This window comes from Pseudogymnoascus destructans, assembly GCF_001641265.1.
Source record: "Pseudogymnoascus destructans isolate 20631-21 unplaced genomic scaffold scaffold_40, whole genome shotgun sequence".
Classification (NCBI taxonomy): Eukaryota; Fungi; Ascomycota; class Leotiomycetes; order Thelebolales; family Thelebolaceae; genus Pseudogymnoascus; species Pseudogymnoascus destructans.
In genome coordinates, this window is record NW_020167558.1 from 14,861 (window position 1) to 81,453 (window position 66,593).

Below are 66,593 nucleotides of genomic sequence, written 5' to 3' on the forward strand. Positions count from 1 at the left end.
ACATTGAAGTACTCTCACAACAGTATAATCAAAGCCAGTGCTAACAGTAACGCCCTATAGTAATGCTCATCAGCTCCAAATCGCCTCTAACGCAACTTTACCATGTCGTCTCCAGCCACTGCGAAGTCATATGAGGAGAGACGCGCGGAAGTCATTGCAGCTACTGCCCACACCATTGAGCTCGCTCAGAATGCGGACCGACAGGTATAACAATCCTACCATCCTGATATCAATTGTTCTAGAGCTGATAGCAAAGCTAGGCTATGAGCCGTGCACGCCGTACCCGCCAGGGTAAAGATGACTGGGAGGGCCTTACGGCCAATGAACAAGCTGCCGTGTTAGCTACAACGCAGCAGGATATCATGGACAGGCGCACCGCTCGTGGTATTGACGCCAATTCCTGCCTCACAGCTGCTATTAATGATGAGAGTGCGGCTATTGCGGCCATTAATGCAGAGGAGCTGGAGGAGAAGTTGAAGGCCCTACCAAAGGGCGAAGGCAAAGCTGTAAGTAATAGCTAAAACATGACGATACTATCTAACATAATGGTTAGACTGGCAAGACATCGACTAGCGACAGCGGTGAAGAAAATACCTTAAAGGATATCTGGGCCAGCAACATGGTCCCAGTCATTGAGCGCTGGAGCGCAATATTGCCCTTGCTGGCAACATCCTTATGCCCGAACTCTCAAGGAAGGAGATCGAAGAGTTTGCTGGGGGGTTAGCAACCCTGATAATATCAAAGAGTTCGTGAAGCAGTGGGAGAATAACAGCAATGCTGATGTTGAAGATGGGCTGGTAGATTTTGATGATGATGGTGAAGAAGTGGAGGTGGTTATATCAGAGGATGAGGAGGATGATGATGAGGACGAGGATAGCCTCAACGGCTTCATTGTCGGGGTTTGTGTAGAGGAGGAGGAGGAGGTGGAGGAGGAGGAGGAGGAAGAAGAGGAGGAGGAGGAGAAGGAGGAGGAGGAGGAGGAGTAAATTCACGTCGTATACTGTACTATAGTATACTAAACCAATGGAGTTTTTGTGGTTACTGAATTCCATTTTGAGATCTTCTGCCGTTACTATCTGCCGTTACTATCTAATAAAACTATTTGTCAGTACTCCGAATAGTGACTACTGTACTCATAGTAACGGCCAGCAGTAACGGAAGAGAGCCCAAAAGCAAAAAGTCAGCATGCTTCTACTCCTCGGCTGAGCCAAGGAACACAGTCCGACCAATTAACAGTCAAACGCCTATTTTGCAATTCCAATTCATATTACACTAGCTAGGATATACAGACTCTGCATCCAATAAAAATAAGGGCTACTACTCATCATCTCGGTTACACGTAGGCTACAGTAACGGCCAGCAGTAACGGAAGAGAGCCCAAAAGCAAAAAGCCAGCATGCTTCTACTCCTCGGCTGAGCCAAGGAATACAGCCCGGCCAATTAACAATCAAATGTCGGTTATACAGTTTAACTTTATATTATGCTACATAGGAAATATAATCGATCTGTATCTACTTAGGGTTATACACACTGCTCATTATCTTGTTATATGCTGTAGCAACAGCTAATAGTACTAGATATAGCTTCGGACTTTGAAATAAGATAGGGCTAATGTAGCAAATTGTTAAGCCAATGAAACCAAATTGCTGATTTTGTAATTTAAAACTCGTAAGCGTTACTCTCTAGCGTTATGGTACACCTAATTAGAGCTAGACAAAATTGTTTAACTCCATAATACTATGTTCAACTAACACAAAATAGGAATAGCAAAGAGTAACGGCAATGAGTAACGGCAATGCGTAATGGCAATGCGTAACGGCAAAGAGTAACGGCAAAGAGTAACGACAAAGAGTTCAAATATTACCCTATTGCAATGTGGCATTCTTGTATTCTGTACTACCATTTGTTCTGTTGCAAAAGACTATGAAGAAATGGCCGTCCTTCCAAAAGGCCTCACTTAACATTCATCATTCGTCTGATTGACCTACACTCCTACTACAGTACATTTTCTCTATCCTCTTAACAACATGTCGAGCCCAAGCCCATTTACAATGATGAATCAGTCACAATTTGAGCATCCGCTTACCTCTGACACTGAGGATATCAACTCGCCTTTCGAGCCAGCACTTATCTTCTCCCAAGATGATGTACTGAGTGGAATTGAAGCTCCTCTTGATGAACTTCTTGAAAAACTACCCAAGTCTCCTAATAATCGATATGTTATATGGAAGGAGGATACCGCTAACGAATGGCATCAATGATGGACTGCGAAGATTTCAAACAACATCAATCAAGAGATATTCCGACATATGGTTTGGACAAGGTTGAAGAGGTCCTTAATATGGACTCAATTCTACCAAGGAGCTGAGGTCCGAACTGGCAATCCTAAGGTACTATGTCAGTTGTGTTGGAGGGCTTTTGCACACCCTAAGCTTCGACAAGGTGGGAGTAGCACATCTACTTTAACCCGACACACCAAATCTGGCGCTTGTAGTAGAAAGGATGGATCGCAAACTCATTTACACTTAGTAAGTTATCTATCCAGTGGTCTAGAGTAACGTTCTAGAGTAACGCTAATGACCTTCTTTAGCTGCCGCATGCGCATTTGGAAAGGAATACCATACAGCCTTTCACACATACAGCATGGCGAGAGCAGTTGATTATAGCCATAATTTCATCAAGCCTCCCTTTTCGAATAGTGGAGAACAAGGAGGTGCGAAAGGTTCTAAACATGTTGAAACCCGACCTGGAAATTCCACACCGGACAGTTATACGCAAAGAATTAACAATGCAATTTAACAACGTCATGGAGAAGCTACTATTGGATTTACCGCCTATGGCAAAGGTTTCAATTGCCCTTGATGGATGGCAAAGTCCGTTCAAATTAGCGTTCTTAGCAATTACTGTGTATTATATCACTGATGATTGGCAATGGAGAGAGGTGAGCAGATTATAACTTATATAATAATATATTAACTTACTAACATACATCTTATAGTGTCTTATTGGTTTCGAGCCAATGACTGGAGTCCATTCAGGACAAAATATGGCAGCTGTTGTACACAATGTACTGGAACAATTCAATATTACGGGACGACTTTTTTGCGTGACAACTGATAATGCATCAAACAATGGAACAATGCGCAAGGAACTTGAGAGCTACATGAGAAGTACTACACAAGAAGTAGAGTGGAGTAGTGATGCAACAAAAATACCATGCATGGTGCATGTTATACAGCTAGTTGTAAAAGCTATGCTAAAGGCCTTCAATGTCGACATGGCTGAAGAAGTTATAGATGTTACTGGTGTTTCAATTACTGATGATACGACAGTCACATCAGCTATTAGAAAGGTTAGTCCATGATAGTAACGCTTGATAGTAACGCTAACTGACGTCAAATACACAGATACGCACTCTTAGCAATCTTGTGAGCAGGTCTGCAAAGAAAACTGAATTATTGCTCCAGAAGCAATCTGATATAGAAGCAAAGAGACTACTGCAGCTAAAACGGGATATTGATATACGCTGGAATTCTACATATGACATGATAGTCCGAGCGATAAGACTACGCATCCCAATTAAAAGTTGGCTTGAGGAACAGATTATTAAGGAGCCTCATCTTGATCAATTCGCATTGTCACCAACCGACTGGAAAAAACTAAAATACTTAGTCGCTCTTCTGCAGCCCTTTGCAGAATTTACTCATCTTATTGGAAACACGAAAGACACTACAATCAACCATACATGGAATGTATACAATACATTATTTGACCATCTTGATGATATTAATCAAAAGCTATATAACAAGGATACAGCATCTAATCCTTGGGTAGACGAGTTTACTGCTGCTATTACTGCAGGTGTTGCAAAGTTAAGGCACTATTATACTGAAACTGGTGGTCCTGTTGAACAGACGTATGCTCTTGCTGCAATTCTTGATCCATCTCAGAAACTGGACATTTTTAACGCTCCTGAATGGGACCGTTCCCACTCAAAGAAGTACCGCCAAATATTCTTAGATTACTGGAAGGCTTACTATCAAAAAGATTCGAGGGACCAGCATGAGGCAGTACCGCCTTGCCCCTATACACCAACAAGTCTTAATGCGGTATTTCGGATGAACCGGCAGCTACATAAAGGGTGGCAGAGCCCATCAAGTACCAGCTATAATGAAGCTGAGCGTTATTTAAATGCGCCAGTGGTTAGTGCTGATGCAGATACTCCAGTGCTCCTAGTGTGGAAGACCTTAGAGCTCTCTTACCCTTCAGTTGCGAAGATGGCAAGGGATATCCTTGCAGTACCAGGTAAGCTCCTACAGTAACGGTTAAGAGTAACGCAAATATCTTACAAATCGCTTTAAACAGCTACTGGTACTGGAGTTGAGCGCATATTTAATATTGCCCGCGATATCCATGAATACCACAGGGCACAAATGAGTACGGCTACAGTTCGAGAGTCGATGATTGTTAAACACTATCATAGGTATAAGTGGGAACTTGATAATCATTGGGATAATATAGACCATGTATTTGGTGCTCCTGACCCAGACTCTATAATTGAGGACTCTGATCGACAAGTTGCTATGACGATGGTAATATCATCTGACGAGGAGGATGCTGAACAAGACCTACCAGACCCATCAACGCCACATAGAGCTACACAAGGTCGCAATGGAAGATTGGAAACTCAGAGGAAGCGAAATTTTGGGGTTCTAAATAAGGACCTTCAGAATGATGAAGCCTCCATTGATACTCCTCGACATTCGCAACGACTTAGAAGGTAGAGGAGGGTACTATTCAGATGTGGGTTAGAGTAACGGCTCACAGTAACGGAATATATCACTAATTAGCCTTATATAGCATTTGGAACCAGCTTGAACAATATATTATGTTAACTACTGCGATAGATACCAACCTTTGCGCTAGGTGGTAGGAAGGCTGGCCTCCCAAAGTCGACACAAACCTGTGTGCGATGGCGGTGGTGGTGATGGTAGGGAAGCCACTGTAAGCTGATGCATTCTGAGACATACGGCACTTATAACTCTAATGTAATTACCATAATTTATTATCTATATGATAAATTTATCCTAATTTCTATCAATATACCGTTACTATATACCGTTACTCTTGGTCACAGGACTAACATCGTGATCTACAAGCTAAATATACTAAACTTCAGTTCGGGCTTTTTAAAAAAAAGCTCGGATGGTAAAAAAGCCTAGACCGAACCACGGTCTGGTCTTAACCCTAGAGACTGGACCGAAGTTCAGTCCGGGCTTTGAAAAAAAGGAGGACCGAACCACGGTCCGGTCTTAACCCTAGAGACTGGACCGAAGTTCAGTCTGGGCTTTGAAAAAAAGGAGGACCGAACCACAGTCCGGTCTTAACCCTAGAGACTAGACTGAAATTCAGTCCGGGCTTTTTAAAAAAAGGAGGACCGAACCACGGTCCGGTCTTAAATTTAAGGACTGGAACACTCATATAAGCGGTCCGGTCCAGTCCAGTCCGGTCTTTACGGTCCGGGCCGGCTAGTCTAATCCAGAGAATGCTCCACGTAATATCAACAACAGAAATCTCACAAATGAGGCACCGAGCTTGGTAAAGTCATACACTATGTTCAGTCCATCTATGACTGTTGATTCTCTTAAACGCAAACGCGGCGGAAATCAAGAGGAAATAGACGAGGTTTCCCTTTTCCGACGCGTACGCACTACACTAATATCCATAATTTGTTTGGCCTTACTGAATCCACTTTGTTCGAAGGTGATTATTGAGCAACACTATACGAACATACGAATATTGATTGGTATGATCGTGGCAAGGGATTTGCCGATATTTGGATAGAACGCGAGGTATATTAGAACAGCTTATACCCCTTATTTGCAAATACTTCCAAGAAAGAACTCTAAGGGAGCTACTAACGCAAACAAAACAGGCCGGACAACAGATACCAATACTATTTGTTAAATCTGGTGATGGTGACCTACTATTCTTACGCAGGTTAAATTACAGCATGGATTTATAAACAGGACGGTAAAGAAAACATTTCACGTTTACCATAATATGCAAGGAATGAGCGTGAGAATGGCATCTATAGTGAGAATCGTGATGGTGAAAGATTCACGGGGATGATGACAGCGTTAGTGAAAGAAATTGATGTAGGAATTGGCATGCATGGAATCGCGTCGGGAATCATGGCAACAGTGGGAACCTAAATGTCTAGCAAAGATTGTAACGGCTGGACGAGCGTTCTGTGCTACTATCCTTCTCCCAATGCCACATCTGTATCCGAGAGTCCCAGTTACCCTAGCATCTAGCAATGATCGTAACGGCTAGACGGGTTTCTGTACTACTCTCCCTCCCCTAATGCCGCATCTGCCTCCAAGTCCCCCAACTACCAGCAAACCCTCTTTAAGCAACAGTTGTATTTCTTACCAAGTCTTGAAGGCATCGATATCAAAGCCCGGCCACACCAGCTTTCCATACTCGAGATCGCGCTTGACCTTCCCCTCCTCATTCCACCATATCGTAGACAGCATGATCATACCCGCCGTATCACCCTTCTTGATTCCCGGGGGAAGACCCGGCTTCGCTTCCTCCGGAGGGTCAACCGCAAGCGTAAACCACACCACATTCTCCATGATGCCGAATTTGCAGGGTTCAGAACTACCGTCGATAGAGATGGCTTGGACTTTAACATCTGTCATGAGGGAACTGAATCCTCTGTTTGCTCCGAGCCATTGCTCTCTATCTGCCCTGACGATAGCAAGAGCTGTAGCGGAGTAGAGTGTTAGAATGGTATTTATTAAGAAAGGGGAAGGGGAAAAGAGCCCTTACGGATGTCGGTGATGTGGAAGTTATCGGCCTGCAAATCGTGCATCCCGGTGTAGTTGCCAACCACGAAAGAGACAAAGTACTCCTTCATGCGCGCCAACAGTACCTTGTCGTGAAAGTGTTGGACGCGGCTATCGTCGTATGCGGGAACGGCAGGCTGGAAAATCAGTCAGTGAGATGCTGGTGTCAAGCAAAAATTATCACGTACCTGATACATACGAATCTGGACAGGGGCCCGATCGAAGCGGCGAGATGCAAGGACGGCAGGGGCAGTTGCCACAAGGGGAAGAAGGAGGTTGGCCAACTTCATTTTGATATAAAATGGAGTGCTTTAGGGTGTTGATAAAGTTTTGCTGTTTAGGACTCTGTGCTTGTTGTCGAGGACTTGAATGACTGATTTCGGCTCCCTATATGTATTGTTTGCCTATTGCAACGGTAACGGCTTACAGTCTCTGCTAAGACACTACCACTGAGTTAAAGATCAAGATCAGCATTTCGTGGCTTGCTGAAAATGCAGCAGCAGAGCCAAAGCCGTTATAGTGCATGCGTAAATACTGCGTAAATACTGGAAAGCGCCGGAGTTGGGTAAGACACAGCTAGATAATCAACCACGATTCAACTCTCCTATGGAGGCTCGTATAAACTTGAAACATATTCCTGTGAAAACGGAGCAATCTACATCATAACCATTTGAGACCCCCATCCCCGATGTCTTTCCCATGCATGCAACCGGCGATGCTCTATCCATATCCGTGACCTCCGGAAATGTTGCCAGTCTCTAGGCTTAGATTTTGCTTTGAACTACTGAACCACGAAAACTATTTCCAAATGCGTCCATCGCGCGCCGGGTCGGGCTGGGAAACGGAGGGTCCGGCGGGGGGAGTTTATGTCTAGATCCGGAAACCATAGTTGTGATCGGTAGCCATTAACTGAAACATAAAAGAAAAAAGGCTTGCGTGGTGGGACGACAGATGGCCGATCAGGAAGTCACTAGTTGATCAGCGGGGTGAATCAAGCTGAGAGCAAACGCCGAGTCGAGTCCGGGTTCCCAGATGCAGAAGCTGCATTGGTGATAATGCATCATGCTTCTCTCTCAAACATTGTTTCCTCCAGCATATCTTGATTGGTGTATCTCTTTCCAGCGCCGAGCTGAGGCTAGAGGCTGACTTTATATCCACCCCGTCACCCTTAGTGTCCGGTGTGTTCACCCAGCTACGACGCTAGAGCCATTAAGGTACGCTTGGCGGGCCCTCTCCGGACCCCTAGACACCCCCGCGTCTGAGCGATTTTTCTGCTGCCTCAGGCCCCAATCACCTCTCTAGCTCCACCGCCCAATTGGGCCGTAGCCACTAATCGTGCGGCTACACCTCCCGCGAGAACTCTCGCTTCGGGGGCAGAACGTAGGTGACCCGAGCATCCCCCCACCTAGGCTGACCCACTCCACTTCCGGCAAAACCTCGGCTGACCCCCATAAATAAATCTTCAGTACGGAGGTAGCGTTCAAAAGTTTTGTCCTGCCAAGAATGCCAAGGTATGCATAACTTCCTACGGATATCTCGACGAGGGCCCTGATTGTGGCCCTCAAATCTCCGACTGGAGGAAAGACTTCAGCGGAAGTTGCTGAGAAAACTGGCCTGTCAACCCGACAGGTCAACCGGATATATACTCGCGCAATTGAGCGTGGGTTTGACCCCAACCATATGCCACTCACCTTACAAGATGAGTGGTTACAGGACGCTCCCCGGTCTGGCCGCCCGACAAAACAAACAGCTGAAGCGACAGAGGGAGTTGTTGCAAAGGTGCGAACTGACCATTAGGGAAGGGAAAAAACTTGTGCTGATATCGCGGGGGAACTTAGCTTGCAAGGTATCGACATCTCCTCCACGACAATATGGAGGGTTTTAAGGACTGCTGGCTTCCGGAAAACTAAACTGATGAGGAAGCCTGGGTTGACGAAGAAGATGAGGGCGGAGAGATTAAAATGGTGCCTCGACCATCAGCACTGGACACTCAAGGATTGGAAAAATGTAATATGGTCAGACAAGACATCTGTGGTACTAAACCATAGACGGGGAGGTTATCGGATATGGAGAAAAACAGACGAGGCATTTTTATGGAGTTGCATTAGGGAACGGTGGAAAGGATACTCAGAATTTATGTTTTGGGGATGTTTTACTTACGACAAGAAAGGGCCATGTCATTGTTGGATCCCAGAGACAAAAAAAGAACGAGACGCTGCAGAAGTTGAAATACATGGAATGAATGAAGAGTTGGAACCAATTTTACGAGAAGAATGGGAATTATCAAATGGGATACGCCGAATGTCTCTACGCAATCTTCCTGGTATAAAGCCACTATGGAGATGGAATAAAAAGAATGGGAAGTTAAGCCGTGAGAAAGGAGGAGGGGGGATTGATTGGTACCGGTATCAGAAAAAGATTCTAATACCAAAGATGTTCCCATTCGCAAGGGAATGCATGGTAGACTGTCCGGATACTATTGTACAAGAAGACAACGCTCCATCACACAATCATTACATTCAGCGGCGAGTATTTCAATTACATGACATTAATCACCTCTTCTGTTGCGCCAACTCTCCAGATTTAAATGTCATCGAGCCATGTTGGCCATGGATGAAAAGGAGGACTACAAGGAAGGGGGCACCAAAAAGTCGACCAGACGCGATACGAGCTTGGGAGACCTGTTGGGAAGATCTCCCTCAGTCGCAAATCCAAGCCTGGGTCGAGAGGATTCCTCGACATATCCAGAAAGTCATCGAGCTAGAAGGCAGAAATGAGTACAAGGAGGGGCGAGAAGAACACTGATTTCATAACTATGTACATAATTAAATTGTGAACTGTGGCGTTTCCTAGCATGGGACAAAACTTTTGAACGCTTCCTCCGTAATGCATTAAGTATATATTAGGCAGCTCTTACCTTCTCCTCCTCTTCTTCTTCTTCAGTGACAAGTCGTTCTTCCTGATATCTTTCATCCTCAAATTGAAGACTACTATCAATACTAACAGTATTAGACCATAGGTCTTGTTGAGGTAGTGAAATTATCTCATCCATTGTGAATAATGCATTTGAATTACTACTGTTGTTTATATACCGTTTTTCACCCTACCTGACCATATCATGTGATGCTACGTGAGCTTAGCTGACCAATGTGCAAGGTTTAGTCATAAAAGTGGAGCATTTTCAGGTCAGCTGAGCTAACCCCTGATGGTCTGCTCGCCTGTGTACTCCTTCGGGGGCTGCATCTCTTTCCAAGAGGTGCAGTGCAGCGTTATAGATGTTCAACATTATAGAAGTGGGGCAGATTTGGATTATGTAACTATCTACTTTCTGCTTTTTAGGTACATCCGTATTTCCACCCATAACTCGATGTGAAGCAGGAAACCCAAAACTTAATACATTGATCAATATACTTCAAAAGAGCAGCTTCTTGTTCACTGCTGAATGCCTTATTCTGTCCTCCTTGTCCTGCAACACTTGGGATTCCATTGTAACAGCGTTTGATTTGCGGATATAAGTGAAGGCAGTTGTGCTCTTTTGCAAGGGAATAGAGGGAACAAGTAGGGTCACTGTAAGGATGCCTGTCCCTCAGTGACGGAAAGGATCTGAGTCGGGCAGGTTACGGTCACGTGGTGAGAGTGAAGGTAGCTTAGCCGAGTCGGACCCGTTTCGGATACTTAAGGAGATTGACCCAACGGGGGTTCCTCTCTTCATCTTTTTTGTATCCTTTGTAGTAGACCTATAGGATAGCATTTGTTTAGCCTCCGACGCGCACTCTCATATGCGATTACTGTGAGCTGGGTGCCCTGTGTTACGATGGTCATAGAGGTCATGATGCCAGTCCAGGAAAAGTAATCTAGATTGAATCTAAAGAGAGAAGAAGAAGAAGAAGGAAGGAAGGTGAGGCTATTCCTCATAACATACAGTTGTCTGCTTAGCGGTTGTAACCTTGTGGCTAAGGCTACACCCGTAATCCCCATAACAACTGTAATAACCGTAATAACCGTAACAACTGTAACAACTGTAACAACTGTAACAACCGTAACAACCGTAACAACCATAACAACCATAACAACCATAACAACCGTAACAACTGTAACAACCGTAACAAGCTGTGACAAGCTGTGAGCTGTAATCGTAACACTACCCCCCCCCTAGTAAGATTGATCTCCTGATCAAGAGTAAGATCATCATGGCTTCTGCGGGTATTTTCGGTGGAAAGCTAGTGTGAGTTCAGGTGCATTGTTGAAGTTTGTAGCAGGATACCAAGTGTTGTCTAATGGGTGGTTCTTCCATGCTGCCATATAGAACAGCTTCTTCCGTAGGAGTTTAGAATCTAGGATTTCTTCAACTTCCCATTCAAGTTCATCTTCTATAATGATTGGCAGGGGTGGTTCATCATCTGAGTCAAGTCGTAAGAGGTTGCTATGAAACACAGGGTGTATCTTCATGCTTGGTGGTAGCTGGAGTCGGTATGCAACATTCCCAATTCGCTCAAGGATTTGAAATGGACCAACTTGCTTATGGTCAAGTTTCTTTGAGGGTCGTTGGGTTTTGATATTCCGAGTAGAAAGCCAGACTCGGTCTCCTATCTTATATCTTGGTGCTGGCTTCCTGTTTTGATTTGCAAAGTGCTCCATTCGGGTTTGTGAGAGGGCGATCTGGTCTTGTAGGAATTCCCAAATATTTTTCATGTTTTGAGCTATGTCCTTATGTTCTTGAAGGGCAGTTTGGAACGTGCTATCCTCTATATCAAAGCTCATTCTTGGCTCGAAACCCTTGTTTGCAAAAAATGGGCTAACTTTTGTTGAGTCTGATGGAAGGGCATTTGCTGCGAATTCAGCCATGCAAAGATATTCAACCCAGTTGTCTTGGAGATAGTTGACATGAGCCTGTAAATATTGCTCGAGTTCTGCATTAAACCTTTCAGTTTGCCCATCCATTTCTGGGTGGAAGGCTGTAGACTATTTGATTGTAACTTTCCAAACTTTGCAGAGGATTTTCCACACTACAGCTACAAACTGGGGCCCTCTGTCTGAGATGATGGAATTTGGTAAACCATGGTGTTTCCATACATGCTGGAGTAGTAACCTCGCTGTAGCTTCTGCTGTAGTGCCTTCTTTACCTGCAAAGCATGGGATAAAATGGCGCTCTTTTGTAAGTCGGCATGCTACTACAAGGATAGAATTGTTTCCTTCACATAATGGTAATCCTGTAATAAAATCGAGTGATATGTCCTTCCATGGTTGGCTTCCAATTGGGATTGGTTGTAGGAGTCCATGTAATGGTGGGTGCACCAGATGTGAGAATCTAGCCACCCAAGGAAGGGATGATTTTACTAAGACAACACACTGTCTTAGAAAAAGAGCCAAAGGGTCATAGCTTAGACTATTCCACAACGCAGCAATCAGGTGTATGATATAGTGGAGTGGTTTAGACAAGTTGTAACAAATGTTGAGTCTGAGAACTCAGGGATAAGTCAGAGGTTAGCACCTCACTGACTTTTCAGAAACAAGGAGTAACAAGATCAATGCTTGGAAGCTTGGAAAAGACGTGGAAGTATGTGATAGTCGATTTACTGTATTGTCTGCTTGCCCTTTCTTAAGGAAAGGGCAATCCTATTTATGCTAAAGGAGTGTAGTTCTCTCATTTTCCAAGACTTTCCATAACAAACCAGGCTTGGTAACTGTAGTCGACGTAAGAGAATCCCATAGAACCATCTCCTAGGTTCCTAGCCTATAGGAAGTGAAAGGAGGTCCAAGGTCAGAGTACCCCTATAGACAAATTATGTCATAACTTAACCAATCTTGTGGGTAACTAAGGAGCGATGATGTGTAATGAATCATAGAGGTGTAAGGACACAGGGCACCCAGCTCACAGTAATAGCATATGAGAGTGCGAGTCGGAGGCTAAACGGATGCTATCCTATAGGTCTACTACGAAGGATACAAAAAAGATGAAGGGGGAACCCCGTTGAGTCTGTTTCCTTAACTCCCGAAACGGGCCCGACTCGGTTATCCCAACCCTAGCCCTGAACCTTCCACCGCAACAGGTCTGCATTGGCCCTGAACCCTATACACTTACCGTCCCCCACTATAGTGTAACTCGCTATATGCTCCTCTACTGGTTCGAAACCCCACCGAGTCGGATTCCATGCTTGTAGTGACCGTAACAGTTCTGAGACAGGTTCTTCGAGTATCTAGGTACGGAGGCATCCTTACAAGAGGGTTGTAGAAGCTTTTAGAGCTATCGTTCATGTTCCTAGGCCTCTAGTTGATAGAGATATGTCATGTGTAGTATTAGCCCAGTAACTAAGGAGTGATGTCATGTAATGAATCATAGAGGGTTGTAGAGATATGCTATGTGGTCATATCGGCCAAGTAACTAAGGAGCATTGACGTGTAATGAATCATAGAGGGTTGTAGCAATCGTTGAGTAGTATTGCTCTTGTTGTTGGTGTGACAAGCCAAAATATGTATAGTGACTTGTAGGTTTGAGGAGGAGATTTCTAAGTTTGCTCTTGAGTTTGATAGCAAACTGAGTGCAACGAATGTCAGTATGACATATGTTACGGCTAAGTGCTAGTGCTATGGCTAGCGCTTACGGCTGCAACCTCACGTGATGGATAACATTGGATATCATGGATATTATGTTATCCATGTTATCCACAGCGATCCACAGAATGTCATGTGATGGATAACATTGGATATCTTGGATATTATGTTATCCATGTTATCCACGGGGATCCACGGAATATCAGGTGATGGATAACATTGGATATCATGGATATTATGTTATCCATGTTATCCACGGATATCCCTTTGGCACGACACCACTATATAAGTAGATAGTATTTCCTTAGATAGGAGCTTTGTGCTCAACTCAATATAGTATTCTTTACAATACTGTAACGTGTTACTTGGAAAGCCTTTGTGTCTAATCCCCTGCCTCCTCTGTCAACTCAACCTTATGCAAGAAACCTCTGTGTCTTCTATCGTTTAGAAGTCATCATTACAGTTACAGTATTATAAAGAATACTATATTAAGTTTGAGCATGAAGCTCCTATCTAAGGGAATACTATCTACTTATATAGTGGCATCGTGCCTTATGGATAGTCTAGATAGTTGATAGATAGCTCAACTATCTAATATCCACTAGTTTCTACAACTATCCACTAGCCTGGTCACGCTGCAGCCTAGCCCTGCTAGCCTTGTGACTTCTTAGGTCACGTTACTAAGCCTAGCCCCACTAGCCCTGTAACTAACCTTACATTACTGTAGCTGTAACAGAAAGATAGGTGGTGCTGTTTCATCTTGCTAGCACTGTTGGAGATGCTCATGTAGATCTAGTGTTCGCCATAAATAAAGAGGGAATCCCTAGTGATCGTCTAGGCCTTCGCGAAAGAGGCGTTGGTGTGCGTGATGCCATTAATGGTTATGGTTACATTAATCGTGAGTGACTTAAAGTTGTAGGCTCTCACGCCTCTGTTCTAGTAGTAGCTGTTACTATTAGGAGGCTTTTAAGTTTTTTGCTGTAGCGGCGTTTGCACAGAGTCGAGTGTGGCACTCGCGGGAGAAGTGTCCAGGCTTCCGGCAGTTGTAGCACTTAGGGGATCCTTCACTAGCGTCACCCTGGTTAAGGGCTAGGCCCGACCTAGGAATGGGCAAACGGTTCACTGTCGTAGCCGGTCCGTTAGGTGGAGCTAAGGGTTTCTAAGTGTTTTTTTTAGTCTGGCGTCGGTAATTGTGGTTGTTGTAGCTATAGCGGTCACTACGGCCCTTGTGGTCATGGCGGTCGTTGTGATGGTGCGACGTCCCACTAATCGTGGGTGGAAGCAAAGTGCGACCACTCAAAGCAAGAGGAAGCAATGTGCGACCACTCAAAATTGCGACCATAAATAACCCCACATAGTAATTTGTATGTAAAAGTACTTAAAAATTCAATTCTACGAAATTATCACTTTTTCATTCCCACTCCCACACACTCCCATGCCCACCCTCACTCGCACTCTCATATTCTGACCTAGAATCAGCTTCTGGGTCAGTAATTGGGTCTTCTAGCTCCAGAGGAATTGGGAGGCCTGATTGAGTAAACTGAGCCATGCTCTTCTTCCGGAGGCGCTCCTGTTTTCGGGATTCAATTCCTGCTCGTTTGAGCTGCTTCCGGGCTCAGTTTGTAGCCTGGCTCTGCCTCCGGGCTTCTTTAGCAGTGAGCTTCTGGGCCTCAAGCTCAGCTTTCTGGGCCTGAAGCTCATAGGCTTCAGAAGCCCGGAGCTCACCTCCACGCTGGAGTTGGGCCCGGCCCCCCCGCTTCTTCTTGGAGTTCTTGACCTGCTGCCGAACAGCCTGTAGGTCGAGCTCCTGGAGCTGGCCGGTGGCCAGAACCTGGGCTGCCCCAGTAAGCCAGTTACTGTAGCTCTGGCGTGAGGGGCTACTAAAGGCCTCTGGAACCCGCTCCTTCCACCGCTGTAGGCCCTGTTGTACGCCCTGGTAAGTAGACGGAATAGGCATAATAGGCTGTGGCAGGGTAGGTGTTGTAGGCTCTATAGGCTCTGAGTACGTACGTAGCTTCTCAATAGCTATATCACAGCTTATAGGCCACATACCAGCTTTCCGGAACGCTGATTGTATGGTAGACTCCTTAAAGGTAAGCTCCCGCATTTGTGGGAGATCCCTCATAAATAGGGGTAGGTTGTAGGAAATGTCCACTTCCCGTATGGCATGGAGCACAGCCTGCCTATGCCAATGCTTGTAAGGCTGGAATATTTCCACGTCTAATGGCTGTAAAACGTGTGTAAGGTGGCTGGGAAACGTGTATAAGATAATGTGATTCTTTGCTGCTGTAATGATAAACTCAGGGCTTGAATGGCTCACATGAGAATCAAGCAGTAGAACCTTAGGATTTCCTGGGTCGTGTGGAGCAGTAAGCTGTATGAAGTGCTGTAACCACCGTAGAGCAAGCTGGCTATTAGAATAGCCAGTTTCTGAGAGTAATATCAGCTCGTCGCCATCGAGGTTTTCAGGGTACCATGCTGCCATATGGATTTTACCCGGTACAACAAGTACAGGTGCAATCTTATGTCCAGCTGCAGATATTGCCTCTATAATCGTAATAGATATATGATTCTCAGGGCTTGCAGTATAGAGCTGTGTTATAGCTCGGGGGACTATAACTCTCTCTCCTCCTGGAATTCCAATCCTAAATCCAGTTTCATCCATATTCTAAAGTGACTCTGGTTTTATACCACGCTGTAGTATAAATGCCGTGTACTCTTCAAACCACTTTATAATAGCAGGCTCCTTCTGAGCTTGCGTACGCTGCTGTGCAATAGGCTTTGTAGTGATAAAATGGAAGTCTAGAAGCTCACTCTTAATATATTTAGTGAGCCAGCTCTGTGAGGGTGGAGGTAATGGGGCCCGTAGGTGACATATTGCAGCATATACCATATGCCTATTAGCCCCAAGCCCTAGGTGATATTGCTCTGTAATCCAGGTCTTTAGGGCCTCCGTTTGGGCAGTAGATAGCACCTTATTCTTACCCCCGCGGGGCTTCTTCTGGCGGGCTGACCGGTTGAGGCTTGACTGTATAGTCGACTTATGGATCTTGAAGATCCGACTAGCTACGTCAATAGACTCAGAAGGGTTTTCTGACAGCCATTTACAGGCTTCTGATAGAGGAGTCCCTTCCATTGAATGAATTGCATTGATTTACTATATAAAATACTATGTACAGGAATGTTCGAGGTTTTAGTAAGGAGTAGCGGTGAGCATATGTAGGTTGTGAGTTGTCGCAATTTGAGTGGTCGCACATTGCTTCCTCTCGCTTCGAGTGGTCGAGTGGTCGCACTTTGCTTCCACCCACGATTATTGTGCAGTTGTTCCACAGAATCTACAGAGCCTGCGCTACAATCCTTTGCATGCCTCGCGTTCACTTCCAGCCTTGTAGCCAAGCGGGTCAGCTCAAGGCGAGTAGTAGGTACCGTCTAGTGGTCGGTGATGCTGCAGCGTAGCTCTGGTTGGAGCTTTGTAAGCAGTATCTGTTGTTTCTGGATCTCCGTGTATGGATCTAACTCGGCCTCGAGGCTCTCGAGGTAGGTGACGAACTCTGTCACTTTTTGGCCTGTGCTGTAGCGCATCGTGATGTTGTTGCGCGATGGTGAACATGCGATTCACTGGGTCTGCGACATTGTCAAACAAGAACTTCGAAAATTCCTCCCAGGTGTGGCAGTTCCCCAGTCGTTGTTCTTCTCTCTCATAGGCGTCTGCAGGCTCTCCTTTCAAGTATGGGAGGGCCATAAGCACCTTCGCAGCGTCTTGTTAGTATTACTATAGGTGGCTTACTGGGAAAAGGAACAATGAAACCTTGCGGGGGGTTCGCTTTCAATAGAGGCGTTGAAATAGAGTGCCATGCAGATGGAATTGCAACAATATTTATTGTAAATATCATCTGTACTTGCTCACTCATAAATAAGCCCCTTGTCAAACAAAAACTGTAAACAGCAAGGTCGCTCAAGTATCCCCCTCCCCTTCCAAGCGGTATGTAGCAAGCAACCTTCCCCCGCTAATCCCCCAGATTTTCACAGCAGAAGTGCACAGTTATCAATCTCCCCCACACCAGTCCCCAGATCCTCAGATCCTCACAACCAAAGCCTCAGATATCAATATATTCCCCTCCTTTCCATCCCCTCTTTTACACAGCAACACCCCTCACATAATCGAGCACGGTAGCGGAATGCAACAACAGTCATATCCATCGCAAGAAATACAGCTTTTTTTGGGTGCCTCAGGCTTCACAATGCTCGAGATAGTGTTCGATGCCGCCGAGCCGGGGCCGTTGCGATTGACGAACGATGGGGCGGTGGATTGGCACATTTTGTCGGTGGTTTGGGTGGTGGTGGATGCTGGAGGGGGGGCTGTTAGCTGTGCTTAGGAACGGCGGTCACAGGTACGGTATTGTCTAGAAGGGCCAGTCGGATCCATGAATCGGGAGACATACATACATTTATTTCTGTGTTATGTTGCACAAGTCTCCGAAAACGATCTGAGGTTGCAGAAATGTTGGGTATGCTTGCTGTCGGAGTCGTAGCTGCGGTTGGGTTGGCAAGGTTGGCAGGTTACGTATACTTTGGGAGTGGGGACCGAGGGATCGTTAACGTAGGTCATATGATCATAAAGCTTGGCAATAAATTGTTGGTCGAAGGACCGAAATATTGCATAGAACAAATTGATTAAAATTGAATTACTACACTACCTACGGAGCCTACGTATTATTTATGTCATTCGGAGGGCCTACCCAAACGCCCTGAGTAACAGAAGTGTTTGGGCCTGAAACCCAATGCGTCGGAGTTCTGAGGCAACCTGCTTGCACCAAGCGCCAATTGGGGAGCCCGACAATTGTGGGAAAAACCGCCATTCTCTTTCCCTCAACATAAATGCAGTGTAAACAGTGTAAACAGTGTGAACTATGACTTATAAATAAGATTCTACCCTGTCGTGATTAATAAGCCACCACGTGACGCTCACCGTCCCCCACTGCCGTCAGCCTTGCTGTCGCCATGAAGAGCGACAGCGACCACCTCCCTTACTCCTCTACCCTTTGCTGCCCATAAGCCCCCTATGCCCCCCCATAAACCTCTCTGATGCCTCTATCACGTATGAGGCCGGCGGCAGCTCCCAGCGTTGTGGCCGTCCCGGTCGCCACAGTTCCCACAAGCATTGCGGGAACGGTGCTGCACTGCGCCGTCTACAGCGCCCTCTAGAGGGCTCATATCCTCATGGTGTAATCCTCGAGGGCCACGGCCCTCACCTACTCTCATCCTTTCCTTCCTTGGCCTACCTCGGGGGACTCGTGTTGCTGGAGCCCAGCAAGGCCCTAAATCCAGTATTTATATGAATACTGGATTTAGGGCTTCGAATTGTGTAAGTTAAAATAATATTGGAGTAGACAGTTAGAAGTAACGTAGGTCATGGCGTAAGTCGTCTAATGGCGTAAATCGCGTAGTTCACCCCACCACCACCACTAGGCCCGGAAACAATAAATTTAGGGCAAAAACTCGATATACAGTAAAAATACGATAAGTCGATATGCTTTTAGCCGATATTTACGTTATCTCGATATCTTTTTCTGTACGGAAAGCTTTTTACATACAAAACACAATACATCCGATATTGTGAGATCCTCCTTGAATATCGACTTATGCTAATCTTTTGAATCTTATAGAATGCCTTCGAGAAAGCTCAATTCGATGACGATTGAACAGCGTCGTGCTCTTCGACAATGGACCGTCAACAAAACACCTTGACCTTCCCAAAAAGATTGTATCGCCTGGTTTTTTGAGAAGTACAACATTCGAATTAGTCAATCTACAGTCTCAGAATCCCTTAGCAGCCGATTTATCAACCTTGATGATCCGATTAATACACCAACAATAGGGAAGAGGAACGATATGAATATATGTCGACGGGAAGTGGCTTGGCCAGATATTGAGGCTATTCTTTTTGAGTAGCAAGAACGAATCGATTTAAAAGGATGTTTTACAACTGCGGAGATCTTACAAGAGTGTCATACTGACATTCGTTGCACTCAGTTTGCTATCAAACTCAAGAGCAAACTTAGAAATCTCCTCCTCAAACCTACAAGTCACCATACATATCTTGGCTTATCACACCAACAACAGAAGCAATACTACTCAACGATTGCTGCAAACTCTTCTACTACATCTGTTTATGCTACATACATCACGGCATATCATTTGGACACTCATTGAACAAGTTATTAAGAAAATCTCCTCCTTAAGGGGGTGGGCCAATACTACCACATGGCATATCTCTACCAACTAGAGGCCTAGTAACATGAACGATAGCTCTAGAAGCTTCTACAACCCTCTATGATTCATTACACGTCATCGCTCCTTAGTTACCCACAAGATTGGTTAAGTTATGACATAATTTGTCTATAGGTACTCTGACCTTGGACCTCCTTTTCACTTCCTATAGGCTAGGAACCCAAGAGATGGTTCTATGGGATTCTCTTACGTTCACTACATGATTAGCAAGCTAGTTGTGGGTCGCACTTGATTTCTAATACATTTACCAAGCCTGGTTAGTCATGGAAAGTCATGGAAAATGAGAGAACTACACTCCTTTGGCATAAATAGGATTGCCCTTTCCTTAAGAAAGGGCAAGCAGGCAATACAGTAAATCGACTAGCACATACTTCTACGTCTTTTCCAAGCTTCCAAGCATTGATCTTGTTATTCTCTGTTTTTTGAAAAGTCAGTGAGGTGCTAACCTCTGACTTACCCCTGAGTTCTCAGACTCAACATTTGTTGCAACTTGTCTAAACCACTTCACCACATCATACACCTGATTGCTGCGTTGTGGAATAGTCTAAGCTACAACCCTTTGGCTCTGTTTCCTAAGACAGTGTGTTGTCTTAGTAAATTCATCCCTTCCTTGGGTGGCTAGATTCTCATATCTGGTGCACCCACCATTACAAAGAGAAGGCAAAGCGAATTTGGTCACAACTACCACAATATCAAGGGAAGCCTTCGCCAGAGTTTAGCATTGCTTGGATACAGAAATTTTGTCTACATCACAACATCCGGAATAGAAAGAGGCAAGAAGAAGGGGCATCAGTCAGTGAGACAGCAGAGGACGTGATGAGTGTCACGGTTCACCAAGGCATACAGCGCCAGTTGGGTATTATGAATTAAACTCAATCTAGAGAAGAAAGGAAAGAGAAGAGGAGCACTCGAGCAGTGGCTCGATCTATATACAGCTATGTTGTTGTGGAGTGAATTCTCTTTAGCGAGACCAGTTCTGAGAATTCACTCCACAACTGAAAACTTCGCTCCAACCCCGGAAAGCTCCCCACACCCCTGAACCCCCACTCGAGCTGCAAGGCGCACTTGATATCGTAACAATGAGGGCTATTCAGACAGTGGCTGGGGAGTATTTAGAGGACAACATTTATAACATGGATGAGACGGGTTTATATGGAAGATGATGCCATCTTGTGGGCTTTCTACAATGGAGGCTCGAGTAGGAAGGAAGATGGACAAGGCAAGGATGTCTGTCGTATTCTGTTGTAACGCTGCTGGTACTGATCGATGTCCTCCTTGGTTTATTGGCAAGGCGAAAACGCCTCGAGCTTTACGAAACATTGACGTCATAGCAATGGGAGGGGTTTGGAGGTGGAATAAGAAGGCTTGGATGAATCAGTTTATTATGGCAGAATGGTTAAGGGCTTTTTATGCTCGTATTGGTACAACACGGGAGGTTCTTCTCACCATGGACAACTTTTCAGCACATATCAAGTCCCTCGAATCGACACCACCCTCTGCGAATATCCGAGTTATCTGGCTTTCTCCAAATGCAACAAGTCGATTTCAAGCCCTAGATCAAGGTATCATTGCCTCTGTCAAAGCTCATTACCGTCGACAATGGCTCCTTTATATCCTTGAAGCTTTTGAAAGGAATGAAGATCCTGTCCAAACGATGAATATACGACTTGCTATTCGATGGCTTCTTCGATCCTGGAATCACGACCTTACAAACTCGACAATCTATAACTGTTTTCGAAAGAGTACGATTGTTCAAAAGCCAGTTCAACTACCCTCACAACCTCTTCCTGATATTACCAATCTCTATCAACAAGTACAACAAGCTGGGAATGTACATGATGCTATGGATCTTTCGAGCTTTTTAAATCCAGTCGATGAGGATATACAAGAGTTAGAGGGGTGGGAGGATTTTCAGGGGGGGGATGCTATTCTTGAGGATATCATGTCACAATACGTCCCAGATACCACTCAAGATGATGAGGAAGAGGATGAGCCTTCTTCACAGCCTGTGCCAACTACACAAGCTGCGATTAACGCCATTCAAGTTCTGATTGAGTTTACGGAATCTGGGAATAGTGACACCTCAGAAGCACCAACGTTCTTACATTCTTTTGAATGTTTTGATAGACAGTTAAGGCTTCTTGAAGCCAATTCACAAAGGTGAAGCTATTTACATAGACTCATGGTTTATGTAAATAGCTTCAATTTTTAATTTAATCACGTGTAATACATTTACTCGATATATGCATTAACTCGATATATTTTTGTGGATCTGAGGCATTGACTTATCGTATTTTTACTGTACCCAGTAAACTGATGAGAAAACTCCATCTACCCAGTTGGCTGCTAACCCTCCTTTGGAAAGGTTAACGAGCCAATGAGAGTCGTACTCTCATTTGAGAGTACATGCTCTCATATGGCCTTTTTGAAGCAATTGAGCTGGCAATATACCAGTTCAATTGCACGGTAAGTCGGGGGTCAATTGAGACCCCCAAACCTCCTCCCTCTTCCCTTCCTCCCTGTTACGATTATAGCTTACAGCTTGTTATGGTTGTTATGGTTGCAGCCTTAGCCACCAAGGCTACAACCGCTAAGCGGACAACTGTATATTACGAGGAATAGCCTCACCTTCCTTCCTTTTTCTTCTTCTTCTCTCTTTAGATTCAATCTAGCTTATTATTCTCCGGACTGGCTTCTTGACCTCTGTGACCATCGTAACACTCCCCTCCACCACAGAACCCCGCTGACACCTCCCAGGCTCCCTCCCTCCTCCGACCCCCTCGAAACCCCCCTCGGGAGCCCTCGCGCGAGGCACAAACTCCCCCGCCTCCTAGCTGAACTCACTGCCCCTGTCGACGATAGCGAGTTCCTCAACTTGGACATTTTGTCCCGCGCCCTGGACGACTGGGCCGTCAAGGAGAAGTTCTCCTGGTGGCTCCAGAGGAGGGACAAAGACGGGGCAACCGCCGTTTGTCCTGAGGAGGGCTGTGCCTGGCGTGTCCGAGCCAGCCCTGACGACGAGCTTCCATTGCTCATTGTCGGGGCTGGCTCGGACACGCCAGGCACATATGAGAATGGGGGGAGTTTCTAGATTGGGCTTGGGTGGGTCACGTGGGATGGAACTGGGTATATAGAGTTTTTGCCCATAAATTTATCGGTAAATGAAAATTATACCCTGTAATTTGACCGTAATGAAAATTCTACCCTGTCGTGATTAATAAGCCACCACGTGACGCTCACCGCCAGCTCTTCGAAAGTGATAATTGTACAACACTCACCTGACTGCTACCTCCCTCGCCGTCCTGCTGATTCGCCAGCCGCCGCCCTCATTGTGGCATAAGATGGCTTCGTCAAGCCACCTCAAAGTGCCTGAAGACGGGTCTGCCTTTGAAACCTGGGCAGACCTCCAGAGAGCCCTTAGCAACTGGGCGATCTGTGACAAGTTCATGTTCCGGACACCGAAGAAGACCCCCCTTGCAGCTACGTACTGCTGTGCAGAAGAGAGTTGCAACTGGAAGGTTTGTGCCAGAAGGGGGATGATGGTTTGCTCATTCTTGCCATCAAGGAGAGCGAGCACAACTGCCTCGGCCGCGGCGTGCTAAAGAAAGGGGCTGCTGCAAATGCGGACCCAACATCACAAAGGCTACGAAGCCTCGTGAGATCCAGGAGTGCCTACGGGTATGATTTGGTGAGGAGATTAGCTACAGAGTAGCCCATCTCTGTCATCAACGCCTCCTTGATGAGGATATCAGTGCACACCAGCGCAGCTTTCAGCTGCTACCAGAATACCGAGACCTCCTCCAAGAGAAGTCTCCTGGAGTATACGTGGATCTTCAGATCCACCCTGAGACAGGTAAGCCCCCTTGTTTCCCCCTCTTTTCCTAGCTAACTAAGCTATAGGCCGCTTTGGTCAGATCTTTGTCTGCCCTATGCAATCGCAAAGCACTTTCCGACTCCTCCGTGTCATACTGACATTCGTTGCACTCAGTTTGCTATCAAACTCAAGAGCAAACTTAGAAATCTCCTCCTCAAACCTACAAGTCACCATACATATCTTGGCTTATCACACCAACAACAGAAGCAATACTACTCAACGATTGCTGCAAACTCTTCTACTACATCTGTTTATGCTACATACATCACGGCATATCATTTGGACACTCATTGAACAAGTTATTAAGAAAATCTCCTCCTTAAGGGGGTGGGTCAATACTACCACATGGCATATCTCTACCAACTAGAGGCCTAGGAACATGAACGATAGCTCTAGAAGCTTCTACAACCCTCTATGATTCATTACACGTCATCGCTCCTTAGTTACCCACAAGATTGGTTAAGTTATGACATAATTTGTCTATAGGTACTCTGACCTTGGACCTCCTTTTCACTTCCTATAGGCTAGGAACCCAAGAGATGGTTCTATGGGATTCTCTTACGTTCACTACATGATTAGCAAGCTAGTTGTGGGTCGCACTTGATTTCTAATACATTTACCAAGCCTGGTTAGTCATGGAAAGTCATGGAAAATGAGAGAACTACACTCCTTTGGCATAAATAGGATTGCCCTTTCCTTAAGAAAGGGCAAGCAGGCAATACAGTAAATCGACTAGCACATACTTCTACGTCTTTTCCAAGCTTCCAAGCATTGATCTTGTTATTCTCTATTTTTGAAAAGTCAGTGAGGTGCTAACCTCTGACTTACCCCTGAGTTCTCAGACTCAACATTTGTTGCAACTTGTCTAAACCACTTCACCACATCATACACCTGATTGCTGCGTTGTGGAATAGTCTAAGCTACAACCCTTTGGCTCTGTTTCCTAAGACAGTGTGTTGTCTTAGTAAATTCATCCCTTCCTTGGGTGGCTAGATTCTCATATCTGGTGCACCCACCATTACACTCCGCCGCTTTGTTGCTGTTGATGGCACCTTTCTAAAGGGCCGCTTCTGTCATACTGACATTCGTTGCACTCAGTTTGCTATCAAACTCAAGAGCAAACTTGGAAATCTCCTCCTCAAACCTACAAGTCACTATACATATTTTGGCTTATCACACCAACAACAAGAGCAATACTACTCAACGATTGCTACAACCATCTATGATTCATTACACATCATCGCTCCTTAGTTACTGGGCCGATATTACCACATAGCATATCTCTACAACCCTCTATGATTCATTACATGACATCACTCATACTACCACATGATATATCTCTACCAACTAGAGGCCTAGGAGCATGAACGATAGCTCTAAAAGCTCCTACGAACCTCTATGATTCATTACATGTCATCGCTCTTTAGTTACCCACAAGATTGGTTAAGTTATGACATAATTTGTCTATGACATAATTTGTCTATAGGGGTACTCTGACCTTGGACCTCCTTTTACTTCCTATAGGCTACGAACCTAAGAGATGGTTCTATGGGATTCTCTTATGTCGACTACAGTTACCAAGCCTGGTAAGTCATGGAAAGTCTTGGAAAATGAGAGAACTACACTCCTTTAGCATAAATAGGATTGCCCTTTCCTTAAGAAAGGGCAAGCAGACAATACAGTAAATCGACTATCACATACTTCCACGTCTTTTCCAAGCTTCCAAGCATTGATCTTGTTACTCCTTGTTTCTGAAAAGTCAGTGAGGTGTTAACCTCTGACTTACCCCTGAGTTCCCAGACTCAACATTTGTTGCAACTTGTCTGAACCACTTCACTACATCACACACCTGATTGCTGCGTTGTGGAATAGTCTAAGCTACGACCCTTTGGCTCTTTTTCCTAAGACAGTGTGTTGTCTTAGTAAATTCATCCCTTCCTTGGGTGGCTAGATTCTCACATCTGGTGCACCCACCATTACAGCTTCATCCAAACCCTCCTCCTTGCTGTTGGCATCGATGCTAATGGCCACAACACACTGCTGGCATGGGGGGTGGTGGAGTCGGAGAACCGCTTGTCGTGGGAGTGGTTTTTCCTCCATCTTCGATGGGCGATCCCTCAAGTCTCAACGGAGGCTTGCACGGTCATTTCAGACTGTGATAAGGGCCTACTTGAGGCTGAGAGGATCCTTGGTCCTGTGGTGGAAACTGCATGGTGTTGCCTTCACATCTTAGCCAACTTTGAGAAGGCTGGCTACACTAGCGTCGCCTCAATGTTCTGGGCTGTGGCGAGGGCTCAAACGCCCCAAGATTGTGACTATGCACTGGCGAGGCTTGAGGAGACGAAGCCAGAAGCAGCAGCTTGGCTACGTGCTACTAACATAGCTAAATGGGCAGAAGCCCACTTTGCTGGCCGCCGATACGGCCATGACACCTCTAATATTGTAGAGAGCATCAACAAGGCGCTTGTAGAGGACTGGGAGCTCCCAATCCTCTAACTTCTTGATGCGTTATGGCATCGAGTAATGGACGAGAGGGCCTTCCGTCTTACCACAGCTATAAAGGCCATTAGTGAAGGCTTTGCCTACACCCCCTTTTGTGCTGGCCTTGTTGCTAAAAGCCGCCAGTGGGCAAGAACAAACCAGGTAAGCTCCCCCCTTTTACACAAATACAGGCAACATAGCCGTATTTAGCACAAATGAGTTTAAACGGCGCACCATATGCCCCGCAATTTCCAAGGGGTATGCATCGGTCAATGTTTTCGTCTAGTTGTGCTTTTAGTAAACCCATCAAATCCTCCGAGGTGATGGGGTGTTTGATGAAATCTTGACCCCGACGATGAAGCTTCACGTTTGGACAACACTCGTCTAGGATACCTCCCGTCTGCAGCCCTAATAAACATCTCTGGGTGCAAAACTGTGCATCATGGCGTTTCGAATGGCTGCCTTGATCTTTCCCAGCCTCGCGTTGACGAGCCGCTCGTTGCGCGGAAGGGGAAGATGTGACCTGGCTGAAGCCTCGTTTGCGTGCGGTCGCTTGATTCGAGTCGGAGCCTGACGATTCTGGCGACTGAATCCGGTGTCGGACATCTGATGGGGCACAGCTGGCTTGAGACCTCGTGGGCACTCGGCGACCTGCTGTTGGAGATTCTAGTGGAGGCGATAATGGTTGGTAGTCCGAACCCGGTTCTGGACTTACATACTCTGAGTTGGTACTATCGGAGTGCAGAGTGATTTGCTCTAAGACTTCCTTAGGGATCTGAGAACGAGCGTGGTCGAAGCTAGTTGTCCACAAATAAAGACGCGACTGTGTAGTATTTCTCCATTCCTGGTCACGAACAGGGGAATGGAACGCCATCAGACACAGACACAGAACCCTGGCGATGGAGGTATTCGGCTCTTGGAGACTTTGTTTGCTGTTAGGATCACAGAGAAAGTAGTACAATGTGCTAGGATCATCGTATGGAACGCGGAGAAGGACACAGGCGACCCGTTAGTGATATAAGAGTACTCGAGTCCCTCCTGAATCATCACATGGTATTCCTGGACAATGGCGGAGCACACGAGCCGCTCTGCATTGTATTTCAGTTTTTCCGCGTGATTCGTCGTGATTTTGTTTGATCTGACCATGCATTTCCATAAGTCCATTTCCCTAAGCCCCACGCGAAGTGCTTCCATAGAAAGCTTGTGGGGAGGCTTGTATTCGACCGTAGTGAGGAGGGTGTTAGTGTTGCCGTCGACTCGGTGGATGCAGAACTGATCGGGTCGGGGGCGATGTATGCCTGATGGTTGGTCTGCATTTGCCTCGCTACCGCCGCGTGGATTGAAAGAGTTGGTGTGATTGTCGAACCAGATTCCATCTCAAGTCCGAATTCGTCTCGGGCAGCGTCGATTTTGCATAGCTCTGCAATTATATCACGGACGTGATCTTCCACGGCAGTTCGCTCGTAGTTCTCGAGACCTTGTTCACTGCTAATTGGACGGAGACCGAATCGTCTTGCATCCTCCTCAAGCGCAATCAAGGGGGTAAACAAACGTGCTCGGGCTTCCTGGGAAGGCTGGAGGTAGTTGCACACAGAGCTGTAGATCTTTTGCTGTCGAGCTGAACAATCGGTCCACAGTGCTAGTCGTGTGGGGCAATATTTACCGGTGGGAAGGGGTATGTTCCCTGTAGTCGAGCGAGATGGTGATTCGACTCTCAACGATCGGGAGAGTAAACTGTGGCAGAAGCGCATGAGTTCTGCAAAAGTCGTTCGTTGATTGCGCTCCCTTTCCTGTCTCTCTTTATCCTTAGCATTTTTTTCTCACTCTTCAGCTTGCTTCCGTCTCTCTGTTTCCTGCTTCTCTCGCTCTTCGGCCTGCAAAAAGAGTTTCTTGTAATCGGTGGGGCTGGTATTGGCCATCGGGCATCGGGTTGTCGAAAGGAAGAGCGGGAGTAGTGACCAGTGCCTTATTCATCTTTAAGTTAGCTTACCCGTATTTCGGCTAAAGTATTTTCCGGAACCGGGTGCTATGGTGATTGGTTGGTATGGCCCACGACAAAGTACGTCCGTTACAACAGAACTTGCACAAAAAATAAGAAATAGGCATCTAATGTACTGTAGCCCCAAATATATCGAGTAAATTCAAATTTTCCATAATATACTTTGAAACAGCAAAGAATCCAATCCTATCCTATCCATAATTGTCGTGTCCGGGGAAGACGAAGGGTTTGGGGAGACGATGGCAACCGACCGCATTTCGTATGGAAGACAACAAAAAACCGACGTATACAATGAGTTACGAGACAGTCGTCCCATCTGTCATGAATAGGCAGCTTGGCCTGGAATATTGGTTGGGTTGGAGAAGTCAGTAGTACTCTCCTACAGTGACATTTAGAAGTGTACTACTCAGTTTCGAATCCTCGCACAAAGGGGCGCTTGCTCTTCCATATCGACAATTGTCACGGTCAGGGGCTCCGGCCGAGGATACCAAGGATAACCAAGAGGAGTACCAAAGTCGCTAAGGCCTTGGTTCAAGGAGAGCACGGCACAAGGGTATATGTAGGACGGAGCTGGCTTCAATAGGAAGCCAGCGGCTAGTTTTTAACAACTACCTACGAACGGAGGGACGACTCACCGTCGACAGACCTTGAGAGCGAGGCAGTTGGGAGAGGAGAACCCCACCCGGAGAACGACGAGCAGGACCCACTAGAAGCCCTGCTCCAACGAGAGCGTAACTAAGAAAGCAACTCGAACAGCGAGCGGTTCAAGCCCGCATCGATGAACTCGAATACCAGCTCCAACGGGGGGACCTCGACGAGAACCACAGTCAGCCCTCGCGAGCCCCACCTCAACGGTCTGAATCGTCGTCAAAACGCCAGGCCGGCTCTGAATCCGACGACGAAGAAGGGAGCCAGTCGACCTACCCCCAACGCCGTAACCATGCTAGCCTTCGCATGCCCACCTGAATACCGTGGCAAGAACATAAAGGAGCACAAGGAGTTCATATGGGCATGCGAACTCGTGTTCCGCGAATCGCCGGTGTTCATCTAATATTACATTAACCTGAGAACAGACATCCCACCGGCCCTACCCGCTGAAAACAAGTCCGCCAGCCTGAAAACTCCAAAGGGCTTATCCAGATCCAACCAAGCCCTATCTAAAAGCGCCACACCCGAGGAACGCATAGTTACCCACCCCCACTGCACACTAAACAAAGACATAAAAATCCAAACAAATGTCCTACTCCTTCCCCCCTCCTCATTTCTTAGGAAGCTCCACAAACACCTTCCTAAAGATCTCCCGACTCTTAAACAGATTCGTCAACCTCAACCGCTCATTATCCAAATGCGCGCTATCGCTCGCCTGCCCGCACGGCAGATGCGCCGCGGGTGCCCCAAACTCCTTCTCCAAAAAGCGGATGCTGGGGATACTGCCGCCCTCTCTGATATACAGCGGCTTCCTCCCCTTTGGCGCCTCGTCGCCGTCAGCGGGGAGCGTAGGCTCACGCATGTTCGCGAGAGAGGTGTGATCGTTGCCATTGGTGAGGAGGTTAGCCGTAGCGGGCGTTGGTTTGAGGCTTGGGCTGGCTTGTATAGCACTCTGTGGTTTCGGTGTGTCTTTGCGGGGGGAGGGCCGGGTAGGAGGATCGATGGGACCCCAGACTTCCATGATTGCCTTTTCGAGAGTCTGGAAGATAGCGTTATCGGGGTTTCCGAGCCAAGGCTCGGCTTGGTTGTCGATGGTAATGGTGAGATGGTTATGGGTGTCTAGTTCTTGGAAGGCGGCGTTGAGGTAGGTTTTGAGGGACTCGATGACATCCTCTACTTCTTGGTTTGGGACGAGGCGGAGAGAGATGGCGGCGCTGGCGTGGCAGGATACGAGGGAGCCTTCGGGGCCGGAGACTTTGTAGCGGTGGACTGTTAGGTTGGGCTGGCGCCATCGAGCCATTAGCGATGCTTTGAGGGCGGAGGCTGGTCCCAGCTCGGGGTTTCGGCGGATTAGGGTATCTGTAATATCGTCGTAGCGGGCTTCTTCGGCTTCCGTCACTGGTAGGATATTATCGTAGAACCCTGGGATTTTGATGTGATTGTGGCGGCCCTTCAACTCTGAGAGGATGGACGTCAAATCGAAGAGCGGCTCATCCATCATGAAACTTCCGTCAACACCACTGTGGACATCAGGGTGGTTGCTGTCAACGCTGATGGTGGCGTGGAGGACACCTCTAAGACCGTATGTCAAGCATGGAACGTCGTCATCGAGCCAGTAACTGTTTGCAAGTAAGATGTAGTCGATGTCTCCAATAAGCTCCTTGTTGCGCTTGACAGCCTCCATGAACCCTCTCGACCCAGACTCTTCCTCGCCTTCGATGAGAAATACAACGTCGGAATCAAGCAACCCTTCGTTTTTGCAGTCGACAACAGCGTACAATGCCGCCATTATAGGCCCCTTATTATCAGACACTCCTCTACCATACAGGTAGCCATTGATGCCCTTCATCTGGAACGGGTCGATAATCCAATTTCCCTTCTTATCATCGGCACCAACAACATCGTAATGTCCATAGAACAGGATCTTCTTGCGCTTCGCAGATATGGCCTGTTTCCCGCTGAACCTTGCAAAAACCACCGGGTTGTGGTGGTTATCAGTGTTCAACATCTCAGTCTCCGCACCATACTTCTTGAAAAGCTTTCGCAAGAAAGTGGCACCGCGGCGGCAATCCTCGGCGTGATCAGGTCTCGATGAAATGGTCTTGTAGGACACAAATTCCTGCAGTGACTTAATAAGGACGTCTTCTTGGAATTCCCCAACACTGTTGGCCCTGGGGTGGCTTTCGCTGAAGTTCCAAATCGATACTGAGCTATCGCTAGCTCCGGTAATGTAGAAGCGCTGGCCGTTGTAGTTGGTTGTCGCGGATGCCATAACCTTGCCTTCATGGCTCTTCCAGCGGTTCATGCACTGATACTTCTGGGAGAAGTTTTCCGAGCTCCGATTGTACTGGCCATACTGCACGGTACTGTATTTCTAGAGGTTCTGTTAGTACCAGTTGCCAATGGACGAGACAAGCCACACTTACCCTTGAGAATCCGGTAGCCCCAGCACTGAATAGGAAACCCCAGCCCATCTGGAGAGCCATCACATCCCCATTGTGAGCCTTGATAACCCGGAGCTTTTGCTTAGTGTCAAAATCCCACAACTCAATGACGCCCCGAAGCTTTCCGCTGTATAGGAAAGATCCATCCAAGGCGAGGGATAGCACAGACTCCGCATCATCTTCACCGAGGCAAGCAATCTCCTCAATCACATCATTTGGATCCTCGCTGAGCTTCCAAAGCTTGATCGACCCATCACCCCCACCAGATATAAGTATTTCCTCATCCGGCTCGACCAGCCTGCTCGCACCACGCACCATGAGCATGCAGTATACATATCCAAAGTGTGCGTAGTGCTTCATATGCGCCTGGTCAATCTCGAGAATATCGCCGCCAGTCGCCAACTGAGCAGAGCGCCCAGGCGACGCAGAGCGAGTTGGCCCTTTCGCCCCAGCCTGCTTGGAGTCGAAGAACCTGTGGTTCCGCTTATCTGGGTGTCCCTCCTCATTCGGCGTCTGCCTGGAATCCGAATCTTTCAGGCTGCACCATTGAATGCTTGTGTTCTGCGCTCCGAGATATATGGTTTGGAATTGGGTCGAGTACGCCACGCTGAAGATGTCGCCAACATCGTACGTGCTGTAGATGTGGTATTTGCGCTTGAGGCTGTATGGGCACCATGCATTGACAATGGCGTCTCCTGCGCCAGAGAAGAGGAGCTGGCCATCTTGCGACAGAGTGAGGCAGAGGACGGCTCGTTTGTGTGCTTTTATCCGGGCGACGAGTTCGTACGAAGCCAGCGACCACGCTAGAATGTCGCCATCTTGTGTTCCGGCGTATATGAATTTGTCGGAAACCGTCAGTGCAAGGATCGAGCTGTCGTGCTGGACCCGGTGAAAGAGCTCTGGCGATGACTCGTCTGCGTATGCGCTCTGGGCTAGAGTCGATCGGTCCGCTGTGATGTGTCGGTCGCCATCTTCGCTGGATGGGGTATTGAGAGCTTCTTCTGCAATTATGTTAGAAACATTGCGCCCCTGAGAGCGTTCTCCTCTCTTGGAGCTCCCTCCTTGATGTTCCATTTGTGTAGAGTTGAGGCTCGAACCCCACGTCGGTTCTCGGTGATGGTAAGTTTGCAAGGTAGGGAACCTCGATTCGTTTTGGCCTCTCCACCAACAAACATCAAGGCTCACCGTCTCAATACATACGTGCGAACTTGAGCACAAATGCGAAGGCTTCGATCTTTGAAGATTGACTGGATCACAAATTGAAGCTAGATTTGTCCACAAGAGCGGCGAAAGGAAATATATAAGGAGCTTGCTTACCACTGTCTTGATCACTACTACTAGTGTTGGAGCTGCTCCAGTAGCGGCGGAGTGAGTCGAGTGAAGGCCCATGATCCACCAGACCCTCTACACTACGATATTGCAGAGGCATCAGACGAGCGATTGCAGAATCTCTGAAGCTGCTAGTTCTTGCGCAGGCGTTCCACCGCTCAAGGCGACGATATTCTTGGGGGGTAGTGGCTTGGGTTGGCATAATTCAGAGCTTTTCTCGCATCACGGACGCTGGACACTGGACCCTTATGGCGCAAGAACCAGGGCTAATGGCGAAATCTCTCAATTTATATACAGAGTCTCTCGAGGAAAGAGAGAGTGACAGACTAACCCCTTGTTCATTTGACAGGAGCGATTCTCCAGTCCGTTTGCTCCATGTTTTTTTTGGGGTTTCACATGGCGCAGTAGAGCCAGCATGACTCTCCCCACGTATACTACCTATCATAACTGGATAAAGGAAGTTGCTACCAAGTAATTGTTTGAGGATCGTCAGGAACATTGCTACAGATATATTGGCTAACTGCAATTGATCGTGCAGTGGCCTTGTTTAGTTTGGGTAATATGGGAGATGACATTTCAAGGTCGAGTGCCACGTCGAAAAGACGTGGCGTGGCCATGGTGGAGAGAAACTGATAATTTTTGTTTTTATCCTGGGCAGCTCGTCCTGTCAAACCAAGGCCTCGAAAAGCGCACGATAGCTGGATAAGTGCCCAATGGAACAGCTACCAGTGTTGACAGTTTATCATTGTTGGTGGTGGGTTTTTTAACTGTTGGGAATGGAGGATGGATAGGACTGGGGGCGGTGAGTCCGTGATAGATCTTGGAAGTCTCAAATTCGTGATTTGATTTCTGGAGAGTATGAGACACAAGTCAGTTATCAAATTTGATCATCCTCCTATCCCTGAGCACGTGACTCATTAGGACCTTGCGCCCATGATGGCGCAAGGTCCCTGGCACCATGAATATGACTCCTATAATTGAGAAATGTTTTATAACTCAAACGGCTTCCTCTAATAAAGCCTCAGAAGCAGCGATATAGTAAAATTTGTATTTTTATAGCCACCATTTTTGCTTATTCCAACTATGTCCAAAATGTCCGTAGCCTTTTACACCCGCGGAACCTACCGGCAACCATTCCGACCGCGCTAGTAAATTCTAAGCCGCATCATCTTGCTTCCATCGAAAAAAGGGCCAATCTAACAATTTCCCACGATCCGCCGAACGACGACAACCCCCGGGCCCCATCTCTCATCACCAAGGCCGCTATACCACCTAACCCACACGCATCTCCTTCGCGAATCCGAAAGGAGCCAACAACTCTCCGACGCCGACCGAACCGGCCAGCCTTGCAACTTTCCGTCCGTCAACAGGCCTTCGAGGAGTTTGGGGGGATTTGAGAAGCGGGACATATACAGCCATTATAGAAGATGGATCACACCCGAGACCCATGTCCGTGGGTGGCACTCAATGATTTCGGCGGTGCCTTTTCCATGGGAGTAAGACAGCCCTGGCGCCCCCGTCCGTCCCCCTTGTTATCGAAATTTTGCTGACTCCCCGACAAGGCCATCGGAGGCGCTGTATGGCACGGTGTCAAGGGCTTCAGGAACTCGCCATACGGCGAGCGTAGGATCGGTGCGCTCACGGCTATCAAGGCGCGAGCGCCTGTGCTGGGTGGAAACTTTGGTGTTTGGGGAGGCTTGTTCTCGACTTTTGACTGCGCGGTGAAGGGGATTCGCAAGAAGGAGGATCCCTATAATGCTAGTATGTTCTCCATACCGCTGAGTGCTGTGCTCCTGGCACGGAGTTTCGACTGGGGAGATGAGTTGTGCTGACACGTTCGCAGTTATTGCTGGATTTTTCACGGGAGGCGCGTTGGCTGTTAGAGGCGGCATGAAGGCGGCGAGGAACTCGGCGATAGGATGTGCCTGCCTGCTCGCAGTTATCGAGGGTGTCGGAATCGGATTCCAGAGGATGATGGCGGAGAACACGAGATTAGATGTTCGTATTTCTGTCCCCTTTCACTTCGACTTTTGCTAACACTCCTTCACAGTTGCCACCACCACCACCTCCTCCTTCCGACAGCAAGGCTATGCCAGCCCTGGCTTAAGCTTGCTTCCGATACGCATCGAACGCGTACCGCGTCTCAACTCTTCTATGCATATCTGCGAGACACTGGACTGGGAATTTTTTAAAACGTGTTTGTTTGCATAGGTGGTGGGAAACGGTGTATTATATATATATATGTGTAGAAGGATACTTGTGCTAAAAAGATAATGAAATCAGATTCGAAACTTATAGCCGTGGCATCTATGTACAGTATAGTTTCAACTGGCGTGACATGTTGTGTTCTCCGTCAAGCCTTCTCCCTCTTCAAATCCCTAGGGTCATACTCCTTCCCTTCGTTCTCGTACCCTCCCAGGCCCTCATACTGACCTTCATTCCAAACCCTCGCAACAGCCTTACCGTCCTCATTCACCGTCGCCCTAAACATCCCACCACAGTTATACTCCGCCAAAACATACGCCCCAGTCCCCCTAACCTCCCCATCAGGCCCCTTAACAACAGCGCACTCAATCCCAATCATTCCTCCCTCACCCTCCCCCGTCTTCTTCCACCTCTTCCCAGCACTCTTCTGCAACTCCCCGCCAGGTCCCGTAACCTCCCTCAGCGCCTCACCCAGCGACGTCGTCGACCCATCCCCCCTATACTTCGCAATAGCAGACACAGTCCTCACAGCATTGGTCCTCAAAAACGAATCCCCATTCCCCGTCCCCGATATCCCCATCGCCCTCACCACTATATCCCCGCCCCTCGGCACCACCTCTCCCCCAAGGGCAAATACCCAACCCCCCCCACCCCGGAAAGCAATCCGCCAACACCCCCCTCAACGCCCCCTCCACCTCCACCACCGCCCCCTCCCCTCTAACAACCCCTCCCACTCCTCCGCCCAAAACCCCGCCCCCAACGTCGGCGTATCCCCCACCCTCCCCGCAAGTTTATTCGTCATCCCCCCCGTACTCGTCGCCGCACAAACCACCCCCTCCGCATCCAGCGCCACCGCCCCACACGTCCCCTGGCTCACAAACACATCCGCATCCCACGTCGCACATCCGCCTTGCTTCTCCCACTCCAGGCCGGTAACATGTTCATCCCACCGCTTCTGTGTGAAGAAAAACGAGGGCTCCACGAGATCGACGCCCCATTCTTTGGCGAGGCGCTCGGCGCCTGGGCCGAAGAGTTGGGAGTGCCCTTGTGCCCCGCTGGCGTTCATCAGCACCCCCTCTTCGTCGGCGATCATAGGGCCGCGGTGCTCCCCGTTCCCGGAATCTAAGTCCGTCTCCCCGCGTAACAGCATTTGCCGCGCAAGCTCCACGGGGTTCCTCACCCTACTCAACCCCATAACCCCAACACCCCTCTTCTTCAGCCCCCTCGACACCATAACCGAAGCCTCGAGTTCATTAGTCCCATCGCGGGTGAACACCGCGCCGTGGCCGGAGTTGAAGAGAGGGCAGTTCTCGAGGAGGGTGACGGCGTGGGTTGCGGCGTCGAGGGCGGTGGGGAGGGGGGAGGTGGTTTGGTAGGCGTGGGTGCGGGCGAGGATGTGGAGGAGGGCGGTGGTGAAGGCGTGGTGGTCTGCGGGGGGGAGGTTGGAGGGGAGGATGTTGCCGGCGCCGCCGTGTATGATAAGGCGGGGGCGGATGGGGGGGGGGAGGGGGTGGGGGTGAGGGGGGTGTATTCCATTTTGGGCATTGTGGTGGTGGTGGGGTAGTGGAAGAAGAGGTGGGAGGACGAGGTGGATGGGTTATGGAGATGAGGTAGATGTATGGCTCGAGAAGTGCTGCGAGGACTAGGTGGTTACGTTGTGGAGGTGAGATAAACACAGTTCCAAAGAGGCAGCTTTGTGGTTACGACGGAAGCTAGTTAGTGGTGGCGGTAACCACCAGGTACCACATTGTGTCTCTTCACGGCATCTAATATCGCTATCAAATATTCTAAATAAACTCTCGCGGTATCCGAAATCCCATCTCTAACCCTCCGTAATCTATGCAACATGCGCTTGTAGATCCAAGTTTAATCCGCCATTCCCCAATTTTAACGCAAACTATCGTATAAATGACACTCGCCGAGAGGCATTATGTTGTACAATCCCATTCGTCCAGCCACCTACTTCATTTTGGATAGAGCTGATGTGGCAATTATATCTTCGGCTTCCCAGTTTCCTTGGCCAGTTCCTGTCTGAGTTTCTCAACCAGCTCGGCGGCTTCCTCCTCATCGAGGTCCGTTCTTTGTCCTCTCCCAAACATAGTAAAGCTCTTATTGCGAAGTTCAGGCGTCAAAGCCGGTCGAGGAATAATATGGAAATGAACATGAGGCACAACCTGTGCAGCAGCAGCGCCTATAACACACACATATTAGCCATCTGCCCCATAACCCCCCCGCCGACCGCCCCCCCGCCCCGGTGCTTCAACATGCAGCCAGCCCCAACCTACCATTATTCTGCACAATATTCCAATCCCACACCCCCGTCGCATTCGCCAACGTCCTACTCAGCACCGGCAACCAATACCCCAACTCCCTCGCCTCCTCATCCGTCACATCCGACACCTTCTCATGGTGCTTCCTCGTCGTCACCAGCAAGTGCCCCGGCGACAACGGCATGATATCCAAAAACGCCATCACCAGCGGCGTGCTGAGCACCACGAATGCGGATGGCGTGACCAGATCCGCGTTGAAGGCTACTGGCGCGGATGGGGGGGTCGCGGCGAAGGTGGTGCTGATGGTGCAGAAGGGGCAGTCGCCCACGCATTGCGACGGGTCGAAGGACATGCTGGACAAGGAGCGCGGAGTTGTGCGCAGTGTGGCTTCGTATCTACAGACGCATTCCTCTACCCGTGTCGGCGAAAGAATTATCGGGTTGACGTGGGGGAAATGGTTATGGGCAAAAAATGTAGGTTGCGATGGTTTCTCCGGATTATAACTGCAAGGTGGGCCGAGGTTCGTAGCGATGCGGCTCCAATTCTATTATGGGAGATAGGAACGATAATGTAGGCAGGTGAAAATGGGAAAATGGAGGCATTTATATGAGTCTAAATGGGCTGGCAGTGACTATTCTTTTGTTTTTCTTAGAGTCATGGGAAGTTTGTGCTGGGAAGATTGCGCACTGGACTGTGAATATGGAGATCGTAGCGGCGATGGGGAGCAATTGGCATTTGGGACCGGCGTATCGGTAGGGACTAGCTCGCCCTTTTTCACCAATCATTTGGATTTAATTTCCTGTATTTTTTACAAAATATGTACCTCTATATAAAAAAGGCATCTGTATAGATGAGGTGGATGGTCTCGCAACCATGCGTATAATATAAAAAAAACCCTTGCTCCAAGAACACCCCCAAAAAGATTCCCACTGTGTATTTCCCCTGTATTTCCGCTCGCTCTGGTATCGCACGCTCATTTACTGTCAACGACACTCTTATCCTTCTTCACCGACGACGACCCCTTAAACAGGACACTAATCGCCGACTGCTTCTTCGGTTTCTTCCCCTTCCCCTCTTTCTCCCTCTTCGGCTTCACCGTGCTCTCAGACCTCCCCGCTTCGGATTTTGAAGCTCTCCTCCGACTCTTAGTCGTCTTAGACGTCCGACTCGACCTCTCCGTCCGCGCACTCTCCGTCACCACCGTCCGGCTCGAATCCATATACACCGGCACCGGCTTCCTCCTGACCGTGCTCGCGTTACTACTCGTGCCCACCGACGGCGATCGCGGCGCACCAGACCGCTCCTCTATTGCCCTGTCCCTGATCCGCTGCTTGCGCAGAATCTCCGCCTTCGGGGTTATGTACTCCCCATCCACGCTGGTCGAGACACTCTGCGCCCCGACCTCCGCAATCCCCTGGCGCCAAGACTCGATACTGTAGTTATCTGCGTTGAAAACCATAGCTTCATCCATGCGATAGCTCTCGTCCACTTCCTTCTTGTCGCTGATATCCTTCTGGATCTTCTTGATGATCTTGTAGCCGCCGAACATGACGATCGTGACGCCCACCGCGACGCCGCCAGCGATGAGGAATTGCGGCGAGCAGAGGAGTGCAAACACGGCTGGCGAGGAGCTCTTGATCGCGGCTAGGAACCCTGGGCCCATCTTCGTGAGAACATTGGAGATCTCTGCGAGTGTAAGGGCCACCGCTGCCATTGCGTCGGGGTTCTTTTGTAATGAGGCGATAATAGTAGTAGCGGTGTGTTGCACGCAATGCGCTTCAACCATCAAGTGGTCAAGCTTCGACATAAGGCCGTTTAACTCCTGTTTTTGCTGCTCTCGCTGTTGTGGGTAAACTTGCATAGCCAGGTCGGGCGGGAGTTCGCCATATGCCATGTTCATATCGATATCATCGCCATGATTGGGATTCGGGGAGGTCATGGAGCGCCGTGGTGGAGGTGGATAGTCGTGATAGTTGTACCCCATAGGCGCGGGCTCGTATCGAGGAGGGAAATCGGTGTGGTGTCGGACGAGGGTAGGTCTCGAGGCATTGTAGTCTTCGATGTATGGAGCTTGGTATGGTGCTTGGTATGGTGCTTGGTATGGTGCTTGGTATGGGGCTTGGTAGACTGTTGGCGATCGATGCGACGTAGCTGGTCTGGACCCACCATGCCTTGAGCCCGCCACGCTTCCACTCGCCTCAGACGCAGCAGCTAGGTTCCGTTCCGTAAGAGCTGTGGCTGGTCTCCTCGACGACTCGCCTTCGTGTTTCGGCCGGCGGCTTTTATGGCTGCGGTGTGAACGCCTCGACGAACCTACGGATCTGGACTCCTCGAGCCTGGCATTCTCGAGCTTCCTCACTAGCTTTTCTTCGTTCTTGCCATGTATCTCTGCTCGGATCTCGGCTTTCTTCTCTTGGTATGCGTATTTCGCTTCTTTGAATATGTTGAGGAGGTGCTTGCTCTGTGGACTCGTTAGCTCCTTGAGGTGGCTCTGAGGGAGGGAGCTTTTATTGGTACTGTGCCCACGATCTTCCCTGACTTGTTCACGATCGTTATTGTCTCCATAGTGCGTAATTTCCAGATTCTAGTGGCCCGGGCTGAGGACCAGCTTCATTCACCCAAAATGCTGTTGGGAGGCACTGGTCTAGTAGTCCGGCCGGAAAGTTGCGGTGTAGTATATGAGCGGCAAGCTCTCACCGACTCCAAGCAGCTGTGAATGCACCACAAGATATCCTTTCACAGCGTAGACAAAAAAGCAATCAGAGATACCGCCTCATCAACAAAAAAATAGTTTGAAGCTCTACAAAAAAAAGTGCACCGGGGACACAGCAAAGCAATAAAGAAAGATCGAACCCCCAAAATACCCGCCCAAGCCCGAAACAGGTCAGGCCTTTGCTGTCTTATCGCGATTGGCCGATTGCACGAATCTCTCTGCCTGACGATGTCCTGGTAACCCTGCAAGCTACGGGTTAAAATCGAGGCACAAGTTACCAAAAGTTAACGCGCGGCCCACTCTGGGGCAGCGAGACGTCAGTACGGTCAGGTCAGAACGAGCCGGAGTCAGAGAACAGGGCACAGTCGCAGTGCTGGCGCTTGCTGATTGAGTGCCTTGGGATTTGTGGATGGAAGGGGCCGATGCAGGTTGGTTACGGTGGGAAGCATGCGCGTACACTTCAGTATTTGTAATCCAAGAGTTGAGCTGGTCAGGGGTCTGCGGAAGGAGACTTCGGTCGACAGATGAGGCTGTGCAGGTGTGGCTTGACGTAAGCACGATGGGATCTGGCTAGGAAAAGGAAGTAGAAAAAAACCTCGTTTTCAGGATGTTTTGCATTTATTATGACGGGTTAACTAGTCTGAGTGCATGTACGCCTATTCTGAAACCCATACGCCGCTGCTTTTTTTTCAGACAAGCCGGCCTGGCCGTGCTGTTGCACAATTATTGTTTTGTTCCCTGCGACAAGACCAGGCGAACGCCGAGCCACTGCTTTTACTGTGTGGCTCCGAGGATGTTGGCAAACAGGAAGAAAGAGAAAGAAAAATCGAGGCAGCGAATCAACAGTATCCTCCATAACATTACATGCTCATACTGACTTCTGGAGTCTTTGTGCGCTCCTCGAAGACTGAGGCGCTTCTGTCATCTTCGGCGAGTTTCACCAGACGAGCTGTGAGCTCCTGCAGGTTTGCCTTTTCCTGCTGGAGGTCGCGGCGGCGTCGTGCGCTTTGGGGGTCCTCCTCCATAAGCTCGCGACAGCGCTGCTCAGCTAGTATCTCGTTAGCACGGCACAATGAATGCGGGAAAGTAAACTTACTGTTGCCTTGGTCAAGTCCGAGCTTGCCCTCTAAGTAGCGGAAGATACTCTCCTGCGCCTGCTTGAATAGGCTGCTATGTATATTCAGGCAAATTTGATCGCAGACGCGGTCTGCCGCCGTGAGATAATAGGCCCTAACCAACCCGGCTACGTCGATCTCGGTCCTGAATGGATCTTCACCGAGGTCTTCATCTTTGATACACTTTATCTTCTGCTGAAGTACATTACGCCTTGCGTTGTAGTCTCCCCGAACATTGACACCGCGCATCATCTGTTCCGCCAGGATAGTTGCGCGTCGTCTCCTGCGGGCATCCTTGATCTTTTTCAACTCCACTTCCTTGTAGTGATCAAAGGCTCTGTTATTGATTGTAAAAAGCTTATGAAACTCAAGGCTGAGGATATCGTCGCATGTTTTCTTAATGCTCACTTCGAACATATTGAAGAACTCGTCAAGGTGGCAGAGTCCTTCCTTGTACAATTCCGTTTGGATCCATTTGGACAGGACTTGGTCTAAGATCCCCTTGGCCTGTTGCTGAGACACTTCAAGGACTAGTTCGACGTATTTCTGGATTGGGCCTTTCCAGACTTTCACGCTTTGCATACATAACTCATCTTTTGCCCTGAAGTCGATATGGCCTGGGGCCCCGGGTTTGGTGTATCTTGCTAATGTCATCCGAATCTCGCCAATGGTTGCGACCAGCCTTTTCGATTGAAAGTTGGCAAAGGGGTTGATAGGAACTTCCTCTTCAATACTGCGATTTTTCTCGGCACCATTCGCAAATCTTTTTGGAGATCTAATTTGGGGCTCCTCTTTGGCAGGCGGTGCGCGACCGTTAGACGGCGGATCGAATGTGCCTCTATCAAGAACAGGGCTGTCGTCTTCGAGGCTGATGACCTCAATACCATCTATTTCCATTTGGGTAACGGCGGAAGCGCTATCCAGGGGGTCCCTAATGATGAACATGGGAAACAGGAGCTCGTGGAAAGATTCGTATAGTTGGTTATTTAACGCATTCCACGAACTGTGGAGGCCAAAGTCGGTTCCATCCAAAAGAGCCTGCATTTGCTGACCGAACCTGGCGAGTTCTTGGAGCACAACCTGGCTTATATTATGCGTAGGCAGCTCAGGAAGCTTCGCAAGCTCCGTTTCGAGCTGCTCGGAGCGTGCGCGGACAGTCGCTTCGATTTGAGGGATACTAGTTGTTATGTGAGCTGATGTTACAAACATAAAGTTAAACAGGAGCCAGCCGTAGTAAGATCTCATACATACCTCTCTATGATCTGATTAGCGAACTTCTGCGAAAGAGCTCGTTGCAGATTTTCGGTCCCGCATCGATTGCGGTATCCCTTCCATCCTGCATGGGACCAAGGATAAGCCTCGTCAAAGAATGCTTCTTCACTTTGCTTCGATTTGGCATGGTACTCCCCCTCACGACTGAAGGGGGCTGAGCCCTTCAAAGTCTGCATCTGTTTCGTGACAAAATACCCATGCTGAACCATGTGAGTACGCCCTTCCAGCAGTTCCTTAAACTGGGCATCGGAATGACCAATCTGAAGACAGTCCGCCTTAGTAAGAACACCAATGGTTCGGTTTTCGGCTTTCAGATCTCGTATGACCTTTCCAGCTCTCGAGGTCGTGGGATCTGCTGACATGGGTAGAGCGTGAATAACAAGTGCTTGTTGGTGCTTGATGTACTTCTTTGCCAAATTCTCCACAACTTTGACGAGATAATCATCTTCCTTTTGGCTAGGATTCTGAAATATCCCAGGAAGATCAAAGAAGGATAGCGGAGGAAGGCCCGGGCCAGACATCTCGACCGATACCACATTTGGCGAGAATTTGGCCTCAGTTGTCATATTCCTATTGGGAGAGAGGTTGTTCTGGGCACTGGGCACATAGTATTTGTGGGACTTAGAGGGGTTGAGAATAGCAATCTGAGCCCATCTCAAGGCCTCCTCAAGCTCGCTCTTATCAGTGATGACAACAAACTCTTTTGTCACCAGGGCCATCTCCCTCCACGGCGGGAAGGGGTTGTTTTTGGTGACTTCATTCGCTTGAATTGGGCGAGTGGGGTCTCGCGGCGCATAATTGTACGACAAGTTCAAAGAGATTTTGCAACTCCACGTCTCCGCATGGCCTGTCTTAATGTGGGTAGGACATCTTGTGCAGCATCCCGAGTCTTGAGGAAGGTGAATCTCGGCAAGAGCTCCCATCAAGCTCGATTTCCCTATGCCAGTTGTCAGTTCTTGTCGCGGTTCAAAGCGTTCTGAGTTGACTCACCTGCACTCTGGTCACCGACGAGGACAAGTTGAGGTAGATCAACAAGATAGTCGACACCCATTCCTCGGATATCGTTGATGGCATCGACAAGAACTTGAACACGGCGCCCGACTATATGAAGCCCGGACTCCTGGGAGGGAGCTGACGATCGTTGCATAGGTGGTAGAACTAAATAGTAAGTAATAGGTCGTGACACGAGTTGAGTAGAACATACCAGGGAGGGTCTGAGAAAACTCAGAAGCTGGTGTGATGGACCCATTTCCAGTGAACCTAAAAGTATCACTGGATGGCACTGGCAGACCATGGGCTTCGAAAGATGAATTAAAATCATCCATGTTGACATCGTCCACCATGGCCTTTTGGTAATTTGATCTCGCTGGAGGCATCTTGGGAATTCGGTGTAACCTTGAGGGAGGTTCTGCCTTAACGCTGTACATGGAAAGTTGCAAAGTACAGACTTGTTCTGGGGGGAATTAGTCTTCTTCAGTAGTTTTGTGCCATATGGTATAAAGATAATAGAAATAGGTTGTGTGAGCGAGAAAGTCCCATGTAGTGGGCGAGATAAACAAAAGTTGGAAAGATAAGTCCCATTCAGCGTGAGGCTTTGTTGTGGGAGATTTCACGTCGAGTCCCGGGCAGGTAAACTAACAACTGAAAGTAAAGGGAAATTGTGTACCTAAAAGAACAGGTCTGTAGAAAAATAGACGCGAGCTAAAGAGTTATGGCAAAGTATCACACCGTATAATATACGAAGGCAACGTGGGTCTCTAAACCACTGCCTATTGAATAGAATGAAATGTGTAAAAAGGTGGTTGATGTATGGATGGTATAATTGTTTGAGTGAAATAAAGCCAATAAATAAACTTCGGCCGGATTATCCAGACCTTATCGAAGCTGAAGTGAATTTGACTTGGCTTAAGGGCTTGACTTGAATGGAACGGACTGCACAACAAGAGCCGCTTTGTCGGAGAGATACGAACACAGAATTGCAATCGGTAAGAGAAGTAAAGCAAGTCCAATCGAAGGAAGATGCACTCAATTTATATTTGCATCAGCACAGCAGGATACCAGCCCCCCGAGCATTGCAGGAAGCTTTGGAACAGACGGAGATTCGAAAGCCTATCATATTTCGCAAAGGAGTCGTCATTGCAACACTTATCTCAAGTATGTGGGGGGTATCGTAAGTCATACAAGGAAGAGAATGCCCCCTGCCCAATAACTACGAAGAGAAGAATGGAGACGACAACCCTCCGGACTGTCGCGGGAGATTTGATGTTCTGCGCTTATTTAAGCTTAACTTGTCGTCCACGGACAGACGCAGGCGGCTGATGCAGTTACCACCAAAATTTGGCGTCTCGGCTATCTTGAGAGTGAGTTCCTCCGTCCTCGAACCGTGAACAGGTACAAAGGAGCTATCATTCCAACTTGTAGGCTGTTGCCCGATCTGTCTCAGCTACTGCAGCCAAGTATTGATTAGGCAACACAGGGGCCTTTTTTCATATACATTCACGGTCGCACAGGTTTCCCTACCAATTTTTGCTGTGGAAAGTGATGAGGCCGTGACTGGCGGTGAAAACCACTCTCTCGTATAAGTCAAATTTTTTTTGGTTTTCTTGTCTTGGTTGGAAGACAATACTGCTGTGCGCGCAAGAACGTTATCAAGCACGAGTCAGTACTTGTTCGCGTCAGTATCATGTAATTATTGCGGCGGGAGATACATAGTCAATTAAAAAACCGAAATCTAAAACCTCCAAACTGGTACGAAATTACCCAACGGCGGCTGGCCACCAACAATGGAACACGATGAAAACAAACCTATCACGTGAACCAATACTTTATCGGAACATCATTTTTCCAGCTGCCCCTTGTGCCTCGGTGGGATGTTCCAGACAACAAGGCGACCGATAATATCTGTTCACACACGTCAGGAACACCTTGCGCGCAGCTACGATCACATAGCAAATATGTCTCTCCAGGTCCCACACAGAGAGAAGCAGCAAGGTGCTGGTGGCCATAACACCAAGGCTGTCATCTTGGTGAGCTCACACAGCGAATACGGTGTCCGTTCGAGGTAATTGATGCTTTTACAGGTTGGCGGCCCCTCCAGGGGAACCAGATTCAGACCTCTTTCTCTTGATGTCCCAAAGGTAATTACCCTTATGCAATCCCTAGTTACGAGGTCTCAATTCTAACAAATTCTCAACAGCCCTTGTTTGACATCGCCGGCCACCCCATCATCTGGCACTGCCTGACCGCCATTGCTAAAGTGCCCGACATCCAAGAAGTGTGCATGATCGGCTACTACGACGAGACCGTCTTCCGCGACTTCATCAAAGACGCCAGCCACGAGTTCCCCGAGCTAACCATCAAATACCTGCGCGAGTACGAAGCCCTTGGCACCGCAGGTGGGCTCTACCACTTCCGCGACGCCATCCTCAAGGGCAAGCCCGAGCGCTTCTTCGTCCTCAACGCCGACGTCTGCTGCTCCTTCCCCCTCAACGACATGCTCAAGCTCTTCGAGGAGCGCGACGCCGAGGCCGTCATCCTCGGCACCCGCGTGAGCGAGGACGCCGCCTCGAACTTCGGCTGCATCGTGTCGGACCCGCACTCGAAGCGCGTGCTGCACTACGTCGAGAAGCCCGAGTCCCACATCTCAAACCTCATCAACTGCGGCGTGTACCTCTTCTCGACCGAGACAATCTTCCCCTCCATCCGCAGCGCCATCAAGCGCCGCTCCGACCGCCCGCGCCTGTACTCGTACCCCTCCTCCGAGAACCTCGAGTCGTCCTACTTCAACGACGACGAGGAGGCAAGGAACGAAGTCCTCCGCCTCGAGCAGGACATCCTCGCCGACCTCGCAGACAGCAGACAGTTCTTCGTACACGAGACCAAGGACTTCTGGCGCCAGATCAAAACCGCTGGCTCTGCCGTCCCAGCCAACGCCCTCTACCTCCAGAAGGCGTGGCAGACCAACCCGGCCGAGCTCGCAAAGCCATCCGCAAACATCCTGCCCCCCGTCTTCATCCACCCCACCGCCCAGGTCGACCCAACCGCCAAGCTGGGCCCGAACGTGTCGATTGGCCCGCGCGCTGTCATTGGCGCGGGTGTGCGCATCAAGGAGAGCATCGTCCTGGAGAACTGCGAGGTTAAGCACGATGCGTGCGTGCTGTACTCGATTCTCGGGTGGAACAGCCGCATTGGGGCGTGGGCGCGTGTGGAGGGCACGCCGACTCCCGTGAATAGCCATACGACGAGCATCATCAAGAATGGGGTTAAGGTGCAGAGTATTACGATTTTGGGGAAGGAGTGTGGGGTTGGGGAGGAGGTTAGGGTGCAGAACTGTGTTTGTTTGCCGTACAAGGAGTTGAAGAGGGTGAGTCTTTTTCCCCCTTCCACTTACTACCCATCTTCTACAAGACCATGGGGTTGTTGGGGGTGTGAGTGAGTGGATGAGTGCTAACGGGGTTATAGGACGTCGCCAACGAGGTCATCATGTAAATGCTTGGCGTGCGAACCGAACGCGTAGCCGCAACGTCTTACCATTCGCCGCCATCTTTGGAACTTCAAGCAGACCCGTGCTCTGCCGCCCCGTTTCAAGATCGTTTATTTGCGCCTCCCGCGGGGTTGTGAGGAGGAAGTTAGTAGAGTAATGAACATATCATCATCACCTTCACCACCATACTGCCGCTGGCCAAGATGGGGTGAGACTCCACGTGAGCATGTCTGTCGGACCTGAATGCATTGCATGATGCTATGCTGTGTCGCATATAGCTGCCCGCGCGAGCCAAGACTGGTAGTTCATCACATACCGAAGCATGACAGCTTCTCGCAGAAGTTACTGTGAATGCATCCCCCTACCGGAGAAGCCGCTGTAGAAACAGGAACAAACTTGGGGACGACTGCATAGCCCCCTAATAACACCCTTCCTATCCCGCCGCCAAGCCCCTCCCGAGCCACACCATCGTCACCATACGCCCCCTATCGCCCCTCTAGGACGAGATACGGACCATTCCCGCCCTCAATGACGTACCCTATCACTATCCCCTATCTGTATCCGCCCTCTACCTCCCCTACCACTCCTTGCCCCATTCCCCTCAGTTTCATCCCTTATCCATCGAGGTGCAGATAAGGAGCTCTGATCACGGATCATCTACGGAGTAGGATCACCTTTCTACCACCTTCACGATCGGACCCGCACCCGATCCCCTCCACCCCCTAGCCCCGTCAACGCACCGTTTTCACTTGCAAAGTGGATCCGCATATGCAACGCTTGTAACGCCTTAGGGAAATGTCGGGTCCGGCGGCTGCTACCTGGCACAATATGAATTTACTTCGGTAATGAGGAGAACGGGTGCGGGATTAATTATAGAACGGATTATTTTCTTTATCTGATTCTCGGTTTGGAGGGTGGAGGGGATGGGGGGGATGGGGGGGATGGGGGGGATGGGGGTGCTGATGGAAGCAACCTTGGAGGGGTTTGTGGGGGAGTATGGGGAAGGTCTACAGAAACAGACCCATCCTCTTCTCCCTCGTGGGAGCAGCCACATTACCTCCCAAGCTGAGCTGGGCTCTCTCGGCCACAAGTGTCATAGACAATTATCGTGAAAATCGCCTCATTCCCCAATTGGCAACAGGGATGTACGTCTAGAGCGCGTTTCCCTTTGTAACAAAAGCAGTACATACCAGTTCCTCATGCACCTCGCCCCAATTGCGGCCGGAAGGAGTGACGTTTTTTGAAACTCGGCATCGAGGTTGCTTGGTTCGCTAGTTGATGGAGCGAGGATGTGCGTTTCGGAAGGGGGAAAAGTAGTGATTTGCCGTTTAGTTCCCGTGTTTTGTTCTGTGTTTTGTTCTGGAAAAGATGGACGTGTAGTATGGGAGTGGGATGGGATGGGGGTCTTGGTGGTTCGCTTGTTTGCTGGCGCATTTCCTCCGCACTTTCGCTTTCACTTCCGCTCTTCTCTGTCAGGTCAACTTTGATCGTGCTTGGCCTTTGATCGTGCTTGGTACAAGTAGTTGGGCTGAGTTGGGGATTGTCGGGCTCACGATGACGATGGGAGACGGGTATGGGAAGGAGGGCGCTCCATTTGCACAGTATTGGTACCCCGCATTGGTGATTCGGCGGTGCCGGTGGTGATTGGCGCTTGCTCAAGTCGCGGTCTGGGCGTGTACAGGGGTGTTAGATGTGGTATGTGATGTGATGTGATGTGATGTGATGTGATATGATGTGATGTGATGTGATGTGATGTGATGACATTGATTCATTCACGCCTGGGATGATTTGCAATGAAAAGAGATGAGATGAGATGAAATGGCTCAATGGGACGGTGAGCCGGGTCGGTGAGGGCCGGGCGCGGTCATTCTCGTGCCTGGGATTTTCTGTTTGGCGGCGGGGGGAGGATCGCTGGGTGATCAGGTGGGCGTGGTCTTCCCAGGCAGTGCTGTTTTTGTCAGTGTTTGGTCGGTGGTCGTGTGCCAAGGGGTAGTTTCGTGGGTGATATGCGGGCGAGGCCTAGAATGGGTGATGGTGCAGCTTTTGGATGCAGTGTTTGGCAGTTTTCTGCGTCGGTTTCTTTTCTCTGCAGCATCACCAAGACCGGGGACTGTGAGACTCAAGACCCAAGACTCAAGACCCAAGACTCAAGACCCAAGACTCAAGACCCAAGACCCAAGACCCAAGACTCGAGACTCAAGACCGAGAATGCCTGTAAAATGCCTGTAAAAGTGTGAAGAAACTGATAATCGTAGTTCGTTATTGTGGTATACTTGCTTGGATACTTACTGCCGCTCTCTGTGAATATGAAGAACCGGCTCGGCAAGGATTATCAAAGACTGGGCCCTGAGTGACTGAAGTGGCTGGTTAGTAAGCTGGTTAGAAGCGCGCTACTCGAGTACTTTAGTCACAGTGACATGGACTACCAACGATCAAGTACCTTACCCATGAAAATCAGGCGTACCAAAATAGCACGTAAACCACGCAAACCATGCAAACCACGCAAACCACGCAAACCATGCAAACCACCCAAAACACCCTAAAACCACAAAAACACGCAAAAACACGCAAAATCAGGTTGGACCCACAGCTTTCAATCGATATCATTGGCTCCATCGACCGTTCACTTCTTTGTCATCCAAAGCCCATTAAAATGCCTCCGACTTCCTCCGGCTCATATTCTGCCCGCTCCTTTGCCACTCCTCTGCCACTCCACCACCAACTCCGTCCATTTGTTTACCTTCTACCTGCCTCTTGTCCACTACAGTCCACTCTTTGTCCACTGCAGTCCACTCTTTGTCCACTGTACCCGCCTAACTACCCCTAACTACACTGCCCCCTAACCATCCTAACATCCTAACATCAACCTCTTCCTCCCTCCTTCCTCCTCCATTCCTCCTTCCTCCTTACTCCTTCCTCCTTCCTCCCTTTCCCTCTTTCCCGACTTTCTCCTGCTCCCTATAAACTCGGCTCGGGACCTTTGCTTGACCAACTACAAATATCCACTCATATCATTGGTCCACTCACCTCTTCTCACCCACATCACCACAGAACTGTTTGTCCTCTCACCACTCTTACTCCACATTCTCATCTCTTAGCAGCCTCACGGTCCCGAGACTAGACCTTCCGTTCCAAAGAGTTCCCGTTTCTCTCCCGAAGATACAAGCATCGTCCCTCCATGGCTCCTGTACTTAAAGAAGGCGATGGCCCAACTCGCCGTCCTATGACCCCTACTTCCGATCCATCACACCTTGGCCCACGATCTAAACAACTTGCATCGGGAAATCTCAACTACCACTCCACTTCACTGCGCACCATGGTTTCCAACACCGTCAACAAGACCGCCCTGCACCCGGGTGGTGTTGCGTGAGTTCCCCTGCTCCTCAGACCACGTCGTCGTTGCCTACCCTTCCCCCGCACCTGCCTGCCTCGGATCAATATACTGACTACATGTGTATCTTAGACCTTCTTTCGAGCACACTGAGCTCGAGGAGGAGCTCCACGAGAAGGCCAACCTCGACTATGACCGCGTTGCCATCGTATGTCCCACCTGCCCCTCTGAAATCTAACCCCACTGACATGTGCTCTCCCAGGTCCCCAACCCCTCAGTCGCCGCCCTCTACGAAGATGCCTTAGTTTACGAGACCGGTTCGGCCATCACATCGAGCGGTGCTCTTACTGCATACTCCGGAAAGAAGACCGGCAGATCTCCTCTCGACAAGCGTATTGTTAAGGAGCCATCTTCTGAGAACGAGATCTGGTGGGGCCCTGTTAACAAGCCAATGACTACAGAGGTAAGAGAACTTTTGCGAATATCTACATGTCTACATTTTATCATTACCCCGGATCCCGTGCTCCATAGACCTCAATGCGTCTGCATTGAGCACGCTTACGTCTGGTTGTCGTCGCATTCCGATAATGCGGGTGGGTGATGTTTCGGCTTTCCTCGGGTGCCGATTCCGACCTGACATCACAGCCCTGTTACCCCGCCTTCTGTGTAACGCCAATGCGTTAGTTACCAACCGTAGCTCGCCAAGACAACGGTCCCCAAAATTCCCCACCATCACGTGCACTTTTCATAGTTGATCACATTTGTCACCACACGAACACTACGAACACTGGGCATTTGCTGACTGTACATTTTCACAGGTCTGGAAGATCAACCGCGAGAGAGCCATTGACTACCTGAACACAAGGAACCGCATCTACGTTATCGACGGTTACGCAGGATGGGACAAGAAGTACCAAATCAAGGTCCGCGTCGTTTGCGCGCGTGCCTACCACGCCCTGTTCATGCGCAACATGCTTATCCGCCCGGAGAGATCTGAGCTCGAGCACTTCCACCCCGATTACACCATCTACAACGCCGGTTCTTTCCCAGCGAACAGATTCACTGAGGGCATGACCTCTGCAACTTCCGTTGCCATCAACTTTGCCGATAAGGAGATGGTTATCCTCGGTACCGAGTACGCCGGTGAGATGAAGAAAGGTGTTTTCACAGTTCTCTTCTACGAGATGCCGGTCAAGCACAACGTGCTCACCCTGCACTCTTCCGCCAACGAGGGCAAGGACGGCGATGTCACCGTTTTCTTCGGTCTCTCCGGTACCGGCAAGACCACTCTCTCTGCTGACCCCAACCGCCAGCTGATTGGTGATGACGAGCACTGCTGGTCCGACCGTGGTGTCTTCAACATCGAGGGTGGCTGCTACGCCAAGTGCGTTGGCCTGTCCGCCGAGAAGGAGCCCGATATTTACGGCGCCATCAAGTACGGGTCCGTCCTCGAAAACGTCGTGTTCAACCAAGATACCCGCCACGTCGACTACGACGATGTCACTCTCACCGAGAACACCCGCTGCGCCTACCCCATCGAGTACATCCAGAACGCCAAGATCCCCTGCGTCTCCTCCAGCCACCCCACCAACATCATCCTCCTCACCTGCGACGCCCGCGGCGTCCTCCCCCCGATCTCCAAGCTCAACTCCGCCCAGACCATGTTCCACTTCATCTCCGGCTACACCTCCAAGATGGCCGGCACCGAAGAGGGCGTCACCGAGCCCCAAGCCACCTTCTCCTCGTGCTTCGCCCAGCCCTTCCTCGCCCTCCACCCCATGCGCTACGCCAAGATGCTGGCTGGTAAGATCGAGGAGCACAAGGCCAACGCCTGGCTCCTCAACACCGGCTGGGTCGGTGCCGGTGCCGCTACCGGCGGCAAGCGCTGCCCGCTCAAGTACACCCGTGCCATCCTCGACGCGATCCACTCTGGTGAGCTCCAGAACGTCGAGTACGAGGTCTACGACACCTTCAACCTGTCCGTGCCCAAGACCTGCCCCAACGTCCCATCGGAGCTGCTCAACCCCCGCAACGCGTGGACTGCGGGCGACGAGAGCTTCAAGGCTGAGGTCAACAAGCTGGGTGGTCTGTTCAACGAGAACTTCAAGAAGTACTCTGATGAGGCGACTGAGGATGTTCTCGCTGCTGGCCCGAAAACGGATTAAGCGCCGTGTTTTCGACGGGGTTGCTTTGTCTTCGTTTTTACGTAAGGGTCTTGATGTCCATGGCTTTGATTCTGTTTTGGGGGAATTTTAGGGCGTTAGACAAACAGATTGGAAGTGAGAGCTTTTCTTAAAGTTTTGCTGCCGTGTGTTCCTGAGAGGGGGATTCACGAGGAAGGAAGGGATAGAGTGTAAGGAGATCGCGAGTAGCTGCTGCATTACGTCTGCGTTTCGGCTGTATTTTGCATGTTTTTGAGAGGTGGGGAGATGGAGGATATTCCGTGTAACTTGTTCATGAGCGAGTGAGGGAATCTTCGATGGGGTTGGAAGAGATAATATTAAGACCTTCTTCAATTTTTGGTGTTTTTCATGTGTTTTGTTTTATTGGGTGATGTGAGAGTAACAATCGCCATCGCCCATCCAACCCCAAAAACTCGACTCCCAACCCACACCCGCCACGCATCCCAATCACCCAACAACACACAACACAACACAACCCAACCCACCCACCTACTTACTCCCCCCTCCACACCTTCCACACCACCCACAACGGGCCCCCCGCAAATATCCCCACGATCAAAAGCGCAAAGCACCCCATAACCGCCGCGCCCATCACCAGTCCTGAAAAGTGCACGAAGACTATCATGTAGTCATTCAGTGTTGTGTTGAGGTGTTGGGAGTTTCTGGAGACGGGTGGGGGGCGGTTTGGGAGGGTAGGCGCGTGGGGTGGGAGGAGAGGTTTGGGAGGGGGTTTGGGTGCCTCGGTGGTGTGTTTGTTGAGATGGCGATAGCTGGTAGGGGGAGGCGAGGGGTTGGGCGGGGGTTGTACATTTTTGGTGGTTTAAGGGGTTGGTGGAGTTCAAGAGGTTCGAGTCGAGGTGGTAGGTTTTGGGGCGGTAGGTGGTAATGGATTTCAAAAGGTAAGTGGTATGGTGGTTTATATTCATTCCCCAGAAAGGAAATAATGAGGTGATACCCCCTGATCCGACTCCACCTAATCCTCATACGACACTCACAACTCTCACACCACCCCCCATCCCTCCTCACTCCACCCCCTCCCGCCTCCCCCCCTTTCCACGCCACTCACCTCACCCCCACCACACTTCAACCACCGCCCTTACTATCCTCACCATCAACCACCCCATGATCACCAGCATAAGGGAGCCTATGATGAGGGAGGGAGCCACGGTATCGAGGATGCTCAAGATAACTGGGGCGTAGACTTTTAGGTTTGTGTCGAGCTTCTCGAGTTTTTCGAGGAGGGTTAGGGACGGTATTAGAGGACTGTTCTGTGGAGGAGGGGAAGTTGGGGTGGTTTGTGTGGTTTGCGTGCCCCGGTGAGTTTGTTGTGATGGCGGTTGGTAAGGAGGAGGAGGGGTGGGGTATTGGGCGGAGGAGTTGTGGAGGGCGGTTGGGGGGTTGTGCATTTTTGGTGATTTAAAGGGGGTTGTTGTTAGGTTTTGAGCGTCTAGAGGTGCTGGATTTTGAGGTGGTAGGTGGTAATGGGTATTCGTAGTGAAGGTAGGTGGGAGGAGAAGTTGGATGTACAGTGGTCTTTATCGATTTCTAGAAAAGGAAATAATAAGGTGATAGCTAGCTAGTCCTCCCAGCGCATGGTTCGAGGACACGAAATCACCGTACGACATCCCCCCTCCTCCCCTCTTCCAACCAAAACCAGCATCCACACCAGAACCAAACAATCACAACCCCCAAGCTACCTATCACCTCACCCTCCAAACACCGCCATAAACGCCATCACAAACGGCGCGACCACAAGCGCCAGCACCGAGAACCCAGCTACTATGCCAAACACAACTGTCGCCTAGACCAGGACGTACTGAAGCAGTGTGTCGTTGAGCTGGTTTAGTTTGTCTAGGGGGGTGGTTGGGCGTTTGTGGGGGGCCGCATCTAATGGAGTACTCACTCATAAATATCACCGAATACCCAAAGTATTCGGGGACTCACCGAATACTACTCAGAGCGAGTACTACTCGGGCAAGACTGCCTGGAATTACAGTCGCACTTTGTTCGGTGCGCGGGGATAGAGATACGAACTGTCTCCGGAAAAGACGGGGGCTAGGGGAGTCAAAGGAAGTGGTATCGTACAACCACGTTGGATCATACGACTTCTAGTTATCACCTCACTCTTTCCTTTCTTGGAAATGCATACAAGGAACCACACCAACCACTTCCACTCCCACCACCTCCGCCAGAATAACCTTTTACCACCTTTAAACCAAAAATCCACAACACCAAACATCCAAACACCAGCAACCTCCCAAGACCAGCAGAAATGCACACGCCCCCAAACCGCCACCCACAACTTCAGCGCCTCCCCTTCCGTGCCTCCACCACCGTGCCGGCCGCCCTGCTTCTTGTGCCGCAGAACCCCGCCCGCCCCAGCAGAGCCTGCCACTACCCTGGACAAGACAATCCTTCATGGGTATTATGGCTACATTCATCACTGAGAAATGGGAATACTGTGAAGCTCTAATTGGATTTGAGTATCTCGATGGAGCCTTCTGCATCTGTTGGTTGACTTTGAAGCGCAAGTCATCCAGCAAAGTTTCTTCAGAGTAATCAAGCTCTGTCGTGAGCCCTTGGAACTCAGCCCAGAACACTGCAAAGGTGTTGTTTCTCTGATACAGCTTTCGATACTCAGTTTGAGCTGTGTGCCTTCGATCGGGATCACTGAAGACCTTTTCCAAAAGTTCGAGAATTTCTTCTGCTGTCTGCAATTTGTTTGTAGAGTTTGGTCGATGCCTTGGATTGATATGTCGAACTGCCAGTCCTCCCAGTCGACTCTGAATATAGCTCATTTGTAAAGTCTGTGTTGGAAAATGATCAATGTTGGCTTCGAGCTTGAGGCGAATTTTCACAACCCAGTCTTCAAATTCTGGCTCTATCCCATCTGTGAGGATTGGAGGGTCTGGAACCGAGCTGACAGTCGACTGTGAGAGTGGTGTCCTGGTTCATTCTTCAGAGCTTGTTGGGTTTGCTTTTCAAGATATTTCTGAATTGTTTGTTGCTCTGTGATTGGTTGCTCGTTGTCATACTGACATTCGTTGCACTCAGTTTGCTATCAAACTCAAGAGCAAACTTAGAAATCTCCTGCTCAAACCTCAAGTCACTATACATATTTTGGCTTGTCACACCAACAACAAGAGCAATACTACTCAACGATTGCTACAACCCTCTATGATTCATTACACATCATTGCTCCTTAGTTACTGGGCCGATATGACCACATAGCATATCTCTACCTCTATGATTCATTACATGACATCACTCCTTAGTTACTGGGCTAATACTACACATGACATATCTCTATCAACTAGAGGCCTAGGAACATGAACGATAGCTCTAAAAGCTTCTACAACCCTCTATGATTCATTACATGTCATCGCTCCTTAGTTACCCACAAGATTGGTTAAGTTATGACATAATTTGTCTATAGGGGTACTCTGACCTTGGACCTCCTTTCACTTCCTATAGGCTAGGAACCTAGGAGATGGTTCTATGGGATTCTCTTACGTCGACTACAGTTACCAAGCCTGGTTTGTTATGGAAAGTCTTGGAAAATGAGAGAACTACACTCCTTTAGCATAAATAGGATTGCCCTTTCCTTAAGAAAGGGCAAGCAGACAATACAGTAAATCGACTATCACATACTTCCACGTCTTTTCCAAGCTTCCAAGCATTGATCTTCTTACTCCTTGTTTCTGAAAAGTCAGTGAGGTGCTAACCTCTGACTTATCCCTGAGTTCTCAGACTCAACATTTGTTACAACTTGTCTAAACCACTCCACTATATCATACACCTGATTGCTGCGTTGTGGAATAGTCTAAGCTATGACCCTTTGGCTCTTTTTCTAAGACAGTGTGTTGTCTTAGTAAAATCATCCCTTCCTTGGGTGGCTAGATTCTCACATCTGGTGCACCCACCATTACACATTTGGCAATTCCTGCAACATCAGCTCCATCAGAACGGGTCTTTAGTAATGGAGCTGATATTCTTACGAAGAAAAGGAACAGGCTCTCTCCTGAAACGCTTCAATATTTACTCTGTTTACGAGATTGGGGTCATATACTAGAGGTTGAAGAAAGTGAAGCTGAAGACGCTGATGACAAGGGGGAAGAGTAGTTATATAAGTTATTTTATCTATTCTATTTTTATATTTTAAGCCTCATTATCCTGAAGATCCGGATATAACCCGTATCTATCCGTCAGACCTCAGACGTATCATGATCTTACCCGTGAGGGCTCAGGATCAGATCCGGATACGATCCGCCGAACACTGTTCATGAAGGAATATTCACCTACAAAGAATTACTGGTCCAAAAACAACACCACAACGTGCACCTTCATATAAAACACATACCTTTTAACCTCTACCTCTTTTCTATACTCTTCTTCTGCAATATTCTTCCTACAAACTCACTGTAATGTACACATATCTTTTGATCTACTTCTTTGTCTTGTGTTTACTTCACTAACTCACCTTGATATTAGCAAATGGCTCGTACCAAGCAAACTGCTAGGAGATCAACTGGCGGCATAGCACGAAGGATGCCACTTGGATTATGGGCTGGCTATGGGCTTGGTGGAAAGGGAAAGGAAAAGGCCGTGGACAGCAAGAAAAGCTCCAGTTCGCTCATCTCAAGCTAGCAACAATCATGCTCAGAAGGCCATGCACCGTGCAAAGTCTGGTAAGAGGATTACCAGAGGATTACCAGAGGATTACCAGAACTCTCTAATAAACATATAGGCACCAAGGCTCTCCGCAATATCAGAAGACAGTAATGTAACGCTGACTTCTAAACGATAGAAGACACAGAGGTTCTCTTGCGTAAAGGTTTACTTATCAGAGGAGGCAGGGGATCAGACACAAAGGCTTCAAGTAACATGTTACTAGTATATAACAAATACTGTATTGAGTTGAGCACGAAGCTCCTATCTAAGGAAATACTATCTACTTATATAGTGGCGTCGTGCCTAGTGGACTCTTGGGAACTCACTCGAGTCCTCAGAGTCCTGGACTCTTAGGACTCTTCTCATCATCCTGCGAGTCCATCACGTGCCTAGTGGACTCCTGGGAACTCACTCGAGTCCTCGGAGTCCTGGACTCTTAGGACTCTTCTCATCATCCTGCGAGTCCATCACGTGATACTTTCGGAACTACTATTCCCCGCTGCCCCTCCAGGTACCAGGGCCGGTCTCATGCGACCTCCCTCCTTCCTGTCCTGTAGTTGGCCAGCCTTCTTGTTCCGTCGTAACACTCGCTCCCTTCCCCTGGGCATTCGTCTCGAATCCTATAAGTACGTCCATGCCCCCGGGACTCTGCTGTTCCTCAGCAAGTCCTTCAACATGCAACATGCCTACTGACACTGCCCGCAAACTCCAGGAACGCAACGATCTTGTCCGTCGAATAAAGAACCACGGATACGAACTACCCGAAATGGATTCTTGCTCGAACTGCGTGAGGCGAAACATTACTTGCGTGTCGTCTCCAAATGATTCACGGCGGTGCGCCGAGTGCGTTCGTCGCAACTTGAAAGAAAAGTGTGACTGTATGGGTCCTGAGCATCCCGACTGGGTGAAGCTCGAACGGGAGGAGGATCGCCTGGATCGCGAAGAGGAAGAAACCCTTTCGAAGTTACTTCGTCTGCGGAAGCAGAAACGCCTCATCCGAACCCGTGGTAAAGATATGCTCCGGCGAGGTTTGAAAACCCTCGACGAGCTTGATGCGGCAGAGGAGGCCGAACGTGTGGCTGCTGAGAAGCGTGACGCTGTTGAGGTCGAGGAACAGGCAGTTAGCGCTGCCTCCTCGTCTGTGACCGGGACCTCCACTTCCTCCGATCCACTGGCCTACTCCCCTGCATCTTGGGATCAATGGCTGGCGGATGGCGGCGTCGATATTCCTCCAGCAGTTCTTTGCTGATGTTCCTTGTTGGTTCCCACGAATTATCCGTAGGTTCGTAATTTTCCCATTTTATCAAAAACTCTTCTCGACGTCCTACTAACCTTCTGTCTAGGATCGCTTCGACCTCATATTCGATTATCTCATTCTCGGGTTGGAGTTCGGTGTCGGTCGCAATTGGGGTATTTCCTCTTGCTGGTTCCAGTAGTGAGACATGAAATACCGGGTGTAGTCTAGACTTCCTGGGTAGCTGCAGTCTGTAATTAACTGAGCTGACTTTGTTCAATATTTTGAATGGTCCCAATTTCTTGAAGTCCAACTTTGTGCTTGGTCGTTTCGTTTTGATATGTTTCCGGAGTAGGTATACTTTATCCCCCTCCTTGAAGGCAGGTTCCATACTGCGCTTCTTGTTTGCGTATGCGGCGGATCGTTCATTTAAGAATTGGATGTCCGTCGCAAGTTGTTCGTGGAACGATTTCAGTTGTTCCACCACGATCAGGGCTTGTTCAGCTCGTGATTCATCCGGTCTTGGTTGCCTATATGCTTCTGGCTGGTAGCCATAATTGGCAAAGAACGGTGAGACTTTCGTTGCTTCTGTCATAGCGCTGTTATATGCAAACTGTGCGATGGGTAAGATCTGAACCCAGTTATCCTGTTGATGATTGACATAGCTTCGCAGGTACTGTTCAAGGGTCTGATTTAATCTTTCTGTTTGGCCGTCTGTCTGGGGATGAAAAGCTGTTGATAGCTTATGATTTGTTCCCAGTAGTGCCATCAATGATTTCCAGAATTTCGAAGTAAAGAGCTTGTCTCTATCTGAGATGATTTCTTCTGGCATCCCATGATCGGCTAATATGACTCGAATGAAGGTATATGCGAGCGCCTCGGCGTCGCTAGCTTCTAGATATGGTATAAACTTCCCATATTTCGTGAGTCTTTCCGTGATGGCGAGGATAGAGTCGTATTCTATTCCTGTTAACAAGTCCTTGGAGGGTGGAAGCTTGACGATGAAGTCCAAAGCTATTGATTTCCACGCTCCTTTTGGTACTGGTGTCGACTTGAGTTGTCCGTATGGCAGATGCCTATTGGATTTTGACTTGCTGCAAATGTCGCACTCTCTTACCACTGTCTCTACCTGCTTCCTCATACCTGGGAAGTAGTAGTGTCGGGTGATTCGTTCGAAGGTTCGTGTTACTCCCTGATGACCGTGTGCTGGTAACGAGTGTTGTTCTTGCACCAGCGGGCGTCTCATTTGACTTGGGACATACACTAACCCTTTGTATCGAATCAATCCTTGTTCGTCGATGGCGAAGTCGCCTTCGACTTTGGACAAGACTCGCTTGGCGCATTCGTCTGTTGCGTAAGCTTTCTTGAGTCTTTCCTCGAGTTCTGTATCTTCGATGACTGAGATCGTCGCTAGTAACTCGTTGTACTGTATTCCTGCATCTGTTTTCTTCAGAATTGCTCTAGGTCTTTCTTCCTTTGGGCCGGCGTAGTCGGTCCGTCTGCTGAGAGCGTCTGCTCTTGCATTCTCGGAGCCCTTGCGATAGGTTATCGTGAAGTTGTAGGCTGCGAGGGTTTCTGCCCAGCGGACTTGTCTGCGGTTTAAAACCTTGGTCGTGGTGAAGTATATGAGGTTCTTGTGATCCGTCCATACCTGCACAGGGTAGGTGGATCCCTCAAGATATACTCGCCACTGCTCAAAGGCAACGACAATAGCCAGTAGCTCCTTGTCGTGGATGTCGTAATTGAGTTCCGCGGGTGACAGTTTCCTAGAGTAGTACGCGATTGGTTTGAACTTACCGTTCTCGTCTGGTTGATTCAGACATGCTCCAATTGCGAAGTCAGAAGAGTCCGTTTCGAGGATGATCTTCTTTGCAGGGTCAAATGTAGCAAGGATAGGTGCTTCCGTGAACTTCGTCTTAAGTTCCTGGAAAGCAGCCTCTGCCTTGTCCGTCCATTTGAATTCGAGATCCTTTCTGGTAAGCTCCGTGAGTGGTTGAGCTACCTTGGAATATCCCGAGATGAATCTTCGGTAGAAGTTGGCGAAGCCTAGGAAGGCTTGCACTTCCTTGACCGTGGTCGGTGTTGGCCATTCCAACACTGCCGTTACTTTTGCTTGGTCCATCTTGATGCCGTGCGTTCCAATAATGTAACCCAAGAATTCGACTTGGTTTTTATGGAACTCGCACTTCTCTGGTTTGAGGAGTAAGCTGTACTCCTTTAGTTTCTTCAGGACGAGTTTGACATGCTTGACATGCTCCTCCTTGGTTGCTGAATACACCAGGACGTCGTCTAGGTAGACAATGGTAAAGATGTCTAAGTATTCGTGCAAAGCATCATTCATCAGTCGTTGCATAGATGCGGGTGCGTTTGTTAGCCCAAAGGGCATGACTTGATACTCGAATAGGCCATAGCGGGTGCGGAATGCTGTTTTCCACTCTTCCCCAGCCTTGATTCGGATCAGGTTGTATGCTCCTCGCAGATCTAGCTTACTGAAGATCTTTGCTCCTTGAAATCTATCGTGTAGTTCATTGATTAACGGCAGGGCATACCTGTCCTTGATTGTGATGTTGTTCAACGCTCGATAGTCCACACATAACCGTAGGGAGCCGTCTTTCTTTGGTACGAAAAGCACCGGACTTCCTGCTGGTGATGTGGATGGTCTGATGAATCCTTTCGCTAGGTTATCATCGATGTACTCCTTAAGTACCTTCAGCTCCTTTTCCGATAGCTGATATATTGGTCCGAACGGTGGACTCTTGTCTTTCTCCAAAGGTATCTCGTGATCCCATGGTTGGTGCTTAGGAAGCGCCTCGTTCTTAGGGCCTTCCTGGAATAATCGCTCGTATTCCTTGTACTCCACCGGTATACTCGTCGGTGAGGATGCCTGGGCTAGGTCATCGAGCTCGGAGGTTGCACATAACTCCTTCCGGCCCTGGGAGGGTTTCTCCCGTTGTCGCGTGTCCGTCCGTTGTTCACACGCGCACTGGCTCATCACAACTTTCTCGTTCCACCAGTCGATCTGGGGGTTGTGTTTCTTGAGCCATGGCACACCAAGGATGCACGCATGGTTGTCCATGTGCACGATGTCAAACTGAATCGTTTCCTTGTGCCCGTGTAGCATGACCATTTCCAATGGGACCGTTTCGTGGGTCACCATTCCTTCATTAGTCGAGATGGGCTCTCCATCTACGACCATTAATGGGTATGGTTCGGTTTTCAATTGCGTCTTGAAACCTTGCGTGTCTGCTACTTTCTTTGTCATAAAGTTGCCCGTCGCTCCTGAGTCAATCATTGCTCGGAGGTGTCGCTGTTGTATCTTAGCGACCACATATAGTTGCATGCCGCCTTCCGTGGCGCATAGCTGGTTCATACTAGGCCTCTTCCTGTCGCTCGCCGGTGGCCTACCGTCGAGGACTCCTAGTTTTTTGACTCGTCCGAGGAAGGATAGTATTCATCCGCTTCCAATGGTGGTCCTTGGGGAGATCGTTTCCCTCGCTCTTCTGCTTCGTCTAGCAGATGTGGGTATTTCTCGTATACCTGTTCGCTTTTGATAGGCAAGTCCCCTTCAGACTGGCTTCGCCTGAGGGCGTGAACTTGCTCTGCATCTCTGAAGTGTATCCTGGGCGAGGATCGGGGAAACAACTGATTCTGGTGTTTCTTTTTCCAGTGGAGCTTGCAGTCATCTTCGCTGCAATACTCCCAGTAGACATACGCGTGCCAGGGATGATCAGTCTCTGTTGCGTCTGTCGTTGATAGTTCCCGCTGTCCTCTCACCCATGCACTATCTTCCCTCGGAGGCGTGGAGAACGTGTCTAGTTGCTCCATGGCTCTCCTTTCGATGCGTGGAGTGGGTCTCGCATTTTCCCGTCGGAGCATATCTCTGGCTTTTCGTCGTACTTCTTCAGGGCTTTCCTGCGGTCCTGGTAGTAAAGTTCGACGCTTTTCATATACTTCAGTTTAGCCATATGCTCGACATCCTTCTCCAGTTCTTCCGCTTCTTGGGCTTCCAACTTAGCTACGTCTTGGGACGTGCCAAGCAGCCTGCGGGTATTCGTTAGTTGGTCGTAGTATCTCCAGAGGTCATCCTTGCAGTCGTCCACCTTGCATTTTAACGGAAGTTCCTGTAACAGGTTCCCGTAGAGGTCTTTAAGCATGGGGATTCTCCTCTGGCCATTGGGCTTGTCTCGTTCGGCCCTAATCTTCGCGTGGGCGTGTTTTGCCATGCGTCTTACTACGCTCTTGCACCGTGGACTCATTGGTTCCGTAGGTGCGAGTTCATCGAAGGTCTCCTGTTCCGAGACGGTGAACGATTCCGCCTCCGACCCTTCGTCTGAGCTCTCGTCTTCTGGGGTGCTTTCGCCATTAGTTCCCCAGTCCTGTTTGTTCACAAATGTGGCGTTCAACTGCATCCCCGAGGCGTTGTAACCTCCCCGGCCTTGCCAGGTAGCATTGAGTTGTTTGCCGACTTTGCGTCCGCCGTTCCCTTTCTTTGGCTGTCTGCAGTCTCGGGCCATGTGGCCTGGCTTGTCGCAGTTAAAACAGAGTCGTTCCTTGAATTGTCTGTCTTTCTTAGGGTCACGGGGTCGTCCAGGTTTGAACGTGGCATCGAGTTCCATTGGGTCCGACCAACGGTTGTCTCGCGGGTGTTGATCCCGTCGTCTGCCCTCGTTTCCCCGGTAGGGGTAACTTTTCTTGGGCTTGTCATAGGTCCGACGTTCCTTCTGGAATTCGTATAGTCGATTGTCGATTCGGACCGTATGTTCGATTAGCGCTACCATGTCCGTTGGTTGTTGTTCCAAACGGGCAAGTTCCATACGTATATGGCTCTTCAGCCCACGTCGGTAGTGGCTGATGAGTGCGCTGGCGTCCCATCCTGTCTGATTGCCGTATCTCTGGAATTCTGTGGAGTATGTGAGGGCGCTGCCAGTCTGCTTAAGTGCAAACAGATGGTCTTCTGCGGTCTTAATCTCATCGATGTCTCCGAACATGCGTCGGATTTCCTTACAGAATCCATTCCAGCTGCCAAACATAGTCTGCGTAGTTGTCATGCTTCCATTGGTACTTTCATATTTGAAATAGTCCTTGAGGAATGGTTCGATCCATCGCAGGGCTTCCCCCCTAAGGTAGGACGCAGTCCACAGGGCATAGCTTTCCTGGGTGGGAAACTTCTCATCATTGAAGTGCTGGTACAGTTCGACCTGTAGCAAAAACACCTCAAGTTCCTTTCGATTGCCGGAGTAAGTGTCGGGCAACTTGACGCGTAGAGTTTCCTTGAGTTCGTTGACGGTGGGTGCATCGGGCATTTCTTCATTCTCAGGCTTAGACCTCTGAGACGAAGTTGGCGTGGTGGGGGTTTTCCCCTTCGAACTGACGACAGACATGTTGCTTTGTGTGTAAGCCGGTACCTCGTAGAAGTGGTGCTCAAAGTGTAACGCTGACTTCTAAACGATAGAAGACACAGAGGTTCTCTTGCGTAAAGGTTTACTTATCAGAGGAGGCAGGGGATCAGACACAAAGGCTTCAAGTAACACGTTACTAGTATATAACAAATACTGTATTGAGTTGAGCACGAAGCTCCTATCTAAGGAAATACTATCTACTTATATAGTGGCGTCGTGCCTAGTGGACTCTTGGGAACTCACTCGAGTCCTCAGAGTCCTGGACTCTTAGGACTCTTCTCATCATCCTGCGAGTCCATCACGTGCCTAGTGGACTCCTGGGAACTCACTCGAGTCCTCGGAGTCCTGGACTCTTAGGACTCTTCTCATCATCCTGCGAGTCCATCACGTGATACTTTCGGAACTACTATTCCCCGCTGCCCCTCCAGGTACCAGGGCCGGTCTCATGCGACCTCCCTCCTTCCTGTCCTGTAGTTGGCCAGCCTTCTTGTTCCGTCGTAACAAGTAACTTGATACTAGCCTAATTATCCCAAAGCTCCCATTCCAGCGTCTTGTTAGGGAAATTGCAGAAGACTTCAAGTCCAATCTTCGCTTCCAGCAATCTGCTATCCTAGCTCTTCAGGAAGCTGCTGAATGCTTCCTCATTCGAGAATTTGAGAGTATGATGTTTAAACATAGTGACAGGGACATACTAACAGTTATAGTGACAAACCTCCTCGCTATTCATGTAAAGAGAGTGACAATTCAGGCAAAGGATATGATATTGGTTCAGCATTTGCAGGATATGATGTTTAATCATGGAGCTGTGGGCTTAATTGATGGAAATGTCTCTCACCCAGGAATGAAGGTCAGATGAGCTCTGGCAACCTTCTGGTAACCTGGTACCTAAAGGCCAAAGGTTATAGTGTGGAATAGGACATAAACAATATGGGAATGGAGTTATGGCGTCTTGATCAATGAAGTCGTGCCCATTTTTAACATAAGTAATGGCTAATCAAACACGTGATATAACTGAGTTGCCAGGACCATACTAGGTACTCAGCAAGTGAGTAATCCTCATTCAACAATACTCGGGACATGAGTGAGTAACTCAGCTGGGTGAGTAAAAATTCTACTACTCGACTCATGAGTACCCAGTGTGCAGCCTAGTCCTACCTATGTGGTGGGGAGGAGAGTTATGTTGCCACCGGGAGCTTCGTAACAGAGTTGAACCGTCATTCCATCGCTCTCCTCTTTTTTGAGTGATTCAGGGTTGGGGGTCTCTCATCGTTATGGGTAAAGTGAGAGGCCCATCTTCTCCCTTTTTATTTCAGTCATATGGATACTGTAGGACTCGGCGATATCGGGGCATCCCATTGTCCCTCAGTCGGAGTTTGAGTGGGGGCGTGAGGGTCTGAGGTAGAGGTAATTAGGGGTATATCGTAGTCGTCAGGTTGTGGAGGTAAGAGATGTTGGAGACATCGTGGGCCTTTGAGGATACGGATGTCTCTTGGGTTCTCATTCCAAACCTAGGTGAAGATAGCTTCGTTGTATGTAGCGTTTTGGTATAATTCTTTTGTGCTAAGCACTCGTTCTGATAATATTTGGTGAAGCATCATGTATTTATAGGATTGGCTGACTTGGTCTTCGTTCCAGAGGTATACCAGTTTCTCAAAGGAGTGTGAGAGGTATGCTTTCTAGAGGCACCAGATGGCAGTTCGTCCGATGGATTGCCATTGGCGTCGGGCTATGCGATCATGGGAGGGGCCAAATGCCATGAGGGCCTTAAGTTCGTTCATAGAGTGTGGGGTGATGGCCGGTTGGTCTGAGACCAGTGTTCCCATTAGTATAATACTTAAGTATTCAGGCCATTATGATACGGGCCGTATCAATACGGTACAGGTGAAGCTTGATATGATACTAGTGAGCTCTGTATCAATACTTCAGTATTAATACGGGCAATACTTTAGTATTAATACGGGCAATACTTAAGTATTTCATGTAATGTTAAAAATTGAAGCTGTAAAAACTGTATACTCTATAACCCTGTGAATTTCAGAACATATTAAACTAGCTAGATATCATAGTCATCGCTGCCTCTTGCAACAATGTATCCGGGAGTGTTGATAGCTCATCATCTACAAACTGCAAAGCTGTACTCTTATTCTTCTTAAACCAAGACTTCAAGCACTCAACAGCTTGAATTGCCATAATACCTAGCCTGTTCCTACGGTAGGAAATCGTGATTTTTGCACCAGAGAACAGCCTTTCAGGCGCTGCAGACATTGAGGGTATTGATAACAAATCTAATGCCATTACACTTAAGTTTGGAAATGTAGCCCGTTGAGTAGGCTCAGCCCACCATGCTCTCTCATCATCAGTTTTAACAAGTGGGGCTTGTAAATACTGAGTATATTCATCTTGAATAACGTCAATACCCCGCTTTTGTGTACGCCATGTAAGAAACTCATTCGAAAGCGGCTTCTCAGTATCTTCACCTTCAACTTCTGCGATCTCTGCACTAACTGCCAATGCTTTGTACTTGTTAACCCACAGCTCCTCAACATTGACACGTGCTTCAGCAACCCAATCAGCCTTCCATTCTGATTTGAAGTAAGTCCACTTCCATTGTGGTCATAATACTAATGTCGCTGTATATGCCGAAGTCCTGTCTGTCATACTGTAGTATTTATCAAACTTCTTCCACCCAGCATTACAACAAGGACCAAGGAACGGGTCAATTGCATAATCATTCTTCGCAGTTTCAAACACATGAAGTAAGAAGTCCATTGATTGGATGTTACGACGGAACAAGAAGGCTGGCCAACTACAGGACAGGAAGGAGGGAGGTCGCATGAGACCGGCCCTGGTACCTGGAGGGGCAGCGGGGAATAGTAGTTCCGAAAGTATCACGTGACGGACTCGCAGGATGATGAGAAGAGTCCTAAGAGTCCAGGACTCCGAGGACTCGAGTGAGTTCCCAGGAGTCCACTAGGCAGGTGACGGACTCGCAGGATGATGAGAAGAATCCTAAGAGTCCAGGACTCCGAGGACTCGAGTGAGTTCCCAGGAGTCCACTAGGCACGACGCCACTATATAAGTAGATAGTATTTCCTTAGATAGGAGCTTCGTGCTCAACTCAATACAGTATTTGTTATATACTAGTAACGTGTTACTTGAAGCCTTTGTGTCTGATCCCCTGCCTCCTCTGATAAGTAAACCTTTACGCAAGAGAACCTCTGTGTCTTCTATCGTTTAGAAGTCAG

General features: G+C 48.8%; 15 protein-coding genes across 15 annotated transcripts; 6 read left to right on the top strand and 9 right to left on the bottom strand.

The window, feature by feature from the left end:
• Positions 1–6,267: 6,267 nt before the first annotated feature.
• VC83_09278 (uncharacterized protein) lies at positions 6,268–7,297 on the bottom strand. Its single transcript, XM_024472722.1, has 3 exons — positions 7,043–7,297; positions 6,838–6,991; positions 6,268–6,772 (listed from the first exon to the last, which is right to left on the bottom strand). The coding sequence occupies exons 1-3, from the start codon at positions 7,142–7,144 to the stop codon at positions 6,432–6,434; spliced, it is 597 nt and encodes a 198-aa protein (XP_024319737.1). The 5' UTR covers positions 7,145–7,297; the 3' UTR covers positions 6,268–6,431.
• A 14,816-nt stretch (positions 7,298–22,113) lies between these two features.
• Positions 22,114–22,788, top strand: VC83_09279 (uncharacterized protein; the record flags this gene model as incomplete). Its single annotated transcript, XM_024472723.1, has 2 exons — positions 22,114–22,163; positions 22,455–22,788. The coding sequence occupies 2 exons, from the start codon at positions 22,114–22,116 to the stop codon at positions 22,786–22,788; spliced, it is 384 nt and encodes a 127-aa protein (XP_024319736.1).
• A 3,672-nt stretch (positions 22,789–26,460) lies between these two features.
• VC83_09280 (uncharacterized protein) lies at positions 26,461–27,971 on the bottom strand (the record flags this gene model as incomplete). The annotated part of the gene is made up of 5 exons (XM_024472724.1): positions 26,461–26,718; positions 26,768–26,975; positions 27,196–27,648; positions 27,716–27,808; positions 27,877–27,971. The coding sequence occupies 5 exons, from the start codon at positions 27,969–27,971 to the stop codon at positions 26,461–26,463; spliced, it is 1,107 nt and encodes a 368-aa protein (XP_024319718.1).
• A 205-nt stretch (positions 27,972–28,176) lies between these two features.
• VC83_09282 (uncharacterized protein) lies at positions 28,177–32,712 on the bottom strand. Its single transcript, XM_024472726.1, has 2 exons — positions 31,126–32,712; positions 28,177–31,073 (listed from the first exon to the last, which is right to left on the bottom strand). The coding sequence occupies exons 1-2, from the start codon at positions 32,530–32,532 to the stop codon at positions 29,310–29,312; spliced, it is 3,171 nt and encodes a 1,056-aa protein (XP_024319720.1). The 5' UTR covers positions 32,533–32,712; the 3' UTR covers positions 28,177–29,309.
• Positions 28,830–29,102, top strand: VC83_09281 (uncharacterized protein; the record flags this gene model as incomplete). The annotated part of the gene is made up of 1 exon (XM_024472725.1): positions 28,830–29,102. The coding sequence occupies one exon, from the start codon at positions 28,830–28,832 to the stop codon at positions 29,100–29,102; it is 273 nt and encodes a 90-aa protein (XP_024319719.1).
• Positions 32,713–33,534: 822 nt separating the features above from the next.
• On the top strand, positions 33,535–34,754 carry TIM17 (translocase of the inner membrane). Its single transcript, XM_024472727.1, has 4 exons — positions 33,535–33,968; positions 34,035–34,233; positions 34,316–34,470; positions 34,523–34,754. Exons 1-4 carry the CDS (start codon positions 33,900–33,902, stop codon positions 34,577–34,579), a joined length of 480 nt encoding a protein of 159 aa, XP_024319721.1. The 5' UTR covers positions 33,535–33,899; the 3' UTR covers positions 34,580–34,754.
• VC83_09284 (uncharacterized protein) lies at positions 34,755–35,261 on the bottom strand. The gene has a single exon (XM_024472728.1). It carries the CDS (start codon positions 35,255–35,257, stop codon positions 34,826–34,828), a length of 432 nt encoding a protein of 143 aa, XP_024319722.1. The 5' UTR covers positions 35,258–35,261; the 3' UTR covers positions 34,755–34,825.
• Positions 35,262–35,356: 95 nt separating this feature from the next.
• VC83_09285 (uncharacterized protein) lies at positions 35,357–36,606 on the bottom strand (the record flags this gene model as incomplete). Its single annotated transcript, XM_024472729.1, has 2 exons — positions 35,357–36,105; positions 36,576–36,606. The coding sequence occupies 2 exons, from the start codon at positions 36,604–36,606 to the stop codon at positions 35,357–35,359; spliced, it is 780 nt and encodes a 259-aa protein (XP_024319723.1).
• Positions 36,607–36,668: 62 nt separating this feature from the next.
• On the bottom strand, positions 36,669–37,299 carry VC83_09286 (uncharacterized protein; the record flags this gene model as incomplete). Its single annotated transcript, XM_024472730.1, has 2 exons — positions 36,669–36,868; positions 36,963–37,299. The coding sequence occupies 2 exons, from the start codon at positions 37,297–37,299 to the stop codon at positions 36,669–36,671; spliced, it is 537 nt and encodes a 178-aa protein (XP_024319724.1).
• Positions 37,300–37,920: 621 nt separating this feature from the next.
• On the bottom strand, positions 37,921–40,167 carry VC83_09287 (uncharacterized protein; the record flags this gene model as incomplete). Its single annotated transcript, XM_024472731.1, has 2 exons — positions 39,465–40,167; positions 37,921–39,408 (listed from the first exon to the last, which is right to left on the bottom strand). Exons 1-2 carry the CDS (start codon positions 39,510–39,512, stop codon positions 37,921–37,923), a joined length of 1,536 nt encoding a protein of 511 aa, XP_024319725.1. The 5' UTR covers positions 39,513–40,167.
• An 81-nt stretch (positions 40,168–40,248) lies between these two features.
• Positions 40,249–43,474, bottom strand: VC83_09288 (uncharacterized protein; the record flags this gene model as incomplete). The annotated part of the gene is made up of 5 exons (XM_024472732.1): positions 40,249–40,708; positions 40,757–41,952; positions 42,027–42,984; positions 43,038–43,205; positions 43,252–43,474. The coding sequence occupies 5 exons, from the start codon at positions 43,472–43,474 to the stop codon at positions 40,521–40,523; spliced, it is 2,733 nt and encodes a 910-aa protein (XP_024319716.1). The 3' UTR covers positions 40,249–40,520.
• A 1,463-nt stretch (positions 43,475–44,937) lies between these two features.
• On the top strand, positions 44,938–47,060 carry PSA2 (Proteasome subunit alpha type-2). The gene is made up of 4 exons (XM_024472733.1): positions 44,938–45,073; positions 45,128–45,184; positions 45,244–46,410; positions 46,509–47,060. Exons 1-4 carry the CDS (start codon positions 45,002–45,004, stop codon positions 46,533–46,535), a joined length of 1,323 nt encoding a protein of 440 aa, XP_024319717.1. The 5' UTR covers positions 44,938–45,001; the 3' UTR covers positions 46,536–47,060.
• A 1,980-nt stretch (positions 47,061–49,040) lies between these two features.
• PCK1 (Protein kinase C-like 1) lies at positions 49,041–52,370 on the top strand. The gene is made up of 5 exons (XM_024472734.1): positions 49,041–49,585; positions 49,632–49,896; positions 49,994–50,069; positions 50,124–50,324; positions 50,680–52,370. Exons 2-5 carry the CDS (start codon positions 49,709–49,711, stop codon positions 52,024–52,026), a joined length of 1,812 nt encoding a protein of 603 aa, XP_024319733.1. The 5' UTR covers positions 49,041–49,585; positions 49,632–49,708; the 3' UTR covers positions 52,027–52,370.
• A 428-nt stretch (positions 52,371–52,798) lies between these two features.
• Positions 52,799–53,450, bottom strand: VC83_09292 (uncharacterized protein; the record flags this gene model as incomplete). The annotated part of the gene is made up of 1 exon (XM_024472735.1): positions 52,799–53,450. One exon carries the CDS (start codon positions 53,448–53,450, stop codon positions 53,112–53,114), a length of 339 nt encoding a protein of 112 aa, XP_024319732.1. The 3' UTR covers positions 52,799–53,111.
• A 735-nt stretch (positions 53,451–54,185) lies between these two features.
• On the top strand, positions 54,186–55,190 carry VC83_09293 (uncharacterized protein; the record flags this gene model as incomplete). Its single annotated transcript, XM_024472736.1, has 1 exon — positions 54,186–55,190. The coding sequence occupies one exon, from the start codon at positions 54,186–54,188 to the stop codon at positions 54,489–54,491; it is 306 nt and encodes a 101-aa protein (XP_024319731.1). The 3' UTR covers positions 54,492–55,190.
• Positions 55,191–66,593: the final 11,403 nt, after the last annotated feature.

Coding starts and splice junctions, on each gene's coding strand:
- VC83_09278 (XM_024472722.1), bottom strand. CDS start 7,144: ATGAAGTTGGCCAACCTCCTTCTTCCCCTTGTGGCAACTGCCCCTGCC. Junction 6,992..7,042: donor TCCAGATTCGTATGTATCAG/GTACGTGATAAT, acceptor CTGATTTTCCAG/CCTGCCGTTCCCGCATACGA. Junction 6,773..6,837: donor CTTCCACATCACCGACATCC/GTAAGGGCTCTT, acceptor ACTCCGCTACAG/CTCTTGCTATCGTCAGGGCA.
- VC83_09282 (XM_024472726.1), bottom strand. CDS start 32,532: ATGGGCCTTCACTCGACTCACTCCGCCGCTACTGGAGCAGCTCCAACA. Junction 31,074..31,125: donor GGGCTACCGGATTCTCAAGG/GTAAGTGTGGCT, acceptor CAGAACCTCTAG/AAATACAGTACCGTGCAGTA.
- TIM17 (XM_024472727.1), top strand. CDS start 33,900: ATGGATCACACCCGAGACCCATGTCCGTGGGTGGCACTCAATGATTTC. Junction 33,969..34,034: donor GCGGTGCCTTTTCCATGGGA/GTAAGACAGCCC, acceptor CTCCCCGACAAG/GCCATCGGAGGCGCTGTATG. Junction 34,234..34,315: donor GGAGGATCCCTATAATGCTA/GTATGTTCTCCA, acceptor ACACGTTCGCAG/TTATTGCTGGATTTTTCACG.
- VC83_09284 (XM_024472728.1), bottom strand. CDS start 35,257: ATGGGGATATCGGGGACGGGGAATGGGGATTCGTTTTTGAGGACCAAT.
- PSA2 (XM_024472733.1), top strand. CDS start 45,002: ATGTCTCTCCAGGTCCCACACAGAGAGAAGCAGCAAGGTGCTGGTGGC. Junction 45,185..45,243: donor TTTCTCTTGATGTCCCAAAG/GTAATTACCCTT, acceptor AATTCTCAACAG/CCCTTGTTTGACATCGCCGG. Junction 46,411..46,508: donor CGTACAAGGAGTTGAAGAGG/GTGAGTCTTTTT, acceptor ACGGGGTTATAG/GACGTCGCCAACGAGGTCAT.
- PCK1 (XM_024472734.1), top strand. CDS start 49,709: ATGGCTCCTGTACTTAAAGAAGGCGATGGCCCAACTCGCCGTCCTATG. Junction 50,070..50,123: donor ACTATGACCGCGTTGCCATC/GTATGTCCCACC, acceptor GTGCTCTCCCAG/GTCCCCAACCCCTCAGTCGC. Junction 50,325..50,679: donor ACAAGCCAATGACTACAGAG/GTAAGAGAACTT, acceptor ACATTTTCACAG/GTCTGGAAGATCAACCGCGA.